This window comes from Cnephaeus nilssonii, assembly GCF_951640355.1.
Source record: "Cnephaeus nilssonii genome assembly, chromosome: 5".
Lineage (NCBI taxonomy): Eukaryota > Metazoa > Chordata > Mammalia > Chiroptera > Vespertilionidae > Cnephaeus > Cnephaeus nilssonii.
In genome coordinates, this window is record NC_137076.1 from 62,588,818 (window position 1) to 62,660,906 (window position 72,089).

At 39.0% G+C, this 72,089-nt stretch overlaps 1 pseudogene across 1 annotated transcript; it reads left to right on the forward strand.

The window, feature by feature from the left end:
* The first annotated feature begins 24,888 nt into the window (after positions 1 to 24,888).
* Positions 24,889 to 52,370, forward strand: LOC307099057 (disintegrin and metalloproteinase domain-containing protein 20-like; annotated as a pseudogene). Its single transcript has 4 exons — positions 24,889 to 24,954; positions 26,651 to 26,732; positions 51,100 to 51,491; positions 52,270 to 52,370. The product of its transcript is annotated as a disintegrin and metalloproteinase domain-containing protein 20-like (transcript).
* Positions 52,371 to 72,089: the final 19,719 nt, after the last annotated feature.

The following is a 72,089-nucleotide window of genomic DNA, read 5'->3' on the forward strand; positions in this document are numbered from 1 at the left end:
GCAGCAACAAGCAATAAAGAATAGAAGAGAAGGAAATAATATTTTCAAAGTGATGAAAAATAGCTAACCTAAAAGTCTATAGCCAATAAGAATAACATTCAAAAATAACAGTAAAATAAAGGCTATAAAAATACTGTTTTTCAACTACATATCAGTACTAAAGGAAATATAAAGTGTTCTATAGGCAGAAGGAAAAATAAGAGGATGGTTATAAACCTAAATAATCTAGTAGAAACATTTATCAAACTGCCACAGATAAAAAAATTGCCTGTCATCACCACTTTTATGGAGATTTTACAGAGACCTAGCCCATTTTTTAGTTGAATGCAAAACAGTAAAATCATATTAACAACAATAACAATATGGAAAGGAGGAAATTAAACTGTAATTTATAGACACATCATGGTACACCTAAAAAACTCCAAAGACTCTACACATAAATTACTAAAATTATTAATAAACAAGTGCCAACAATTTCATAACATACAAGAATACTGTAAATATAAATGTAATTTATATATTTATGTAACATATAATTGTATATATAATTACAAAATTATTAGTTATAAAATTATATATACTACTAGAGGCCCGATGCATGAAATTTCTGCAAGAGTAGGCCTTCCTTCCCCCAGCTGCTGGCACCGGCTTCCCTCTAGCACCCAGGACCCAGGCTGGCTTCCCTCTGGCCCCAGCTTCATCTGGAAGGACGTCTGGAATGATGTCCAGTCTAATTAGCACATTACCCTTTTATTATTATAGATAGTATATAATTTTGCATATATTATCTATATAATAAAGAGGTAATATGCAAATTTACCCTCTCACCCTCGCACAAGATGGCCGCCCTCATGTGGTCAAAGATGGCCACCACAAGATGGCTGGCAGAGGAGGGTAGTTGTGGGTGATCAGGCCAGCAGGGGAGGTCAGTTGGGGGTGACCAGGCCTGCAAAGGAGGGCAGTTGGGGGGGACTGGGCCTGCAAAGGAGGGCAGTTAGGGGTGACTGGACCAGCAGGGGAGGACAGTTGGGGGTGACCAGACTGGCAGGGGAGGGCAGTTGGGGGTTACTGGGCCGGCAGGGGATGGCAGTTGGGGGCAATCGGGCCAGCAGGGTAGCAGTTAGGCATTGATCAGGCTGGCAGGGGAGTGGTTAGGGGGTGATCAGGCTGGCAGGCAGGTGAGCTGTTGGGAGCCAGCAGTCCCAGATCGTGAGAGAGATGTCCAACCCCTGTGGGATCAGGCCTAAATCCATAGTCGGACATCCCCCAAGGGGTCCCAGATTGGAGAGGGTGCAGGCTGGGCTGAGGAACACACCCCCCCCCCCGCCAGTGCATAGATTTCGTGCACCGGGCCTCTAGTATAATTTAGATTTGACATATACTTTACATAGCTTCAGAATATTAATCAGAGCATGTTATCTTGGTACATAATTGAGAAGTTAAATTTTTGTGTTTTTTTTATTATGTCAACACTGAAATCACTCACAGTTTTAGAAACCACTGCCTGTGCTGGCTCTTCCTTGTCACTGACTGCTGTGCTGCATCGATCAGGGATCATGCAGATGCTTTTTTCAGTAATGCATTTTTCCTTTTCTATGTGTGACATGGGCAGTGCGTGTTATACTGCTGATGAAGAAAATAGATGAGAAAAGCAAAGTCTCCTAGCAGGCACTATATATCAAATAAAGACATGTTGATTTTCCTTTGTTCTTTCTGTTTCAAGAGCAAATTCATTGAACTCTTCAGGTTATTGTTGTTTTTTCTGTCAAGTCCTTTGCTTCTTCTAAACACCCACTTAATCTAGCTTTTTCATGGCATATATATATATATATATATATATATATATATATATATTACATTTGACAAAAAATACACTATTTGGAGAGACTAATCTTTATATTATTATATTTGGGGAGTGGTTAACATACCAATCATAGGCTTCATAAGTGTATTTTTTTGTCCAAATTTGGTTTGGATGGACATTCAATCATGAAGACCCATAGAGTTTGTTATAAATATTGCATTACTTCAATTATTTGAACAGTTATTTTTTGAGTCACTATGCTATCTCAGATAGGTACATCGTGTAACTGAACTACACTAACAGTATATACACACAATAAATATAAAGAAATATGTCTTTTAATCAAGTGCCAAAAATGCTTGGGAAGGTAACATTGTTTTGTCATTTCAAAGAAAGCTGTAAGACTTTATAGGTGTCCTTTTCAGGTAACTACATATCTATTAATAATTAGTATGAAGATCAGATTGTTTTTCATAGTGTTCTTATTTTACATATTTCTTCTTTGGACAGAGTTATGCCAACCTTTACCAACAAAGTATTTTTTCACACTACATAGACACATTAAAACATTTAGGAGCAGATAAAAAGTTCATTTCTTTTTTATCCCATTTCAAATATGACTAGCTGTTTAACAGCCTATTTACATAATCATGCCCATTTTACCGGTAATTGTCATGCAGATAAGTTTAAAAATTGAGGCAACAAAAGGACCTCAAGACATTTTCTATTCATTACACAGTTTCCTGTCAGTACTATATCTAAATTACAGAAGGGAAAATAGGAAGTTCAGTCTTTATTTTCATTTTTCTAAAGGAAAAGAAATGACACAATCTCAAATAGCCACCTATTTTAATATTTATTACCATTACTGCCAAAATGTCTTCATTTTAGTTTTAGTGATTCTAAATTCCTTTTTCTGTAATTTAAATGTATGACTTATTTTGTTTTAAGTTTTGGACAAGGAAAGGTGAGTGGGACATAGTACCATCATGTTACCAGGGAGATGAGACCTCTGTTCTTGTTCTTGTCTTCTTGAGGGAAAATTTCAATCAAGAGAAAAAGTGTAACAGAGTAAGTAAGAATTTATTGGCAGCAACGGAAATATACTTAGGACAGTGAAACAAGGAAGGGCATAAAAGAAGCAACAGGAGAGCCCAGGCTGGGCTGTTTTGGCTCACTGGGAAGACAGAGAAAAGGGGACTTTGGAGACAGGTTCAGGGGATTAGCTAGGGATGAGCTGCCGCTGCCCATTGCTCCTCTGTTTGCAAGTCTCATGGGTCCCTTAGAGGGAAGAAGGGGAAAGGGAATGGTGTGGGCATGCTCCCCTTGGGAGAACAGGTGTGGGTCCTTCTTCCTGAGCCTATTTATCTTTCTCTTGCAGGTGGAAATCTTAGGGCAGGGGTCGGCAAACTCATTAGTCAACAGAGCCAAATATCAACAGTACAACGATTGAAATTTCTTTTGAGAGCCAAATGTTTTAAACTTAAACTTCTTCTAATGCCACTTCTTCAAAATAGACTTGCCCAGGCTGTGGTATTTTTGTGCAAGAGCCACACTCAAGGGGCCAAAGAGCCGCATGTGGCTTGCGAGCCGCAGTTTGCCGACCACGGTCTTAAGGGATGTCTCAGGGGAGGGTCTCAATAGAATAATAATTAGCTTTCCAGGTGTGCTCTTTCAGGGTCTTGGTCTCCACTGATTAATAGGTGCCAAGGCAGGGGGTCCTTAGTCAATGTAGCTGATCCTGAGGTCAGCTGTGGGGTCACTTGTCTGGCTTTGCTGCTTTCTGGGCCTGGAGTTGAAATACAACTGAGATCTAGATGGTATCTTTAGGGAGGAAAAGGTCAGGGGGTCTAAGCTGCATAATTAGTGATATAAGAAGTCAGTGGGTTCAAACCACATGACGAGTGACATGCTAGGGGAGGCTAACTTACCCTGGGGATGAGGTTCTTATTTTCCCAGTTTTGCCCCTTGCCAGGCATCCGGGGTTTTCTGCTCTGGTGAGTTTTTGTGCCTGGCCCCATTGCTCTGGTCATGTCTGTCCAACTGCCTGTAACATTGGCTGAGGAGAAAAGACATGGGGGGAGGCAGGGAAGCTTTTCCTTTCTGTCTGTTATAAGTAATTTTAAAGGCATCACTAATTATATATTCTTTTTGGCTCTTCTTTTTATTTTTAAGTTAGTTAAACATCTCTTCTAACCTTACAAACCTAATTCCAGTACACATCAAGCAAAGATTTTCTTTTACAGTAGAAACAATCTCATTATTACAGAAAATTGGATACAGATTTGGTATTAGGAAATGATAGGTTGCATCTTCATTTTTAAAGTGCATGCATTAAGGTGTTATGCTGTGCTGAGGAGGAAAGCATGCCTTTTTGTCCTCATTTTTCTACAGTTGCCAACATGTAAAAACAGCTTATCTTTATCTCTCTGATGGTAATATTGCCAGTAGATGGGCAATTTTCTATTACCGGATACCACAGCTGACCATGTACTAGATGGATGCTTTTTATTTAACACATAGACAATTTTCAGGGGCCTTTTATGGACTGAAATGTATTAACATGTGTATTGCTGAACTGTTTGGGCCCTGTCACTTTAACTCTCCTTCTGTACGTGAAACAAAATTCTCTGTCCCTTTGATCCTCCATGTGTTGAATTTCGCTTGGAGATTTATAATAAGCTCTATTTTCAACCATCACAGCATAGTTCAGCAGATTGGGGCTCAGTAGGACATTCCTCCAGAACATTTTTTTTTTATTGAATGCAAAGTTATATGCTCAGACTGCTCCAATTTTTAATTGTTATTGGACATATAGACTCTGTCTTAACTATGTGTTCTCATTCTTACTCAGTTTTACAGAAATTATCTCTCCTAAACAAAGACAAAACTGATTTTAATATTTACATTTGCTTGTTTAATAGCTTCAAAAGTGTTAAAAGGGCATCAGTGATAACTATTGAGCTATTTAGCTTAGTGTTATATATATATTTACATTTTAACAGACCTACTGAAGAAAATTTCTTTATAAAAGGAAGCTACAGTCTACTCTAGGATGTAATTACGCATTGTCATGTGGTCTTTTTACTTTATGTTTAGTATTTCTGTCTCCAGAAATATCTCCAAGGTTACGTTGTAAGGACAATGACAATTAATTGTATTAAGTTCTCCTGCAGTTTCCAAAACTGTGCTTGTTCATATTTTTACATTAGGAATTTATAAACACTGACTGATTCACTTATGTGAATTGAATCATGTGGCTTTCCTGTTTTGGAAAATGGTAGAAGAGTTCTTTTGTTTTTCTTGTGTGTTTTTTTGTTTGTTTGTTTGGTTGGTTGGTTGGTTGGTTTTTAAGACAACATTTACTGTTGCCAACAAATCACATAATTAAACCATCATCCATCTCACTTATGCAGAAGCTACCTTTATCTAAGATAGTATTAGCTACACTGTAATCTTAAAACATGTTTGTCAGATAAATTTGATTGGGATGTAAATTAAGTGAATTTGAGATGTATGAATTAACACCTACAAATGCCTATTCATTGCAGAAAATGTCATCTATGATAAGACAAATGGAAGATATTTGAGTGTGACCTTGAATAACTAACAACCTTCACATTCAAAATATCAGAATTTGTAACAGGCATATTTTCATATAGAAAGTTCTGGTAAAAAGAAGGTAACAAATTACTATGTTAAACAATTCTGAATAGATAACTTTAACTTTAAACTCACAAGTATTCATCTAACTAAAATGGTACTTTCTTAAATGCCTCACTATGTCATAAGAGATCAGGTAGTTTTTTATAAAAAGGAATTATGGACAAAAGTGATTGAGTTTCCCCTAAGATTGCCCTGTCTGTCAAGGTACTAAGATATCTCAATCTATGAGACAGATGGCATTTTAGTTTGAATGTAAGCCAACTTTGAATGGTGGATCAAAGGGAAAAGAACAATGACAAAGTTTTTAACTTTCTAAAAAACTGCATCATTTTTAAGGCATATGATGGCTTGCTGAATAGCTACTGAAAGAAAAGAACTTCAATTTATTTTCTACTGACAATGCATTGGACACTAAATGTGTGGGTTTTCTCCTCATATTAAACAATTCTGACACTAACTACTCAGAGTTAGTGCAGGGTAAGAGCTCAGACCCACAAAACAGCCCCCACTTCAGACTCTAGTCACAAAAACAGCCCCCACTTCAGACTCCAGTCACAATTAGTGGGTGCCTGGGTTACCCACACTTTTCTGTGTAACTTGACTACAAATTGAGAGTTCCCAAGTCTCCCTCCTCAAATTAGTAATCCTACATAATAAAGAGGTAATATGCAAATTGACTATCACTTCAACCACAAAATGGCCGCCCCCATGTGTTCAAAGATGGCTGCCCCCATGTGGACACAAGATGGCCAGAAGGGGAGGGTAGTTGTGGGCGATCAGGCCAACTGGGAAGGGTAGTTAGGAAGGACCAGGCCTGCAAGGGAGGGCAGTTCGGGGCGATTAGGCCTGCAGTGGAGGGCAGTTAGGGGTGACTGGGCCGGCAGAGGAGGGCAGTTGGGGGCAACCAGGCCTTCAGGGGAGAGCAGTTGGGAGCGACCAGGCCTGCTGGGGAGGGCAGTTGGGAGGAGCAAGGTGACCAGGCTGGCAAGGGAGAGCAGTTAGGGGCAATCAGGCCAGCAGGGGAGGGTAGTTGGGGCTGACCAGGCCTGCAGGGGAGTACAGTTAGGGGCAACCAGGCTGGCAGGGGAGGGCAGTTGGGGTGACCAGGTGGCAGGGGAGGGCAATTAGGGGCAATCGGGCCGGCAGGGGAGCAGTTAGGTGTCGATCAGGCTGGCAGGGTAGTGGTTAGTGGGTGATCAGGCTGGCAGGCAGAAGAGGTTAGGGTCAATCAGGCAGGCAGGCAGGCCAGTGGTTGGGAGCCAGCCTTCCTAAATTGTGAAAGGGATGTCCGACTGCCCGTTTAGGCCCGATCCTGGTGGGGTTGGGCCTAAACAGGTAGTCGGACATCCCTCAAGGTGTCCCAGATTGGAGAGGGTGCAGGCTGTGTTGAGGGAATTTCATGCAATGGGCCTCTAGTTTGTTATAATGACTCACAACTCAGGGAAACGCTTTACTTATTGTGATTAGTATATTATAAAGGATGTAACTAAGGACTAGCCATGTAGAAGGGATAGAGTTAGGTATAGAGAAGAGATGAAGAGTTTGCATGTCTTCTCTGGGGGCACCTCACCAACTCAGAAGCTTTCCAAACCCCATCATGTAGTCATTTTTTATGGAGGCTTTATTAGGTAGGCATGAGTGATAAAATCATTGGCCATTGGTGATTAAGTCAAACTCCAGCCCCTCCCTTATCAACCCAGAGGTTAAGGATGGTCCTAAAATTTCTAATTCTCTAGCCATATCTACCCCATTCTCCAAGGGTCACCTCATCAGCATAAAAGGGGCTTAGTATAAATAACCAAAGACCTTCCTTTCACTCAGTCTCTGAGGAAATTCCAGAAGAATTAGGAGCTCTGTTTCAGGAACTGGAAAAAAAATGTAATCTAAAAAAATACTTAAGTATATTTCTTATTGTTATGTCACAATATTAGTTATATAGGGTAATTTTTATTCTTGACATATAACTACGTATATGTAATACTTTAATAATAATTACATATACAAAATACACAATAGCTATTATACTTAGATCAATATTCAAATAATTATACAGAAGAAAAAAGTTTTATGTTCAAATATTCCATCTCATATTGGACATTTTCACCCTGAAATATTCATTTCAATGATATCCAGTAGCTGTGGTGATAATAAGCTTTTGAGAAATCTCTGAAGTTAATCAGCAAGTGTTAAAAATTATGCAATGGATATCTTTTTTTCTTTAAAATCACATAATTTGACCTTTGATCAGCCTCAATGTGTCAGCATTTTTTATAGCTTGATAATTGAATGAAATGGATTTTATTTGTATTGCACAAATGATAATACTTAGCTATATTTGACTTCAGATAAGTCTTTTTTTAATTAAATTTCATTGTAACATATTTTGGAATGAAAATTTGGTGATGTAGAAGGTAAATACATTCACATCATTATAGTAATAATATTGTGATAATACATCACTGCCTTATTTCTTTATTAAATCCTAGTGACCCAACATGTGAAATCACATGAGACCCAGGACCCCAGATCCCACCACACCACGCACGCAGCCCCACCCACCTGTGCGCACCTCGCCGCACACGCAGCCTCCTGGTGACTGGTCTTTGGTTGTTCCACATTAGGGCGTGATGTCAATAGGCCTTTTATAATATAGATACTAGGGGCCCAGTGCACGAATTGAAAGGAACTGTGGGCTGGTAGTCACAGGGGTGAGCCTTGGCCCATCCTCTGCACCCCTGCCCGGCCCCTCCCACTACAGCCCTGGTCCCCTGTCTACTGGCAGCCCTGCTCCCACCACCACTGCTCCCATGTGGTGACAACACCGGCCCCGCTTGCACCTGCTGATGGTGCAGAGAGATTGGGGCCAGCGCTAGCAGTGGGTGCAAGCAGCAGCTGTTGCCCCGATCACCCCTCAGGAGCCGGGGAAGGTGGAGAAGCCTTCAGGGGTGATCAGGACTGGCACCAGGCACTGGCAGCGGGTGGAAGTGGCGGCTCTGGTGGCAGCTGCAGGTGCAAGCGGCAGCTCCTACTCCAGCAGCGGATGCGAGCAGGGCCGCCGGCAGCAGGTGCAAGTGCCAGGTGGGACCATGGAGCAAAGAATTTTCAGTAATCACCAGAGGCTTGCACTGATGACAGCGGCCAGCACCCGCCTTGGTCTGGCGCCCCCACTTGCTCACCTACTCCACCATCCCACTGCAGCCAACACCTGCCATGTTTCACATACGCCCCCTGGTGACCAGCGCACTGCAGAGCAACTGGTTGTTCGGTTGTTCCGGTTGTTCCACCATTCAGTCTATTTGTATATTAGCCTTTTATTATATAGGATTTTTTAAATAATGACATAAATTACTACATGTACACCATATATGTGTTTATGTGACTTTAATAATATTGAAACAAAGGTCATACATCATATATCTTAAATGATATATTAAAAATGTTACTGAGAACTTGGCCATTCAGGACACTGATTTAATTAAATAGTCATTGATTATTTTGCTAAAAATACTTGGAGTTTGCTATTGAAATTGTATGCTTTTGAATTGGTGATAGGACATGATTTTCTAATCTGCATAAGTTATGCTCAGTGGATCAAATTTATGAACTAATGTTTTATAAAATTAATATTATGTTACTTATAATCTTAATAGCTTGAGCAATATTTGTATACAAACTAGTTATTTGTTTGATTGCTAAGGTTTGTTATATAAGCCCATTGATCTTCTTATAGAGGCTTTTTTCTGTTAGATTTGATTGGCAGGTCCACCCAGATAGCTCTAGGCAATTCATAGCTTATGATTTTTTATCAAACAACTGTTATAGACAATTGGAGTTGGCTTTTTGTCAAGCTACCCATAAACCTTGTTGTTAGTTGTGCTGCTATGCATGCCAAATCCATCTTTATTATCCTCTTCTTCTAATGTAATGATTAATGGTTTTTCAAGATTATAAATACTGTCACTGCTGTGCTATGTGGGGGTTGCTATTGCCTGGCAGAAAAATGTCTAACATATCTCAGAAGAACAAACTTACTTTCTAGAATTTTATTGGTTAGTCTAGATTTGTTCTTTTAAAAAAATAATTTATTTCAAATATGTTTTTATTGATTTTAGAGAGACGGAGGAAGGGAGAAGGGGAGAGAGAGAAAGAAGCATCAATGTGAGAGAGGAACATCAATTGGTTGCCTCCCACATGCAGCCCCAAACACATCCCGAACAGGGATTGAACCCACAACCTGGGCATGTGTCTTATCTAGGAATTAAATGAGTGACCCTTCAGTGCATGGGATGATGCTCAACTAACTTGAGCCACACCAGCCAGGGCAAGATTTTTTTCTTAATAATTCTCGGTATTAGTTAGGTTAGGCAAAACATCAACTGGGACTTAAGGATTATCTTGGGTTGAGTTGTGTCCTCCAAAATGATATGTTGATGTCCTAACTCCCTGTACCTGTGAATGTGACTATATTTAAAATAAGGTCTTTGCAGATATAATCAAGTTAAAATGAGGTCTTTAGGGTGGTCCCTAATCCAATATGACTGGTTTCCTTGTATGAAGAGAAGACAGACACACCAGGAAAAGAACACAGTGTGATGACAGCAGCGAAGATCGGAGAGAGGCAACTGGAAGCCAAGGAAACCAAGGATTGTTGACCACAACCAGAAGCTAGGAAGAGACAAGCAAGGGTTCTACTGAGAGTCTCAGGATCATGATTCTGCTGATATCTTAATTTTAGACTTTGAGCTTCTAGAACTGTGAGACAATAAGTTTTACTATTTTTAAACCACCTAGTTGTTACCTTGTAATAGCAGAGATAGGGAACTAATACGTAGCGAAATATAGTGATGTCATCAACTTCAAATCAATGACATGATAGCTTAAACCACCTGGAAACAATAATGTTCAAGGCATAAGTTTCTTAAATTATGTACCAAATTAACTTTCAATAATAAACCGAGGTTAACACACACTTACTATATACTTACTATGAGTAAAAGTTTATTGTTATTCCTGGGGGATAGAAGATGAGGCACGGAGGAGAGCAAAGGGAGTATTAAAAAAAAAAGATTTAATTATTCTCTTAATAAGCTATGAACATACAAGGTATGTTAGATATCTAAATTGTTAAATATTGTACAATTCAGAATTATATAATTGTTAAGTAGTATTCAATTGACTTTAATTTCAAGTGTTAGAATATAAGAGATTTCTAAGAGCAAAAAATGGTCATAAAGTTGTGCAAATCAGTGAAAAACAACACAAGGGAAATATTTATATATTTTTTTTAGGAATGGTGAGGATGCTAATCTATATCATACATACAAATATGTGTGTGTATGTGTGTGATTTATTTTCTGTAAAGAATTAGCTCTCTAATAACATGCAGGGGTGGGCAAAAGTAGGTTTATAGTTGTGCATATGTAAAAGACATGCAGGTTATGATTATTACAATAGCCTTATTAACTCCAAAGTATGTCACAATGCAATTGTAAACCTACTTTTGCCCACCCCTATATACATGTCATAAGTGAAACGCATGAATATCAAAGCTGTTAATACAAATGCATAAGAAAAGGAGACAGAGAAATAAATGCCATTGGTATATGTCCATGTATAATTATTCTTAGGGAGGATATCTTAGTCCGTGTAGTCCTATTAGTAGTGCTGCTGAATTTTTGAGACAGATGCAAGAGCATGTGCTCACAAACCTGCCTGTTGTGGATGGAGTCTTTAGGAGAGCTTAATGTGATTCTCTTTAATATTGTATCAATTAACTCTTGCCACAGTCATGTTGCTTTGTGTCATACAACAATAAGAATTTATAGCTCTTGTGTCTGAAGTCAATTAGCTATTGACTAGGCTCTGATGATATTGGTTGGACTTGATCACAGGTCTTGGGATCAGTGATCTATTGGCTGATCTAAGCTGGCCTCAGATTCTGCCCTATGTGTCACTCATCTACTAGCCGGCCAGATCTACCCTGTTATCATGGTGAAGCTGGGGGCACAAGAGCATGAATGGAAACTGCAATGCGTCTGGAAGCCTGGGCTTGGAACTGCCTCAATCGCTTATCTAAGACAAATAGAAAAGGCACTATAAACAAAGGCTTAGGGAAGGGAACCCCACCGTGAGACACGACAAAATAACATGAGGAGGGTCCTGGTTAATGTTGAAGATAAAGAAATGAGATTATCATTACAACCTACCACACATACTTAGTTAACTTCTACCATTGTTCCCTGTAGTCACTATCACAACCTTATTTTGTTTCCATGTAATTGATATATGATTTTAGTAGTCTGAAATCTATGACAGTAAATCCTGGATATAACTAAGTAAATTGTCAGTGAAGTTATATAAATCAATTTTATGAGCTAAATTGATATAAATCTTCTCCTGAGAGACAGATTCTACATGATGTTGAAAAGAATTGGTCATCTATTCCCAAAACACTGAGAGAAGAAACTATTTCATGGTAAACTCAAGGTGATCAGTGTGATCTTTGCAATTGGCTAGCTGGTTGCTCAGGCAAGCTCACCCTACTCTACTCAAGCTTTTGAATGAGTGGGAAATAAATTTACCTGGAAATTTAAATTTCTGTAGCATGTTGAAATTTTAAGATTATTTTGACTACTGACTATTTTCTGGGGAAAATTAGGTACCATTATACATTAATCTTGGTAATAGAATGATAAAGCCAAAAAATAAAATTAGCTATGGCCATCTGCCATTCTACCGATTCTACTTTTACCTTTGATACGCTGTTATTCATCACTTTTACCTGGTGACTTTACCAATGTGCCTTTTCTTTAACTCATGTTGATTTTTCAAATGGCTCTTTAGACAGATGTTTCTAAGTATAAAGTGACATTTTTCTAAATATTATCTGTTTGGTGGAAATCCTATCAATTCAAGTTTTATTACTAGAGGCATTCTTGAGTTTATTTTTTTATAAAAAGAAAAAAAACACTTTATGTAAAATACACTTGATATGCTACTTTTAATCAAATTTGGTCAATTTCAGATTAATATTTCTGATTATAATATATTCTTATTAGTTGTAAAACTAGTAATGGGGAATTGAGAATGGGCATTAAAAAGTAAATAAGCCCTGACCAGTTTGGCTCAGTGGATAGAGCATTGGCCTGCGGACTGAAGGGTCCCAGGTTCAATTCTGGTCAAGGGCATGTACCTTGGTTGCGGGCACATCCCCAGTAGAGGGTGTGCAGGAGGCAGCTGATTGATGTTTCTCTTTCATCAATGTATCTAACTCTCTATCCCTCTCCTTCCTCTGTAAAAAATCAATAAAATATATATTTTTTAAAAAGTAAATAACATGTTTTCCCAAATAAAGAATATGTAAATGAAGATTGAAAATTTTTCCTAATATAAATCCCTTCAATTTTCAGCTCCTTAAAAATAATTTTATAACATCATTAATTTGCTTATTAAAACAATGGTTTTGAAGTCTTACTATTTGTAAAACATTTCACACATGGTTAATAATTAGAGTCACAAGTGGCTATATTTTTAATGTTTTATTTATTTCAGAACAAGAGGGACAGAGAGAAACATGGATCGGTTGCCCCCTGTACAGCCCCTCCTGGGGATCAAGCCCACAACCCAGGCATGTGCCCTGACCAGAAATTGAACAGGTGACCTCAACCACTGAGCCATACCGGCCGGGCACAAGTGAAAATATTCTTTCTGTGCTCTGCACACATATAGTTTTTGACATGACCAACCTACTTTTTTGAAGTTGCTACTTGTGATCTCTGAAATGCCTGTTTTTTTAAGCTTTCTACTCTTTTCGTGTCAAAACATTTAGTTGTTCTTCCTCATTATCTCATCAGTTCATACTATAGTAGCTGGAACATAATGGGTCCCCAAAACACAAAAAATAAATGAGCACTTGAACCATGTTTCTAAATAATTGTTTACATGTCAGTCTTTATTATACTAGAGCTGACATCAGGAGCTTTGTCCTTTTCATTTTTGTACAAAGTTTTCAGTTTTTAGCCCAGTATCGCACACACAGTCATTAAATAAATGATTGTTACATAAATGAATAAAGAAGTATAAGAATTTTACAGGAGCAGAAACAATAAAACACAGTTTAATTAATGAAATTTCTCACCTCCAAGGCTGTACTTTCTCAAAGGAAAAAATAAAAACAGAGAAAATAACTGCACTTTTTAAAAAACCCACAACATATTATGGTTCCATTATAGATTCTGGGATTTAACTGTATACATTTTTAATAGCATTTTCTCACTTTATCCATTCACTTTAAGAAAAATATATGTTTATCCTCCTAGAGATTCTATTAGGATACAAAATAATAATATCTGTCTCATGGAGATTTCTGCTAGCTTTGATTTTAATATATATATAATATTTATTAAATCTTATTATTACATGAAAAGTACATTTAATGGAAATTATTATATTTCCATATTATGTGGAAATTGTATTTTTCTAACATATTGGTAAATTTCACAACACCCTTGAAAAGTAGGTATAATTTTCAAGTTTTATTAAGTAGCCAATAGGTTTAAAGAAATTAATCTTTCATCCAAAGTAACGTGCTATAGGACAGATCTGGAATTCAAAGCCTGAGCTTATCATTCCAAAACGTCCCTTGTGTAACTTTCCTTATTGGTTGCTCCACATTTTCCCTCTCTCTGGGTTCTCTTTCTTTCTCAGATTTCTTATGTACGATTCTGAGAAACTCTGAATGAAAGAAACTGTTTTAATGAACGCAGAGATTAATAAATCTTTTTACCTTGCTTCCACTTCATTGGTATTTTTTGCGCTAAGCAACAGAAGCAGCCTTTAAAAAACAATGTCACCTCAATACATTTAATTAAAAAACAAATTTGTGGCCTTTCTGTAAGTGATTTTGTATTTGTCCAAATAAATAGCTTAAATATATATAAGAAAAGTGAAAACTGAATATCCTATCACCAAAGGAGGAACGTAGAGATGAAATAAAAAAAACTGAATCCATGTTTTAATGTTGACTTTTCCTCACACCTCCCCCCCCCCTTTTTGGTGTGAGGTACCAACTGCAACTGGTTTGTGACAATGAAGTTAAAAGCTATTGCATGTTGAGTAGATGAGTGTAGTAACAGCCCCCTTCTAACAAATGTACACTAAGTGATTCCCTGGACAGATGTGAAATAATACAGGATATTTAGAAAGAAGTTTCAGATATAACTCCCTTTTGACACTCTTTTGTGTTTTGTCTGGCATTCTCTTTCATCTATATAAGCCATTTTCATTTTAAGTCATAAAATCAGGATTAGGAAAATACAAAGTCTTAGATTTTCCCACTTATTCTAAGTGTACATAGCATAAGTTGCCTCCTAATCATAAGTAAAAGAATGGAGATAACTAAACATCTATTTGAAAATATCAAATATTAAACTTTATATTATAGCTTAATAAAATTACTACCTAATGGCAGCAAATAAGATAGTTACACATATGGATTGACATTTCCTATAATCTAATTTTGTATCTGTAAGTCTATTAAGTAACAGAAACCTGTCACATACTGTCCCATTATTAAGATAAATTTGCAAGATAATAGGATGACAGCCATCATCAATCAAGTCATTCTGTACTATGAAAACTGTGGACAGTTAATGTCTCAGCAAGAAGTGTAGACAATGCATATTACCTATGAAAGTTCATTGATTGTGATCGGAAGCAACTCTCATTGAGAGTTGGAGATCCACAAACAGTTGTAGTGTTAGGCAGAAATAAGGACTAGAAGCTATTGTAGAAATTAGCTGAGATTATTGATAGATTAATTAGAATAAATAGATTCGTTGGAATGGAAATTCAATTCTCAACTTTGGTGGTCATCTCAAATGGTCAGTTGGAGTTAAAAATATATTACTTTAAAACCTGATGTCTATTGGATTTTACTGAGTCAAATATACAGAAAGTGGCTCCAATGCATGGCAAGATAGTTTACATGGATATGCCCAGTTTTATACCTAGCCCTATTTATTTTCTGAAAGAATAGTCATTCGGGTTACTCAGTGCCATCTACTTTTATTGTGCATAGCCCGTAATTTGCATCATTTATTTAGGATGTTATAAATATTTGAAGGTTGTTTTTTTTATAGGATCTGTTCTTATGTTTGTTTGGTTTGCAATGAAAGGTCAATAGTGGCTTATATTAATTCATTTTTAAAAATATATTTTATTGATTTTTTACAGAGAAGAAGGGAAAGGGAGAGAAAGTTAGAAACATCGATGAGAGAGAAACATCAATCAGCTGCCTCCTGCACACCCCCTACTGGGGATGTGCCCGCAACCAAAGTATATGCCCTTGACCTGAATCAAACCCAGCACCCTTCAGTCCGCAGGCCGACGCTCTATCCACTGAGCCAAAATGGCCAGGGCTATATTAATTCATTTAACTCAACAAAATACCATTTGAATATACAAATCCTCTTGTTATCATTGTCCTATGTGGAAATGATGAAATCTTATATTTTTACACAATCTAAAATACCATTTATCATGTAATTAATATGATATGGATTAATTATATATCAAAAGCATTATGATACTTCTTTTATATAAAACATGCTTCTCTTGTGATTGAACCTTATGTAAAACTAAATCAAAATATTCACAGTAGGTATCTGGGATGACCAAATTAAAATTAAATATCAGATGGTGATTGTCTCTTAGCTCCTCTGCAAGGAATTATAATAATTAGAAGTATTTCCTTAACTGATTCACATACTAAATAATATAAGAATGGTTAGTACGAGGTAAATTCTGGATCCTTACTGATTTTTTGGGACCAGGGATATGGTTACTTTTTATGACATAGTTAAAGTATCTGAAGACAATAACTTCCTACTCTCAGTTGTTGTTCTTTCGATTCCCCCATGCACTTCTTAAGACCACTTATGAAGAAAATTGACTGTACCTATGGCTTTACATACTATAAAGTTTGTTATGATTTATTCACTTTTACTGTACTGACAGTTTAATAACTAGGTGGCATTTCTTTTGGTTATATAATGTTGCACAATAGTGATCATTTAAATTTGCATTTGAGACATCCTATTAAAGGGAAAGATATGCCTCAGGGCAATTTGTAATAATGTGAGAGTCAAAGGCAGAAATCAAAGAGGAAGAACTGATCTGACACCTTTTCATTTCCGGTGTAAAACTAAATATATTCATGTTACTTCAGTGATAAGCTAGATTCAATTTGGGATCAAACTATATAGCATGTATAATGTGGATTTTTAGTAATTGGAGTGCTTGTGGTGAAAATGTAGAGAAATACTTTGCAAAAAGATAAAAAATGCCTCTAGGGACAGTGTTATTTTTGAAAAAAAAATACACTTCCCTTTGCTGTGGAAACTTATTGTACATGCCGTTTCTGTTAGATTTTATGAAACTAATGAAAGTGTAAGAGTAAACTGACAAGAAATATTTTACCAAAAATTTAGTGTGTTTTTTTTTTTTTTTTGCAGAAAATACTGAAATGCTGTTTGCTTCCCCTTCCTTTCTTCTTTTCATTAATACATTTATTTATTTATAGAAAATATTGGCATAGAGCCCTGGTATTTATAAGTAAAAGTTAAAATAGAACATTCTTCATCATGGAACATCTTGTGCAAAATGCATGAAAATATTTGCAAAATTTTGGTGGGTTTGGCTCCCATATTCCTTCTGTATTACTTTTAGAGCTTTAATGTTTCCAGTCTAGCAGAATCTGCATAATGATTTGTATGAATTCTGTAGCTTAATGCAAGTATTACAGAAACATATTTTTCTCTCCACATATTGAATGGGTGCATTAAATTATTTTTATCCCCTATTAAACATTTGAGATAATTTATATGTAAATGTTAGACAGGAATTTTCAAGTAGCATTTTCTTTGCATGCTGCTTCTGTCTTCTCTGTCCTGAAAAAACTATAACTTTGTGAGTTCCATGGTTAATTTAAGCACATATTTCTCTACCATGCCAACTGATAAGAATAAAAACTTGAGCCATAACAAATACTAACTTTGTCTTTAATGTAAAGTTTTAGAATTTAAAAATCACATGTTACTTTAAAACTGCCAGACTCTGTTGCATTCAACTTTCCTTTTTTTAGGTAATCAGGTTAAAAAAAACATTTTGTATAAAAGAATACCCCTTGGGCGAATAATGTCAACCAACGCCCCCCCCCCCAAAAAAAAAAAATCTAGGCACCTAGTGTAGTGAAACAATCCAGATGGGTGGGATATTAAAAAAATGCATATTTTAGAGTAACTTCTTTCAAACTTCTGGTCCTGGAGATATATCAAAGAAATCCCACAACATTTTACAACCTTTCATATCTTATTCAATAGTCTTATTTTTCCCAGGTTTTCTAAAAAACAAAATCTGGTCAAATCTAGACAAACTTTTCCTGTCTGATGTAAACTAGAACATGTACCTTATTTCTTTCACCTCAAAACCCTACAGTGGGAAAGTAGGGGGATGATAAATATAGTCAAGGTGCAAGGTGTTTTTGTTGGTTGATTGGCTTTGGTGTTTGTTTTACCTTTCTTCCTTGATCCTGCCTTCTCTCCTGCCACCCCCCACCCTTTTTGCTCCTCCAGGGTTTTGAAAATGGGAGGGAGATGGGTGATGTTACAAAGCTGAACAGGTTTTACATACTTGGTTATGGCAAATTACTTCATTTACATTGCTATTTCATTTTTGAGTGGACTCTAAGGACTTTACCCATCTTCCCCTACAGTTTCCAGGACATGCCTCCACTGACTGGCAACCTACATTTTCCCTTTCCAGCCCCTACCTTTCTGTCTACCGCATGCTGGATATCTCTCACTCAAAGGGTAACTTTGACCCTCCAGTCTGGCTTCTTGACCACAGTTCTTTTCAAAAGGACTCAAGTCTTTCTCAGTTGGCATGGCTCAGTGGTTAAGCGTTGATCTATGAACCAGGAGGTCACGGTTCGATTCCAGGTCAGGGCACATGCCTACGTTGCTGGCTTGATCCCCAGTGTGGGGCTTGCAGGAGGCAGCTGACCAATGATTTTCTCTCATCATTGATATTTGTAACTCTCCCTTTCTCTTCCTCTCTGAAATAAATAAAAATATATTTAAAAAATAAAAAGAAAAGAAATGACTGGAGTCCTGGTTTCTGGGTAGTAGGTTCACAAGTAGCCAACAGGACCAAACACCTTTGTTCCTCTGCCTTCCCACTGCCATCTGTAGGAGTTCAGCTGCACATCTGTCTCTTCCTACAGCCATCGGAGGCAGCTCACACCTTTGTGTGCTTTTGGATTTTCACTGGAAAGCCAGGCTTATCCATTAATCTTGAAAGTTTTGAACAGAATGGTGAAATAACCACAGGAGTGCTTTTAAAAACAGCACTAAGTATCTTTACAGTTTCCACTTAAACTTTTCTAAATCAGTAATCTCAACCTGTTTTTGGTGGAAGAGTAGTAGTTTGCTATTTTCAGTTGGTTCTTGGGCTGTGTTGAATAGCAGAAACAGTGCAACATAGGAAAGAATTCTGTGACTGATAATCTTGCTTTCCAAGGAAAACCAAATATTTTATATTTTCTTATATTCTTCACTTTCTGGTTCAATACAACTGCATTTATCTAAGTAATGTTACTTGTTACATATTTTCCTTTTATGGATCCACTGGATTTTGCAAGTGTTAATTTATTATAGGTTAGACTATTAACATTTTAATTATATTTGCTAAAACATTCTAACTCAGAGGAACATTATTGAATTTTTAACCAGACAACCAAGGAGTCCGGCCTGTCTGTCACTATGTGAGCCAATTAAGCAGAGACCGGGTTGATTCATATATGAGTGTTTATTTCAATAATGCCAGCAGTATGAGAGAGCAGCAGGTCATCCACAAAAATCTGTTCTACCTCTCCCCATAAGCCAGCTGCTTATATTGGGTGAAAGGGCAAAGATTACATGGAAAAGTAAAAATTACAGGCATGGGAAAGTAAGTTAGGTATAATGGTTACAGGCAATAGGGTTGGGGGTTGCAAAGGATGGGCACCTCCGGGACTAGATTGTTTTAGACACGAGGTTGTAAATATTTCCATAATGATAGGCAGTTCTCAGAAAGGAGGATGGACTGCATTCCCATGTTAGCTCCCATGTGCCAGGGCATACAACTCTCAGCTCTGATTAGAATATGCTTTCTCTAATCAGAACAGAGCCATCATGGTTAATAGAGCACGATGAATATCCTAATATATAAAAACCCAGGGTCCGAAGGCTCTACTGACCGGAATTCAGTGCTGGGTTGCCATGGCGACCCAGGACTGACTGCCGCCGCTGCTGCCAAGGGGGCTGTGGATCAGGCCTAGAGAGAGGCCCAAGGAGAGAGAGGCAGGTTCTGATCCGTAGCCTCCATGGCAGCTGTTGATCAGCACTTGCCTCTCTCTTTCTCTTGGGCCTCTGCTGGGGCTGCTGATCAGCCCCGCCTCTCTGATCAGGCCCATTGATAGGCCTGGAGACATTGATTGGCATAGAAACTGACCAATCAGAACCAAATCTGGGTGAAGTGCAAGGAGCCAATGGCTGCCTAGGAGGTGGAGCTTTTGACGCTGACTGGCATAGAAGCTGACCAATCAGAACCTAATCTGGGTGAACTGTGAAGGCAGAACCTAAGGTGGGGGCTGAGAAGGGGTTTTAAGTACAACAGCTATTTGGTGTAAGGTGTAAGAAAGCGGTTCAATTTTTTAATGACTGATTTGGCAGTATAGTGCATATGGCTGGCTATTATTCCAGATATAGGGATTATGAATTTTTGTCTGCCAATAGCATCTCCTCCTGATGAAAAAGGCTCTACCCCCCGTTTAAGTAATCCTATCCTATATAATCTATCTATACTACTAAAAGGGAAATATGCTAATTAGACCAGGTCGACCGGCCATCTTCTGGATGTCAAACTTCCTTCTGAACAAAGCCATGGTGGTGCGGGCCGAAGCAGAGGCTGTTAGGGGCAATCAGGCCGGCAGGGAAGGGCAGTTGGGGGCAACCAGGCAGCCAGGGGAGGGGAGTTGGGGGCAAGATCGGGCCTTCAGGGGAGGGCAGTTGGGGGCAAGATCAGGCAGGCAGGCAGAGGCAGTTAGGGACGATCAGGCAGGCAGGCAGGCAGGCAAGTGGTTAGAAGCCAACAGTCCCAGATTGTGAGAGGGATGTCCAACCACCGGTTTAGGCCAGATCCCATAGGGATCGGGCTTAAACCGACGGTCAGACATCCCCCAAGGGGTCCCTAAATGGAGAGGGTGCAGGCTGGGCTGAGGGAACCCCCCCTCCCTGGCATGAATTTCATGCACCGGGCCACTAGTTTCTTATAATTGTAGCTGGTCCCCAATATTCTATTTCTGCCCCTAGCAAATTTACTCATTTTTTGAGATTATAGCTTGTCTGTAATCCTGCATTAAAGACTTTTGATTTTAATCTCTAGAAAGTTTAAAAAATAACAAATAAAAGCAAGAACTAATTTTCTGTTAAGCTTTCAAAAGCAGTGTGCATTATATAATCAGAAAGATAAGATATTAAATAGACCCTTTACTCAACAATTTTATATTTAAAAGCACCACTGATTTAGTCCATATTATAGTGTTGACAAAATAAATTGATAACAATGAAAAATTCTTATTTGAAAGAGTGATTGCTGAGCTTTCATTTAAATTTAGACCAAAATAGCTAACATAGTCTTATTGCTTAAAATTACCTTATTCAAATCTTTCCCATTAGAAAGAATGGTATTTGCAAATCAAACAGATAAGTTTGTAGCTCACATAGCTGAGTAATCTTCCTGGAAAATTTCTCATTATTATAACAAGATGACACTCTCTTTAAACATAACAATGGAATTTCAGTTTTCATTCTGTTCTGTACTTGATGCAGGAGATTTCACTGTTGTATACTTCCCCAGACTTCAAAAATTGGTAGGAAAATTAAATTAGCCTGAGCAAAATCAGATTAAAAGTGGTATTTTTTGGTTCTTGCCATGCCCAACAGCTAACTCTATACTGAGTTGAACTTGAGCTGGACATTGTCATTTCTTCTTAGTTTCCTCTAACTCTCAGTTTCCCAATAAGCCACATAGTTCAAAGACTGAGCCAGGCTATCACACAACATCAGAGGGATTTCTACTTGCAAGATTCAGAAAGGTGCAAAAATGTAAATATTTTCATCCCATTTAAGGAGTTAATATTTGGAGGATCTTATGGATACATACAATAATCACTGGAAAAAATGTCACCATTTTTCATACACATTTAATAAGAAAAAAAAAAACACACCTTGGCAAAATTCCTTCATTCAAGTTAATACAATTTGCTAAGAACCTTGTGTGGACCATACCCCTATATTTATTTTTAAAATCCAAAGGCAATTAAGTGTTATTAAAATGCTCTCTAGTTATCAAAATGGGTTGAAATAGTCAGGTATGTTTATTTCAATAAAATAGAATTGAGCGGGGCATTGAAGAAGAGAGATATGAGATGGAGGAAATGAGTCAGACTGGAGAGTACAGCTTACTCCTTTGTGGCTCACTTTCACTCAGCCATCAGAGGCAGCTAACACCACTAGAGGTCTGTGCAAATGCACTTAGGTGGAAATCGGACGGCATGTTAAGAGAACAATGAAGAAGTTTCCTTTTAGGGAAAAAGTGTATGCATTGGAGAAGTGTGGAGAATGTGGTTAAATAGTGGAGGAAGACTTTAGAAAGCTCCAAAGTCAGGCATAATACAGTAACTAGTACAGTAATAAGAATAGCAGCACCAATATCGAGTACTAAACATATATTTAGTATATATGTTTATGGCTCAAACATTATATATAGGAACTGAATGTGAATTATCTCATTTAAATTTCATACCTACCTAATAGGATAAGAATTGTTATTATCCCAATTTATTAATGAAGGAAAAGAATCTTAATCATGGTTAAAATTTTTCTGAAGATATAATGTTATTAATAAGTGGTCATCTATGAGCTGAAACTCTTGTCTAACTCACCACTTAGGATTTCTTTGGACACTTTTTGGCACATGGTGGACATTCAGTAAATAGTAGTTTTATTGTTATAATTAGTGCTATTATTACTATGACTCCATTGCTAATTAGTGATGCTTAGTAGCTAAACCAGGAATATAATTTTCTATCTGATATCTTCTTCAACAAATGACCTTCCATCCAACAATAAAGATAGCTCTCTATAATAAAGCCTGCTCCCACAATACAAACTGCAACAATTGTGTGTCCTGTTCCCTTATTAGAGTAATATAAATTACTTAGAGGATATTCCATATGTTTTAATTGTGATAGCAATCATGTTAGAGTATTACCTCCATTAAACAAGTAAGCATTACTGAGTACTAAACAAGCACCAGGCACTATGATAAACACTTAATAAACATTGTCTCATCCTCCTAATAACACTATATGCAATTCTTATTATAATATATCTAAAAGATTTGAAATTATGCCTAATGTTATATTGCTATTAAACTGGTAAATCGAGGCTTTAGCAAAATTGCATACATGGTATAAAGTAACATAGATATAAAGTAAATTAAGATACTGAGGTACAGCCCTAGCTGGTTTGACTCAGTAGATAGAGCATTGGCTCATGGACTGAAGGGACCTGAGTTCCATTCCAGTCAAGGGCACGTACCTTGGTTGCAGGCTCAATACCCGTCCCTGGTTGGGGCACCTGTGGGAGGCAACCAATCTATGTGTCTCTCTCACATGGATGTTTCTCTCTCTGTTTGTCTCTCACCCCTCCCTCCCTCCCACTCTCTCTAAAAAAATCAATGGAAAATATCCTTGGGTGAGGATTAACAACAACAACAACAACAACAAAAGATACTGAAGTACAGAGATAGAAGAACTTCCCAAGGTGGAAAGAACAAACAGAAAATAGAACCAGGGTTCAAATAGCCAATTAACTAAGGCTAGAGCTGGGAGATGAAATAGTGAGAATAAGAGTAACATAAATGATCAAATCAATGGCCATGTATTCATATCATTTACAGGTAAGTTGTGGGGACAGCTTTGAATCCAATAATCATACTTATAACAATAAAATTGTATCTCAATAGTAGAAAGAAGAGATCCCTGGTTCTGTGAAATGTTTCAATGGAGTTGCATACCTATCAGGGAAGGAAGACTTCTCTAATGAAGGGGTGATTAGGTTTTGAGCGAAATGATAACATAGGCAAGGGATAAGAGAAGTATTTGATCTTTAACCCTTTGCACTCGCTTGCTTTTTTCTCAATTCCTTTATTCTACTCGGGATTTAATTTTTTTAATACCCCAGATTTTACAAAGCGTGGCAGTAGAATAAAAAACTGGAGTTTCTTTTCATGCAAACTTATTTATTTGGATTTTTTTATATTTCAAATTATTGATACATTCAAAGAGTATAAAAAGAGCTGCTACCGATGCTAACCGCGTCGAGTCACACTCGACATCTGAGTGCAAAAGGTTAAAGTTTGAAATGTCAGGAGAGAATTTGAAGAACTGGGAGAATGAGTAACTGTCTTATCCCCACATACCACTGCTACTACTTGAGTTAAAAAGAGAAAGAACTCACGTTGTTCTAGAAATGGGATAACTGGGTGGAAGCTGAAGCCAGGGGAGCATTCCTCTTTCATTATGATCTAAGCTGTTATTGTCTCCACCTAAGTTCTTGCTCAACAGAACACAAATTTGTCAGATTATGAGTCTGTACAATTTTGCCAAAATATTTATTTATTATCTGGGAAAACTATCAGATTCTATTTATTTATTTTTCACTTTTATTTGATTTTAAAAATATCTTTATTGTTGAAAGTATGTAACATATGTCCCCTTTTTTCTCCCATTGACCCCTTATAGCCTATCCCCACCCCTCACCCCGAGCCTTCACCACCCCTCTTGTCTATGTCCATGGGTTATGCATACAAGTTCTTTTGTTGATCTCTTCCCACCCACCCACCCACCCCTAGTTTCCCTCTGAGGTTCAACAGTCTGTTTCATGCTTCTATGTCTCTGGATCTGTTTTGTTCAACGGTTTATTGTGTTCATTAGATTCTACATATGAGTGAGATCATGTGATACTTTCTCTGAAGAAAACTATGTCCAGTAAGTCTATCCCTGCCATTCAGGGTAGGACAGGAAACTTCTTCAAACTGTATTTTTAGGGGACATTTAACAAAGTATCGGTCAGGAATTGGTCAGGAGAATCTATAAACTCACTCTCGACACTTCATGCACAGAAATTTAATGCAATGAGTTGGGTGACAAAGTTGTCAGAAAAGATTAGAGGGGTTCAAATGAGGTCTGAGGTAGTTTTTCCCAAAGACCAGAACATACAGGAAAGAATGCCTCATCACTATTTCAGGAGGCCATGGCCATCTGTGTCGAAGATGCTCTTGGCTGCTGCAAGAGCATTGTGGATTCTCTTGCTGTCGCTGTAGGAATGAGCCAAGGCCCTCCAGGAGCCCAACGCTGCTCAGGGAAGGATGTAGAAGTAGAACGGGGTTGACCTTGCTCTAGACCTTGGACACTGGCTCCCATTGGCAGGGCCAACAAGGATAGTGCTGCCAAAAGAGTGTGCTCTTCCCCACCACCCTGATACTTAAGGTAGTGACAGTACTGATTCCCCCAAATTTCCAGTAAAAACACCAAGTCCAAAAGCAGAAATGCTCTTTAGGAACAGAACTTACCACTCATAATAAAATTAAAACTTCATGCCATCCAATATTCTTTTTATAGTTAGTGAGCAATAAGGAAGATTTTATGTGCATGATGATATTTAAAATCAGATTTGTAGGCATTCATCTACTCATGGTACTCTAATTTGGACTGGGCTTAGCTTGAAAGCTCTTCTCATCTTCCCTGCAGCTGCATTCAGCTGATGAATTGACCTGCTGCCTGCTCTGAGGTAGCCCATTCACATGTCTGTCAGTTAATTGGGTTGGTTGGCTTGGACACTTAACTTGTTCCTCATGTGGTTGCTACCGCAGGATAGCCCTGGCCCTTCCTACATTGCAGGTGGGAATATAAAATGATGCAGCCACTTTGGAAAAGAGTGTGACAGTTTCTTTAAAAACACACGTTCATTTACCATCCAACCAAGCAATTCCATCTTTAGGACCTATCTAAAATAAATTAAAACATACGTTCACACAATTATTTTATGGAAATATTTCTAGTATATATATAAAAATGAAAAAGTAGAAATAACTAAAAATTCATCTACTGAAGGAATAAACAAACGATGAATACTGCTCAGCTATAGAGAGAAACAAAGCACCTTCTACAACATGGACAAACTATTAAAATGTTGTTTATGGAAGAAGGCTAACACAAACAACACATATTATATGATTTCATTTACCTGAAAAAAGCAAATATCTAGATAGGCAGAATAGGTTAGCAGTTGCCTATAGCCGAGGTGGGAACCAGAAATAACTGCAAACAGTATTTTTCAGTGATGAAGATACTTAAAATTAGATTGTAGTGATGGTTGCAAAACAATGCATTTAAAAATTAGATTGTAAAAATTAGATTGTAGTGATGGTTTCAAAACAATACATTTATTGAAAATCATAGAATTATACGTATACAACAAGCAGATTTTATTGTATGTACATTGCATCTTAATAAAACTCTTTTTGAATAATTAATAGAATGATTTGAAAATATCAAAATCTATGACTATAAGATTTAAATAAATTGATTAAGCATTTCATGGGATTGACAATACATATCCATTTGGAAGGAAATTATTTAAATACTTTTATAAAGCTCTAATTTAAATAAGTCCTAAAGATATTACATACTCATTACCTGTTACAGTTAACCTGGCCCAGGTAAACCGATTGTGGTGTTGACACTATCTGCTGCCTAAAGCAGGAAAGTTGAAGAAAGCAGTACCATTATCCCATTCTGTCCTGTAGTCACATGAGTCAGCAGATGTTCTGTCACACTAATGCGGAGCTGAGTATCCAGAGTTTGCACAATAAGTGGCCATGCTTAAACTTGTGAAAAATGTCAGAAGGATAGAGGTAGTTCACCAATGTGTTTTCTCTTTTGTCACCAAGAAATTTATGGTGAAACATATCTCTTTCTTTTGCAGGCAAACCTCACTTCATTGTTCTTCGCAGATACTGTGTCTTCTACAAATTGAAACTCAACATCTTCCCACCAGCCAAAAGATTATGACTTCTGCTGAAGACTTAGATGATGGTAAGTACTTTTTGTAATAAAGTATTTTTTAATTAAGGCATATGCATTTTTTACATATAATGCTATTACACACTTAATAGAGTACAGTATAGTGGAAATTTAACTTTTATATGTACTGGGAAACCCAAAACTTTGTTTGATTTGGCTTTATTGTGATATTTACCTTATTGCAGTGGTTGGAAATGGACCCACAAATCTCTAAGGTATTTCTGTATTTTTCAACTGAACAAACCAGTTGTGTAGATTAGTTACATTTTTCTCTGTTTTCCAAATGATTTATTTTTAAATAGTGTACTTGGTATTTATTTTTGTAAATTATAGAGATAATTTAAACAGCTTTGAAATTTCTGTATAATTCATTTAACATGGATAACAGTGTGGCGGTGGTGGGGTGGTGGGGTGGAGGAGATGGTTGGAGGTGGAAGTTAGCATAGAGGGGATAAATGGTGATGGGAAAAAATAAAATTAAAAAAAATGTTTTGATTTAAGGTCAATTCTAATAATTTATGCTTTAAGCAAGTAATGTTGTATCAGAGGATGCTGTCCTCAAAAACAAATGCACATTTGAAATAATTATATAATTTGGAATAATTATAATTATTATTTCTGGAATAATTAAATATTTGAGATAAGAGGATGGAAGAAGAAAAATGTTTCACTGCTAAATTCATTTGAGGTTAAAATTTTGGAATTTGAGTTTAGAGAAAATAGAACTGGTAATGATAACATGATGTCAAAAAGGTAAGTAGAGATAAATGGCTATGAAATGTTTATATCAAGACATTGATTTAAAAAATAGTGGAATAAAGGGAAAATGAGAGCTGCTGATTTAGAAGGTGGGAGAAGAAAAAAATTACTTTCACCTTTGGATGATTCTAGCTCTATTCTGTGCAAATGAAAATCCATACTGAAATTTGAGGGATATGTGGTTTAAGTGTGCAACTTATTCTAAAAGACAAAGAATGAGTCTAGACAGAAGAATAGACAGTGATGATGAGGTGCCTCTCATAATTAGGAAATGGGAGGAATAAGAGAAGTCCTTGGATAAGAGAAAGCACAGTCTTAGAGGTAGTGGAAAACTAAGATAATGTATTGCTAGGAAAACCAAGGATGAAAGGGTTTCAGGAATGGCATGGCAGGTAGTTTCAAATGCAATAGTTGTAAAAGATTAAACACTATGAGAAAAATGTCAATTTTTTAGAATATTAGTTTCTATAGTAGCTATCAATTATTTATGTATTACTATCTTTCTCTCTTAGTTTTAAGAAAAAGAAAAATCAATTTTTATAATAAAGTTAACCTGCCTTGTTTGTCTTAATAGTTTATTTTAAATAAATATAAAATTATAGATAGGATAATCCATTAACCATTTAAACATGTCCAATGATAGTCTGTGATTATTCCTTTTAAAACACATTTCTAAGCTTAATTAGCAAAACATTTCCAAGAAAGCAAAAATATCCAGTTAAGGTAAGAAGGGAGAGAACAAGTGCATTTCCATCCTATGTTTTTGTTTCCTGTTTTTAAAACACTGGTAACTATTAACTGTAATTTTGCAAATTAGACATATTATCAAGAGTTGTACAATGTCTACTAATGCATGTAAAGAACCAGTAGTTTTTACATAGAATAGAAAATGATTAAATTTTAATAAATAGCTAAAAAATGGGTCAATATTGTACACAGTTTTTAATCTAATTAAAGACATTGCTTTCAGAATTTGGAAAAAGTCCCTGTGTTTTACAGCTGGGAAAATAGAACTTCAGCAGAGACCTGGACTTTAATCGCCATGAATAAAATGCTTATTTTAATTTTATCTGTTAATTATTATTAATGATACAGAATAATACTAAATGGATTTCTCCCCTCATCCCTTTGGCTTATTTAGAGATACACATGACCTATAAACCAGAAAGAAACCACAGAGAAATTTTCTATTCCAATAGTTAGAGGGTTCTTCCTAAATAATAACCCACACCTGCTATAGATTTACCAGTTAATATGCCAGCTACCCACTTTATAATTATGTTCACAACTTCAATCTAATTTTAGTCATGACAGCCATCACTAGCACAGAATTTCACTAAATGGTTTATTTCCAAAAGAATTCCAGTTGTGGTAATTCACTGTCATTCTGACTCTGACAGTGACAAATGGAAAAGTCAAGGAGTGATTTACTTTTGAAAGTTACTAATATTTTCTTGAAACATAATTTGGAAAAATTATTCATTCAATAAATATTTATTAAGAGTCTGCTATGTTTCATAAACTATTGCAGTTTCTAAAGATAAAGCAGTAAAAAAATAAAAACATTCAGAACCTGTGTCTTTAAGAAGCCTAATGTCTTGTACATCCTCTTTCTGCAGCCTGTCCTCAAAGACAAAAAGAGCCACTTGAGTTTTTAGTGGAGGCAAAATTTTGCTTCACTGTCGTATGGATTTTGTTTTCAACTGGGGCTGAGAATCAAATTGACATTAAGACAGATCAGCAGGCCCGGCCAGCATGGGTCAGTGGTTGAGCGTCCATCTATGAGCCAGGAGGTCATGGTTTGGTTCCCGGTCAGGGAACATGTGTGGGTTGCGGGCTCAATCCCCAGTGTGGGGCACGTAGGAGGCAGTCAATCAATGATTCTCTCTCATTGCTGCTGTTTCTCTCTCTCTCCCTCTTCCTTCCTCTCTGAAATAAATAAAAATATATTTGAAAAAGAGACAGATCAACAGGAGAAAAGCATATCTACTTATAAAATAAAAGTTTTATGTGACATAGATACCATGTGACGTAGATACTTTCTGATAAGGAATGAAGACCTAAAGACATGGTGAACCTGCCTGCTTTTATATTAGGTTGAACAAAGAGCCAAGTATGGAAATGTAAACTATGTGGGGAGACTAAGAGAAGAGCAGACTTATTTTAACAAGGTCTGTTTATATAGGATTCTCTCAGGCCCCGTGTCTGGTCCTTGATAGAAAGTTACTTTTCCTCTGATATCAGGAAGATGTCTTCATTGAGGGATTTGATCTGCACAAATGGAGAATCAGAGTGACCTTCTTGAAACTGCTGATTTTGTTTTCATTTAAGTGTCTTTAGCTCACAGTAATTTTTATGCCAAAGGGGCCTATTTTGGGGTGGCATATTCTCATTTCCTTCAAATTCTAGCCATCATATCTTTGTTCCATCTAGCACAAAGTAGAAAAAAAAATAAAAAATAATTGTGCCCTCTTTTTAAAGGAATTTTTAGAAAGTTACAATGGCATATCTCCTAACAGCCTTTCAGACAAAACTTAGTCACAAGGCTTCAGTCCTCTCTTGGATGTTGGGGAATCTGTCTTTATTTTGGACAACCCAAGCCATTATAAAATCCTGGGTTACTTTCTTGAAGAAGACAGGTATGGTGAGTACGGTGGGTACCTTGTTATTTAATATAAACTGCTTTGGAGCACTTTGTGGCCCAAGATAAAATAGCTGGGCAGAGTCAAATAATGAGGAAGAAAAGAGCCGCTGTTTCATTAGCAAATCTACTGACCTTTTTGATATTTGATTTTATATCCAGGCTGATGTTTAGTGTCCTTAGAAGACATAGACATGAAATTTTATTTCCAGGGAATCTAGTCAAGTAAGTGCCAGGCTGACTGCACCTAGGGGGTTCTTTCTACAAGTCTGTGGATCTCAGGTGGTATATGACTCATCTGAGGTACTTGAGAGAACTCTACATACCTGTGCCCATCTGCAGAGCTACTGAATTGGAATCTTTCTGGGCAGGGCAAGCTCTCAAGGTGACTCTTACATATGTTACATAACGAACAAAAGAACTAAGGGAATCTCTGACAAGCTGGCATAAAAAGCCTGAAGTCCAGAATTTTGCTCATTATATTTTAAATATGAATCACTGAATTTCACCCAGTCTTTTATAATCTGGGTTTACAGATCTGTTACGTCCAGAAAATAAGGATACAAGGACTCATGGTATATGCCTACATCAATCAACTTGTCTTGTTCTAAGGGGAACATATTGAATAATTTCAGTTTCCTGAAATACCAAAAGGCATTTTCTTTTTAAAGATATGTTAAGAATAACTCATTTATGTGAAATAGAAGTGGCGCAGTGCACGACACAGAACTGAAATTTCAGTTTTCCATATTCCTTCACTAAAATCTGAGTAATTCTGAGCCTATCTCTCACCTCTCACCGTGAGCCTATAATAGAAATTGAACAATGTAAAGGTTACACCTAAAGGGTTCCTAGAATACTGGATAATTGGATTGTTAGTATCAAGCCCTTCATTTCCTTGTTTGTTGGGCTTAAAAAGGTGCCATTTCACAGGAACCTAGATGGGACCTTTTGTGTTGAAATGCTGAGCTGCTGGAGGCTGACTGCCTTTTAAAATTAGGCCAAACTGGACACCTTGAAGGTGCTGGTGCTAACAGTGAGAACATTGTAATTGAGGGCCTTTGTTCCTTGTTTCCTTTGAAACAAGTGATATTTTGTTTATTTACACATGAACACAAAACTATTTGGGTTCATTTTGGCAATTCTTTGAGGCAGATATTTGTGAAATACTGCTGATCATATTTAAATGTAATTTATCTCTATCTACAGATGACCCCCATCCTGGTGAAATAAATTCCTTTACTCTTTCCATTATGATTTAGCTTTTTATTCATTTTTGTTCCCCTAGCTTTCTTGACAATCATTTCAAATTCTATTTAGGGAATAGCACCAAGGGGCATGACCAAGATGAATAAGACTTCCCATCTGTATTCTGATGGGCCTTTGAATGAAAGAACACATTTCCAGAAAGTTAATAAGCCATGGGGTTCATTTATAATGAAACTACGCTATACATTTCATGAACAAAGTAAAACAAAATATTTAAAAATTTTAAACAATTTCTATTATAACTGATTTTTTTTTTCCCTTCAAGGGAATATGGTCCCCTTTAGAGAATGAAAACCTCCCTCTTTTTCATAGATCTAGTCCCTGGCCTTATATCTCAAAGATGAGGAGAATAAGTGAGATTTCTACAGAAAATATATTTCTCTAACACTGCCAGCATGCTAGCTAAATCTTACTTTTGTGCTAGGGCAGAATCAGAAATCAATAGTATTATCCAGTGAAACACTGAATAAACAACTTCAGCCTCTCTAGGTGTGTCTCCCTTTGGTATGTTATCCACAAGCTTTTATGTAAAAAAAAAAAAAAAGGGTTTCTCCTTTACCAATCCAGCATGTTCTGAGGGTCCCTAACCTTAATTTCTTTTTAATATACAGATATATCCATAAAAATATGTGAGAATATCAGATGCTCAGAAAAGAAAGACATATGGATTATATTATACAGGAAAAAATTAAGATCTAATAACATTTTTAATGGCAATGTGGTTAATTTGCTTTCCTTTAAACATATTCTGAACTCAACTCTATATATTACATTTAAAATGTTTTTATTTTTATAATTTTATAATTTTTATAATTTATAAACATTAATATATGCCATATCTACATTAAATAAAAACATTTTAAATGTAACATAATGAGTTGAGTTCAGAATAATATATAATGAGTTGAGTTCAAAGTCATTATTAATGTTTAAACAACTGTCATTATTTGCAGATGACATGATATTGTACATAGAAAACCCTAAAGATCCCATCAAAAACTACTAGATTTAATAAATGAATTTGGCAATGTAAGAGGATACAAAATTAACACCCAGAAATATATGGCAAAAACAATATTTGATATATTGCAAGTTTTGATAAATGTCAGAAGAAAAGTTGAGTAAAAAGGTAGTATCCAATAAGACATATGATTTTATATAATTTCTACAATTTTAAATGCATGCAAACAAGATGATATGTTTTGGAAATATTAAAATAATTTAAAATGTTAATGAAATTCAAAATATAATACATTTGATTGGAAGAAAGTGAGGTATATTAGAGGCTTTAAGTATATTGAAAACATTTTATTTTATACTAGAGGCCCAGTGCACAAAATTTGTGCAGGGGAGCAGGGGCGTCCCTCAGCCCAGCCTGCACCCTCTCCAATCTGGGACCCCTTGAGGGCAATCGGACATCCCTCTCACAATTCAGGACTGATGGCTCCCAACTGCTTGCCTGCCTGCCTGCCTGATTGCCCCTAACTGCTTCTGCCTGCCAGCATGACCACCCCCTAACCATTCCCCTGCCAGCCTGATCAACACCTAACTGTTCCCCTGCCGGTCTGATTGCCCCTAACTGCCCTTCCCTGCTGGCCGGGTCACCCCCAACTGCCCTCCCCTGCAGGCCTGGTCACCCCCAACTGCCCTCCCTTGCAGGCCTGATTGCCCACAACTGCCCTCCCCTGCAGGCCTTTTTGTGGAGGCCATCTTGTGTCCACATGGGGGCGGCTACCTTTGACGACATGGGGGCGACCATATTGTGTGTTGGAGTGATGGTCAATTTGCATATTATCTCATTATTATATAGGGTGATGGATTTGGGAAACATAGGTACTGAATAAACAAGTTTTACATGTCTTTATATAACTTAAATATTGCAAAATTAATTTTTAAAACTATTATATTGGGAGAAGATATTCATAAAAATATACCTCACAAAATAATATAAAAATATAAAGATAATTCTTCCTAATCAATACCAGTTACAAACAGCACAGTATAATATTGATAGTTCATATGAACAGGCAATTCACACACAGAGATAATAAATTTAAGAAAATTTGCACAAACTCCATAGTAGATTTGGAAAGCCATTAAAAAAAGGTACATGGTACATTTTATTAATTAGTCTGAGAACTCCAAAATGAAATATAAAGTATTACAAACATGTTATTTAAAAAAAATATCTCCTAAACATTTAAAAAGCAAAATAATAGTTAATTTTGGAAAATGGGCTATTTTTGTTGAGTGTGTGTGTTGGGGGGAGTTCTACTTTTAACATATAAGCCAGTAATTTTAGTTTATTTTATGTTAGAAATCTCTCATGTACAAATACAAAAAGTATCATACACATATTTTATCAAAATATATTGAAACCACTTATACATCTAGTGTCACATTTACATGATGAAATATTATATTTCATTAAAAAAAAAGAATTAGTACTAACTATCAAAGTGGTATATTTGCAGTAACATCATGTTTATTTTTAAATAGAGACAAATGTGTATATATATATATATGTATATATATATATACATATATATAACAATTTATGTAATTTTTAAAATATAGAAAAATTTCATATATTATATAATAGCTATTAAATATGATTAGCTAACATCTGCTGTATGCTGGGTACTATTACAACTATTTTGCATATATTATCAAACTGAGTACTCACAATAGCCCTATATTTAAGATAATTTTATTTTCCCTGTTTTATGTATAAAGATAGTGAAACAGCGAGATTAGCAGAATCAGTATTTCAAGTGAGTAAGCCTAACTCTGGAGCCTGTTTTCTTAGTCACTGTACTCTGCTGCCTGTGTCTGGGTATATGTGTGTGTGTTTGTGGGGTGAGATATCTACATATTTAAAATAATCAGGAGGGCCTGGCTCATGTGGCTCAGGGGTTGAGCATTAACCTATGAACCATGAGATCTCCGTTCAATTCCCTGTCAGGACCCATGCCTGGGTTGTGGGCTCGATCCCCAGGAGGGGGCGTGCAGGAGGCAGCCAACCAATTATTCTCTCTCATCATTGATGTTTCTATCTCTCTCTCCCTTTCCCTTCCTCTCTCTGAAATCAATAAAAACATATAAAAAAGATAAAATAATTATGAGGAAAGCAATGCCTGACATCTATCAGTAACTGCCTTACATAGGAGGGGGAACTAATGGGACTAGAGATGTCAATATAATAGTGCACCAGCTTTATCATCTGACACCAATTCCAATGTGTGGGTTTTTTCCCCACACCACCAAGCAATTTTCAGGCACCAACTGAGTGTCCTATAATTCAATTCCATTCTGACACTGTGTACCTGAGGATGGCATCAGATCCCACAGGTTAAGGACTCAGTCCTATTAGACTGCTCCCCCACCTTCAATCATCACACGTCCAGGTTGTCACCTGTGTTTCCAATCAGGCCACTGGAAAAGGTTCCCAAGACTCCCTCCTCAAGTTTGATTAATTTACTGGAGCAGCTCACAGAGCTCAGAGAAACATTTTATGTACTAGGTTACTAGTTTATTATAGCCAAATGGAAGAGACTTTTTGGGCAAAGTACATCGGAGGGTCTCAGAGTTCCCATGCTTTCTCTGGGCCAACCACTTTCTTCGTATCTCCCGGTGTTCACCAGCTTGGAAGCTCTTTGAACCTCCGCCTTTTGGGTTTTTATGGACACTTCATTACATCGGCATGATTGATTAAATTTTTGATCATTGGGAATCAATTCAACTTCTAGTCCCTCTCCTCTCCCTAGAAGTCAGGGTGTGAAACGGAAGGTTCCAATACTCTAATCATATGCTTGGGTCCCCTGGCAACCATCCGCCATCCTTAGGTTACCTAGGTGCTTTCCAAATCACCCCACTAGCATAACTAAAGACACCTTTATAGCTGTCATGACTTAGGAAATGTCAGTGGTTCTAAGAAGCTCTGTGCCAGGAACAGGGACCAAGACTACATATAAAATAAATCACAGTCTTCATTATGCGTTTCTGACAATCTATTTATTTCCTTGATGTGTGAGAGTTCTGATTATTAGGAATGATGTAAGGCTTAGAGAAGGGGATTTCAACTAGAAAAGAGCTTAGAAACCAATCACATGTAACCCTCAAAGCCCTCAAATATTATCCCCATTCAAGTCTTCACACGTTCCCAGGCAAGCAAACAGAAAGTGTTTTCTTCCAATAGGTAAAACAATATCCCAATGTTTGGGTGTGTTGGAGTGGCTTGCCCACACTTATAAATAATAGTAAGAGTCAAACCCAGGTTCATGACCCACACCCATAAACCACAGTAGATCCAAAGAGATGGAGCAAGGTGGTTTTTTGAGGAGGAATATACGGGCATGGAATTTATTTCTTATATATGCTTCTCATTCTCTCTCTTCTTCACTTTTATGAAGGGAGTTGGTACATGGAATTGCCTATGCAGAATTCTCCTTGACCTTTGCTGTCTCTTTCCTTGGGAATCAACAGATTAGGACTCCTTCCTAGTTACTTATGTAAGAGAGGTGAACTCTCCCATATTGTACCCTTAGAATGGTAACAACAGCAAACTAAAAAACACAGGAGCAGGATTTGTGGAAATTGATTGGTTAGGAGTATATGATGTCCAGTCCCTGTACTCAAATAGCAAGGTGGTTAATAGGTGCAGATGTTTACCCATCCACGGATAAAGTATAAGAAGTATCCTTACCTCAAAAAATGGATGCCTGCACAGGGCATGATAATAGGCAAATAGGAGCTTCAGAGATGAGAGATCCAGTCATATCAGTTGATTATTGTAAATAGCAATAGTATTAAGCTCTCTCGAGAACTAAACAATCAATGTATTGACTGGTGGTCCCTGGAGGAAAAGGAAACCAGCAAAACCTTAAAATGAACATTCTTAAATGGTACCTTGTTTATACAGAATATATAGAAATCTATAACTCATGGATCCTGAACAGAAGTAGGTGTTTCTTCAGAATACCAATATTTGTAACATTTCTTATGATTTTATTGTTGTGTGTCTATTCTTCTAAATGGACTAAATTTTTCTTGAGAATAAAGATAGAATTTGATTAACATTTATAATCCTCAACTGTTAGGATTATATACTGAATGTAGTAAAAGCTTAAACTATTTTTAATTACATTCATTAAGGTATTGTACCATCCTTGCATGCCCAGGATAAATCCTACTTGGCCATGGTATATGATCTTTTCGAATTAATGCTGGATCTGATTTGCTAGAATTTTGTTGGGGATTTTGGCATCTATGTTCATGAGAGATATTGGCCTATAATTCTCTTTTATTGTGTTGTCTTTATCTGGTTTTGGTATTAGGGTAATGCTGGCTTCATAGAATGAGCTTGGAAGTGTTCCTTCCTCTTGAATTTTTTGGAATAGTCTGGGGAGGTTAGATTTTAGTTCTTCTTTGAATGTACATGATACATTACATAAACAAATTGAGAGATAAAATTCACATAGTCTTATCAATTGATTCAGAAAAAGCATTTGACAAAATTCAACACCCTTTCTTGATAAAAACCCTCAGCAAAATGGGAATAAAGGGATCATACCTCAACATAATAAAATCCTTATATGACAACCTACAGCCAACATCATACTCAATGGGCAAAAACTAAAACCATTTTACCTAAGAACAGGAATGAGACAGGGATGCCCATTTTCACCACTCCTGTTCAACACAGTACTGGAAGTGATAACCATAGCAATTAGATAAGAAGAAGAAATAAAAGGTATCCAAATTGAAAAAGAAGATGTAAAACTGTCATTATTTGCAGATGACATGATATTGTACATAGAAAAACCTAAAGACTCCATAAAAAATTATTAGACTTAATAAATGAATTCGGCAATGTAGCAGGATACAAAATTAATGCCAAGAAATCGATGGCATTTTTATACACCAATAGTGAACTTACAGAAAGAGCAATTAAAAAAACAAACCCATTTACCATCAGACCAAAAAAATAAGATACCTAGGAATAAACTTAACTAAGGAGGTAAAAGACCTGTACTCAGAAAACTACAGGAGACTGAAAAAAGAGATAGATGAAGACATAAACAGATGGTAAAACATACTGTCTTCATGGATTGGTGGAATCAACATCATTCAAATGCCCATACTATCCAAAGCAATCTATAGATTCAATGCACTTGCCATTAAAATACCAATGGCATATTTCACAGACCTAGAATGAACTCTCCAAAAATTCATCTGGAATAAAAAAGGAGCCTGAATAGCTGCAGAAATCCTGAGAAAGAAGAACAAAGTAGGAGAGATCTCAATACCAGATATCAAGCTGTATTACAAAGCCACTGTTCTCAAACTGCCTGGTACTGGTATAAGAACAGACATATAGATCAATAGAATAGAATAGAGAACCCAGAAATTAGCCCAAACCACTATGTTCGATTAATATTTGACAAAGGAGGCAAGAACATACAATGGAGTCAAGACAGTCTCTTCAATAAATGGTGTTGGGAAAATTGGACAGATACATGCAAAAAAATGAAACTAGACCACCTTCTTACACCATACACAAAAATAAACTCAAAATGGAAAAAGGACTTAAACATACAATGGGAAACCATAAAAATATTAGAGGAATCCACAGGCAGCAAAATCTCAGACATATGCTGAAGCAGTATCTTCAGTGATACAGCTCCTAGGGGCAATGGAAACTAAAGAGAAAATAAACAAATGGGACTACATCAAAATTAAAAGCTTTTGTACAGCAAAAGAAACCATCAACAAAACAACAAGAAACCCACTGCATGGGAGGACATATTTGCCAATGTTATCATGATAAGAGTTTAATCTCCAACATTTACAGGGAACTCATACAACTTAACAAAAGGAAGATAAACAACCCAATCAAAGAATTGGCAACAGATCTAAATAGATACTTTTTGAAGGAGGATATAAGGAAGGCCAGAAGACATCTGAGGACATGCTCAAAATCCCTAATCATTTGAGAGATGCAAATCAAAACGACAATGCGGTACCATCTCACACCTGCCAGAAAGGCTATCATCATCAAATCAAAATGGCAAGTGCTGGAAAGGATGCAGAGAAAAAGGAACCCGCTTGCACTGCTGGTGTGAATGCAGACTGGGGCAGCAACTGTGGAGAACAGTATGGCTTTTCCTCAAAAAACTAAAATTGGAACTCCCATTTGACCCAGTGATCCCACATCTAGGAATATATCCCAAGAAATCAGAACCACCAATCAGAAAGGATATATGCACCCCTATGTTCATAGCAGCAAATTCACCATACCTAAGATTTGGAAATAGCCTAAGTGCCCATCAGTAGATGAGTAGATTAAAAAACTGTGATACAGCCCTATCTGTTTTGGCTCAGTGGATAAAGCATCAGCCTGCGGATTGAAGGGTCCCAGTTTCGATTCTGGTCAAGGGCATGTACCTTGGCTGTGGGCACATCCTCAGTAGGGGGTATGCAGGAGGCAGCTGATCGATGTTTCTCTCTCATCGATGTTTCTAACTCTCTATCCCTCTCCCTTCTTCTCTGTAAAAAAAATCAATAAAATATATATTTTAAACAAAAACAAAACCGTGGTACATCTACACAATGGAATACTGTGCTGTGGTAAAAAATAAGGAATTCTTACCATTTGCAACAGCATGGATGGAACTGGAGAGCATTATGCTAAGCGAAATAAGCCAGTCAGAGAAAGATAAATATCACATGATCTCACTCATTTGTGGAATATAATGAACAACATAAACTGATGAACAAAAACAGATCCAGAGACAGAGAAGCATTGATCAGACTGTCGAACCTCAGAGGGAAGGTAGGGGAGGGTGGGGATAATGGGGAGAAATCAACCAAAGGACTTGTATGCATGCATATAAGCCTAACCAATGGACACAGACAACAGGAGGGTGAGGGCATGAGTGTGGGGTGGGAGAAATGGGGGGATAAGGACATATATGTAATACCTTAATCAATAAAGAAAAAAATAAGTAAATAAATTCATTAAGGGAATCCAGACCCTGAAGTAATGGGAGTATTTTTCAGAAGCTTAGCTTTTTTCATGTCCCGGTGCATGAAATGTTTGCATTCGTGGGGGTCCCTCAGCTCGGCCTGCTGTCCTGCACCCTCTCACAGACTCAATCCCTCGGGGGGGCAGGGAGTGGGCCTAAGCCGGTAAAAGGACATCCTTAGTGCTGCTGCGGAGGTGGGAGAGGCTCCTGCCACCAACTCTGCGGCTCACCAGCCGGGAGCCTGGCTTCTGGCTGAGCTGTGCTCCCCTTGTGGGAGCACACTGACCATCAGGGGGCAGCTCCTGCATTGAGCGTCTGCCCCCTGGTAGTCAATGCATGTAATAGCAACTGGTCGATCCACCCACCATTCAGTTGATTATCATATTCGCCTTTTATTATCTATCTAATAATAGAGTAATATGCAAATCATCACTCCGCTACACTCACAAGCCACGCCCACCAGCCACGCCCAGTCACGCCCACCATTCAATCTGAGTGAGTATGCAATTAAACTGAAAACATGGCGGCAGCCCCGCCCCCCAGCCTCTCCAGGTCTCTGGGAGTTGGAGAAGTCAGGCGCCAGCGCCTGAGGCTGGCTGCAGCCACAGAGACCAAGAAGCCGCCTGCCCCATGATCCCAGGCTGCAGCCAGCCTCAGAAGCCTCAGGTCCACCTGCCCAACGTCCTGGGGAGACGGAGAAACCGGGCCCCAGCGCCTGAGGCTGGCTGCAGCCACAGAGACCAAGAAGCTGCCTGTCCCATGATCCCAGGCTGCAGCCAGCCTCAGAAGCCTCAGGTCCGCCTGCCTCACATCCACCTGCCCCACGTCCTGGGAAGACGGAGAAACCGGGCCCTGCGCCTGAGGCTGGGTGCGGCCGGGAGATGAAGAAGCTGCCCGTCCCATGATCCCAGGCTGCAGCCAGCCTCAGAAGCCTCAGGTCCGCCCGCCCCATGTCCTGGGGAGACAGAGAAACCGGGCCCCAGCGCCTGAGGCTGGCTGCAGCCACGGAGACCAAGAAGCTGCCTGCCCCGTGATCTCAGGCCTCAGCCAGCTGGAGAAGCAGTTCACTCCACGTCCTGGGGGAGACAAGAAACCAGGTGCCAGTGCCTGAGCCTGGCTGCAGCCCGGGAGATGAAGAAGTCGCCTGCCCTGTGATCCCAGGCTGCAGCCAGCAGCAGAAACCTCAGGTTCGCCTGCCCCACCTCCTGGGGGAGACTGAGAAACCCGGCCTCAGCGCCTGAGGCTGGCTGCGACCTGGGAGATGAAGAAGCCGCCTGCCCCGTGATCCCAAGCCGCAGCCAGCTGGAGAAGCCGCCCTCCCCACGTCCTGGGGGAGACAAGAAACCGGGTGCCAGTACCTGAGGGTGGATGCGATCTGGGAGATGAAGAAGCCACTTGCCCTATGATCCCAGGCTACAGCCAGCTGGAGAAGCTGCCCACCCCATGTCCACCCGCCCCACGTCCTGGGAGAGTTGGAGAAACCGGGCACCAGTACCTGAGGCTGGCTGCAGCCCGGGAGATGGAGAAGCCGCCCACCCTGCGGTCCTGGGCACCAGTACTTGTGGCTGGCTGTGGCCTGGGAGACAGAGAAGCCGCCCACCCTGCGGTCCTGGGCACCAGCACCTGCGGCTGGCTGTGGCCTGGGAGACGGAGAAGCCACCCACCCTGCGGTCCAGGTGCCAGCACCTGCAGCTGGCTACAGCATGGTAGATGGAGAATCCGCCCACCCTGCAGTCCTGGGCACCAGTACCTGTGGCTGGCTGTGGCCTGGGAGACGGAGAAGCCGCCCACCCTGCAGTCCTGGGCGCCAGCACTTGCAGCTGCAGCACAGGCGAAGCCCCCTGTCCACCATCCCCTGAGGCTGCAGCCAGCCTGAGCGCCTATGGCTGACCAGAGGGAGGGAAGCCCGGATCCTGGGTGCCTGTGGTCAGCTGGAGGAGGGAATCCTGGGTACCAGGTGTGGGCCGAGGCAGAGGTAGTTAGGGGCAATCAAGCCAGCAGGGGAGCAGTTAGGGACAATCAGGCTGGTAGGCAGAAGCAGTTAGGGGCAATCAGGCAGACAGGTGAGCGGTTAGGAGCCAGCAGTTCTGAATTGTGAGAGGGATGTCCAACTGCTGGTTATCCCATGAGGGGTCCCAGATTGGAGAAGGTGCAGGCCAGGCTGAGGGACAAACTCCCCACTGCCCCCCACCCCGTGCACGAATTTCGTGCACCGGGCCTCTAGTATAGGATAACTGTCAAACTTCTTGATACACTATCCATTCATAGACTTATTTATGTTTTGAGTAGTTGGGATTAACCTTTTATGACATGTGTGATCAGCTAAAGTAAGTTATAGATTACTATATAATAATTCCATGAAATTTTACAAATTAACATCAAAATAAATCTGTTCTTGGTATACAAATGTGTCCATTTGCATACTTTTAAAATTAAATCTCAGATTTTTAATGGGGTTATAAGTAATGTAAATTTCCTTCTGGGATAATATATTTTGGTTGGAGGTATATCTAAAATAATAATAATTTTACAATTATAGTAAGTCAGTTGCTATGTGTCAAGCACACATCTGAGTTCTTTATAAATATCATGATTAATGTCAGGTCATTGGTACCTCTCCTGCTTACCCTCTTTACCCTATCTTTCAAGTCAGGAAGAAATACATGTGAGTTTACAAATTTTTGAACAGAATTAACTCCTCTGTTACCTGAATACCTAGTCTCTAAATCATATGGATTATTTTGAATAAACAAACAAAAAAAAGTATTTCAGACATGCATCAAAGGACTTAACTATGAATTACTTACAATTAAAACTTTTATAAACCTCACTTAAGACATATAATCTGTAATTATTTAACTGGCTACTTATTCTTGATATTTTCCAATGCACATACATAGAACAAGCTAACAGCCTTTACAGGCTGAGCTCCATCCCAGATCCTGAAACAAATCCCTTCGCTAATCCTGCAAGATTTAATTTGTTCTACCTCACATGACTGACATTTTAGCATTTGGAACTACTGTTCTAATTTCTGTTACTATATTAAGTTTTCTAAGAACAACAAAAATCATTTTAGTTCTCTGTAGGAATACTTGCACTCAGTTAATTAATCTCGCATTTTAAATATCTGTAAGCTTCCATTAAAGAAAATATATGTTTTGTAGAGCATAACGGAAAACTTTGTCTGTCATAACCCCTGTGCCTTTCCATAGGTATGCCCTGTGTGTCTCTTATTTAAGAATCACATAGTAAATTTTGCTGATCTGCAGAACTGAATTATGTGTTTCATGATATTACTAAATAATATGTGCTGCATATAACAAGGTATTCATGTCTCCCCATAACAAAGCATTTATCTTTCTTTGTTTATTCATTGACTCTACAAGTAGTTATTACTGCATAGTAGTTCCTACCATGGGCCAGGAACTGTGCTGGAGGTAAAGCAATCAGAAAAGAACAGATACCAGCCATTCTCTCAAAAATGTGGTATAGTGTAGTAACTAAAAGTAAACTGTAAGTTATGTAAATAAAAATTCATCAAGCTATAAGCTCATAGAGCCTAGGAATTCATTATGGTGTGGCTAGTTAGGGCAGAACTAGTTAGGGACAAGCTCTTGATTAAGTAACATCGAGTAGATATCTATAAAGGAAAAGTTAAGTAAGAAAATAGTTGAGAGGACAAGGAAAACAATAGAAGGGGTTGTTTTCTAAGCAGAAAAAGAACAGTATGTAAAAAAGGGACACATGTTTCTGGAAAAATTCATGAAATATTACTGTGGTATATTTTGAACTGTGGTATATAGGGGTTGCAAGTAGACCAGTTAGAAGCTAAGTCACTAATAAGGAGGGGGCAGGGTAAAATTACAACTTGAACTTGTGTGATGACAGTGGAAAGGGGGAAGAAGGTGATTTTAGTGGAATTTGGTTATTATTGAGTGATAAGTAAGATGTAATATGTGAGGGCAGGTGAGTGTGACTTCTCAGTATTTACATATTCATAGAAGCAAATAGAATCAATCATTGAGATAGCAAATACTGAAGGAGACATATTTGATTTTCTGTTTGAAGGATATGCAGAAGAGATTCTGTATTTATTTGTAATATGCTCAGTTTGAGGTAATTTTAGCCTTTATTTATTTAACATACTAGAGGCCTGGTGCATGGAATTCGTGCATGGTGGGGGAGTGGGGGTGTCCCTCAACCTGGCATGTGCCCTCTCACAATCCGGGACCCTTCAGGTAGGGTCCCTAGGCCTGGCCACCTTTCTGGGCCTATCAGGCTTTCCTTCCCCCAGCTGCTGGTAGCTGGCCCCACCCCCGCTGCTGCCACTGCTTGCCATCTGTGCAGCGGTTGCCTCCCTCTGTGGGGCGATTGCTGGCCAGCCCTGCACACCCACCACAGTGTTGCTGGCCAGTGGCCTAGGCCTCCCTCTGTGGGGCAATTAATCACAGGGCCCTCAGATTGATCGCCCCTCAGAGGGAGGCCCCGCCCACCCACCACAGCATCACCAGCCTGGTAGCCTGAACCTCCCTCTTTGGGGCGATGGATCGCAGGGCTCCACAATCTATCATCCAGCAGAGGGAGGCCCCACCCACCCAGCCAGGGTTCCGCAATTGATTGCCACACTGAGGGTGGCCTGGGCCTCCCTCTTTGGGGTGATTGATCATGGAGCACCCCCATCAATTGCCTCACAGAGGGTGGCCTGGGCCTGCCTCTGTGGGGCAATTGTGGGGTGATGGCCGATCCCCCGACCAATCGCATCGCACTCACCTTGGCTGGCCTGGCACCAGTGCATGTCATAGCATGGTAGTCCAGAAGGTTGTCTGGACAGTTGTTCTGCTGTTTGGTCATTCAGTCAATTTGCATATTATGCTTTTATTATTATAGACTAGTGGCCCGGTGCACAAAATTCATGCACGGGGGAGGGGGGTTTCCCTCAGCCCGGCCTGCACCCTCTCCAGTCTGGGACCCCTCAGGGGATGTCTGACTGCCGGTTTATGCCTGATCCTAAACTGGCAGTCAGACATCCCTCTCACAATCTGGCTCCTAACCGCTCACCTGCCTGTCTGCCTGCCTGCCTGAACGCCCCTAACCACTCTGCCTGCTGGCCTGCTTGCCCCCAACTGCCCCCCTGCTGGCTTTCTCACCCCCAACTGCCGCCCCTTCCAGCCTGATCACCCCAACTACCCCACACTGCCGGCCTGCTTGCCCCCAACTGCCCCCCACTGCTGGCCTGATCGCCCTCAACTGCCCCTCCCCTGCCGGCCCTCTCACCCCCAATTGCCCCCCTTGCCGGCCTGCTCTCCCCAAACTGCCCCCCCTGCCGGCCTGCTTGCCCCCAATTGCCCTCCCCTCCTGGCCTGATCACTCCTAACTGCCTCTGCCTTGGCCCTGCCTCCATGGCTTTGTCTAGAAGGATGTCCGAAAGGTCTCCCGGTCTAATTAGCATATTACCCTTTTATTAGTATAGATATTAATGTTCTACCTAGTGCCAAGAAAAATCTTAGTGCCTTAAAGTATTAAGTGGACCATTAGAGATAGAATATAAAACTCAGTGAAGAAATTTAAATATAAATTTTCAAATCATTGACATATAGATTGCTATGGACCTATAAACATGGATGAGGTAAGGTTGAGAAAAGAAAATATATAGCACTAAATTGAGGAGTTCCAGTGCTGGGAGAGATAACAGGTTATGTATGATCCAGAAAAAGATATCTAGAAGCTGGAGCCAGATATAACAGAATAAGATAAATAGAACCTGGGTGGTGAAATCCAAGGAAAATGTTTTAAGTGGGAAATAATCCATAGGACAGTGAAGAAACCTAAAAATATGCTTTCAAATTAACCTATGGATTCATTTGTGCATATTCACGATTGATTCTCATTACTAGTGGCTGCTCATCACTATATTTTCAAGCATATCAACTCAAAACATTTGGTATTTGCATAGTGTTCATCATGAAAGCATTAACATTGTATTAGAAGGTAAAATATGTACAATGTTCATTGTTTTAGCATTATCATCCATCAATTTATGTTAATTTCAAAAGATATAAAACAGTATCTTATGTATCTGAAAAATCTGTATAAGGTTGTAATTTTAATTTATCAGTGAGTGCTTCTACATTAACTAAATATGCACAGATTTATAAAATAGAGATTAAAATATGAAAGCAATCAAGCTATTTAGAATCTAATTAGCTCAAAAATTAGATGGGTAACATAAATGCATAATTAATCTGGTTTGACTGTGACAAACTTGAAAGGGAGATTATGAAATTAGTAACAGAAAAAAATAATTAAAAAAAGAAACATGCTTTGTAATCAAAGCCAAAGTAAGAGAAGTCATCAGACATCTTTAATTCTTACAGCATTTTATGTGGAACATTTCATATTATATATTAACTAGTGTCCCGGTGCACAGATTTGTGCACATTGAAAGGAAATTAATTAGAAGAAATATTTTAATATTGCTATTTGCCCTTTCTCTATAATAGAAGTGTCCACCAAATTCATGATCGACAATGACAGATCAAAACACATGCATGTGATTCGTGCCAGCGTGAGCTTTATATGTATCATGCATATGCAAGTCAACTTAGCCTTTTATATACACACGCACGCACGCACGCACGCACACACACACACACTAGAGGCCCAGTTCATGAAATTCGTGCACAGGTAAGGTCCCTAGCCCTGGCTGGCAATCAGGGCCGATTGGGGCCTTCCAGCTGCCGGCTGGGGCCTTCCTTCTGGCTGCCGGCTGGCGCCTCCCATCCCCCGCTGTCGTTTGCTGGCCAGGGTCTTCCTGAGTTCTGCACCACTCTCTGGTGGTCAGCACATGTCATAGCAAGTGATAGAACTCCTGGTCTTCTGGTCGAATTCCCATGGGGACACTTTGCATATTAGCCTTTTATATATATAGATAATAAACTTGCTTAATTAGACCTGCTTTCTGATTTAGCTAAACTTTTTCCAGCCCAGTGAAGCACCCCAACTTCTCTTTCAGGTAATTGTCAGCAACACAGCAGTAAATATCAACATGAAACAGATTATTATTGTAGATCATGCAGGGAGAACAAAGGGTAAAATATTTAACTGTAGCAGTGTTTGACAATATTCTGTGCAGTGAGAAAACTTGAAGTCATTTTTCAAGGTCCACCATTTCTTACTTCTTTTCAGTCAGGTCAAGTTTCTAAGCTTTTTAAATCTCCATTTTACGGCTAATGAAAAGAAAATAGGATTCTACCAAGTCTCCTATCTACCTACTCCAGGACTTCTATGAGGATCAAATGAGATGAGGCATGGGAAAATGCTCCACAGACATGTGGTTAAAGTGTAAAATGTTTCCACCTGTCTATAAAGCAAGTTGTGTTCCTGAGCTAAAGAAACTGCAAGGAGGCTAGTTGCTAGAGAGAGGAAGCCAGGTGTTGCTACATGATGTCATTACCTGGACACTTAGCATATTAGCCTTTTATATATATAGATAAATAAATATAAGGAAAAATGTTGTATTTCCAACAGGATTCCTTAAAAATTCTTGTAAAATACTTATAAAGTAGATAAATTAAAACACTGTTACTTTTGTATTTTTACTTTTATGTGCAAATAATTTCAAAATAAAAATTATTAAAATATTATAAAGAATACTAAAACAAAAGAAGACTCATTAACCCTTTCCCCATGTTGAAATATTGTTGACATTTTTACCTCATGTGTTGTATCCTTTTCTCTTTTTCATTCTTTCATTATCCTTTTCTTTCTATGAACAATCTAAGAGTAGGTTCTATGTTATCATTGCCAAATATTTAATAGTGACATAATAGTTTTATCCAAATTGCTCTCCATATTCCAGTTGCCAATTGATCTAATATTTTTCTGTGTACCAAAATTTTTCTTCCATAAAGTATCCTGTCTGGGATAAAGTCTTATATTGAGTTGTCATTTCTCTTTAGTCTCCCTAAATGGAAAAAAAATTGTTGGCTTTTCATTGTACTTTGTGAATTGATATTATTGAAAATTACTTCCCAATATTTTTGTTGTTTTGTTGTAACTTTCATTTTAAAACAAAACTCTTTCAAGTTTGTGTGATGCTTCTTCATTTTTAGATTTAGGTTTTATATTCCTAGTCTAAATACTTTCTAAGTGATATTGTGTCCTATTCAGGGTATCATATCAAGAGGCACATCATGTCCATCTTCCCCTCATTAATAATGTTAAGTTTTATCACACTGTTAGGGTGTTATCTGATATGCTTATTATAAACATGATTCTCAAATATGTCCCAATGAACCCTAGAATCACAAAATTAAAACCTGGGGTGCCCTAAGAAACTTTTAATTTTCTAGGGGAACACAATGATGCTCAACATTTACCAAGCACTGTACATATTATTTGCTGGAGGAGACCTCACAGTTACATTGCATCATGCTATGTTCTTTCAAAGATGTTATAGCCTTACAAACCTAGGTGTTTAGTGTTCACTGGGATGAAAACCAGTACACAAAATGCAATGTAGAGGGTCACAGCATTTAATGAGATTCCAAATTTGAGAATTTGCTCAATGCCCAATAGTTCATTGTTTGTTTCAACATATGTATATTTTTTCAAATGGTTATTAAGCCTTTGCATGTAATGATTATTAAGTTGTTTGAATCTAATTATTTACTAAATAGAACCTTTGCTACTCATTTATTTTTGCCCATTGGAACTAATATAGAATTACTCAGATACTGTACTGAGTTTAGAAACTTTCTCACTATAGGGTTACTACTTTTTTCCTTTTGTAATTAATAGGCAATCTATACTGAGACACTTTAATATACTTTAATCTTCAATATTTAATCTACCCTGGGACACTTTAAAATCCTCACCATCCCCCTCCCTAATTAATCATTATTGAAGAGTATTGCCTGGTTCAGTCTTTAATATAATGAATACAAAATTATTATTTCTATTTCTATTATTTCCTCTGAATTCAACAGTTCACACTTGGCATTTTTACTGAAAGCATGAGCTCACTTTCCCCCCCACCCCCTATCAATCTATGTATCTATCCATCCACTTATCCAACCATCTAGCTACCATTTGTTATAGGTATGGCTTTGTGAATTTAAATTTTATTTCAAAGTTTATAACTCATCACTCTTCTTGATTATTCTGTTGATTAAATTGTCCCAGATTTGGCCCCTGGAAGCCTATTCAAGGCAGTACCTGCGTCCTTGTGACATGTATGCATTCTAGTGCTTCTTTTCTTTCTGGCATGGCAAGATGTTACAGTCTCATTTTGGACTTCCCAGAACCAGCCCTTGAGTTAGTTATTTTTCCAAATAATCTAACTAATGTATTTGCATATTGACACACATATGTAAAAATTAAAAATTTTCGGTAAAATATGATTGTGTGTGTTCAGATATTATTTCATTGATGGCTTTGTGAAAAAGATGGTCATTGAGTTGCTCTTCAAAATCAGGTAAGATTTAGACATACAAATCTTTGGAAAAGAATACATCTGCAGATGGCATAATTCAAAGTCATGGAAACAGTAGCTTGAGAGAACGTACAGGAGAAAAATAAAGCAGTTCAGTTTATTGATTTATGACATGCTTAAAAATAGTGTGGGTGGAGCATACATTAGAAAAAGTATGTGAGAATCATATATTGAAGACTCTGAAAAATAAAATTAAGGCCTGCTCCTTCATTCACTCATCTCCTTCCTCCCTTCACTCACTTTTCCTTCCCTCCTTCCTTCTCTAATATTTCCCATATATCTGATTATTTAAAACTACCACAATACGTATTCCATTATAGGTATAATGTTTAGCAGCGTTGTTTTCCTGTCTGAATTGTGTTATAAGCATTTCCTTCTAGTTGCTTATGAATTTATTTACCAGGATAAACAAATAATCTCGTTGGTTTATTTTATTCCTCTAGAGATTGATGAGAGTTTTCACTTAAATTAAGGATGATCTATATTTCCAGGCACCTATGCCCCAAATTGAAATTAATCAGAGGTTCTTTGTATCAGGAGAATCTAAGGCACAAGGGTTATATTTATGCTAATTTTTGTTAATATGACTGGAAGGCATCAGAGCATAATGGAACACAGAACAACCTTGGAGTCTTAAGAATAGAATTTATTCCACAGCTTCACCAAAGGAATAATTTGTAGTATAAGTACTAAAAATTGTATCTTGTCATAATATATTGTGAAAATCTCTGCAGGTTGGGAATTATATTTAACGCAATAATTTCAACTGTTACTTTGGATCTCATTGTGTATTGGCACAAAACATATAAAACATATTATCTGTTGTCTACCTACATATACCTAAATTGATTTTAGTATTTTATACTATTAAAATCATCATGTGATAAGCTTCTGTTAATGTGTTTCTTTAAGCATGTGTCTGAATATATATGTATGTACATTCACATTTATTATTGACTAATTATCTTCAAATAAGTTGTATTAAGTTATTATCTTAACAGTTTAAGTCAAATACTTGGAAATCTGTACAATGTTAGTTTTACTTATATTTCTATTGCATTTCCATGGTCCCTGTCAAATTTCTACTTTAGATCATTTGGTAAAGAGAGGTGGCTGGAGCAAGACCGCCTGTAATGTGATTAACATACATACTAATATCTATAAAAATTGTATACCTTTTTAATGTGGTGCATATATTTTTTAATTCTGGCAACAAGTGCTTATGTATAGCATTATATAGATACTAGAAGCCCGGTGCACGAAATTCGTGCACTGCAGGGGGTTGTCCCTCAGCCCAGCCTGTACCCTCTCCAATCTGGGACTCCTGGAGGGATGTCCGACTGCCCATTTAGGCCCGATCCCACCAGGGATCGGGCCTAAATGGGCAGTCGGACATCCCTCTCACAATCCAGGACTGCTGGCTCCCAACTGCTTGCCTGCCTGCCAGCCTGATCACCCCCTAACCACTCCGCTGCCAGCCTGGTTGATGCTTAACTGCTCCCCTGCCAGCCTGTTTGCCCCCAACTTCCCTCCTCTGCCAGCCTGGTCACCCTAACTGCCCTCTCCTACAGGGTTGATCACCTCCAACTGCCCTCCCTTGCAAACCTGGTCCCTCTCAACTGCCCTCCCTTGCAGGCCTGGTCCCTCACAACTGCCCTCCCTTGCAGGCCAGGTGCCTCCCAACTGCCTTCTCCTGCTGGCCATCTTGTGGTGGCCATCTTGTGTCCACATGGGGGCAGGATCTTGAACCACATGGGGGCAGCTATATTGTGTGTTGCAGTGATGATCAATCTGCATATTACTCTTTTATTAGATAGGATAGAGGCCTGGTGCACGGGTGGGGGCCAGCTGGTTTGCCCTGATGGGTGTCCCAGATCAGGGTGGGGTTCCCTTGGGGTGTGGGGCGGCCTGAGCGAGGGGCCTGTGGTGGTTTGCAGGCCGGCCACGCCCCCTGGCAACCCAAGGGGAGGCCCTGGTATCTGGAATTTATTTTCCTTCTACAATTGAAACTTCGTAGCCTGGGGCGGAACCAAGCCTGCTGTTCTGGCTGGAGGGGAGGGGTGTCTGTTCCATTTGGGATTGTCCCAAGGTGGGCACTCCCAATGCCATGGTCCCCAGAGTGGTGATTCCCATGAGGGTAATGAGCACTGGCATCAGTTTGAAGCGCTGAGGCTGACTTTCTTTCAGCATGCATTTTTGGGGGCCAGAGACACATTCATACGAAGGTCAACAAGATTTTCCTGTCTAGACACCTCCCAGCATTCACCTACACAGACCAGGGTGCTCTCCTCAGAGATCAATCTTTTTTCCAGAATGATAGCTACCGTCAGGGTTATGTGGAAGGGCGCCCAGATACCACAATTACCCTCAGTACCTGTTTTGGGGGCTTTCAAGGAACATTACATATAAATGATATTATTTATGAAATAGACCCCAAGAGGCTTTCTACCACATTTGAACATCTTATATAAAGTTAATATGCAGGATACATAATTTCCACCCACGAGATGTGCATTATCAGAAGAAGAAATAGCTACAATTGAAGTTTCAAGAGAAAGATAATTCCACTTTGCTGCAAAGTGGGTGTGACGGCAGCTGGGGAGCCTACAATGGGACACTTCAACTAGCATTGGTAATAGACAATGAGCGATATGTTATTTGGAAAGTAATGTCACTACTGTGCAGTCCAAAATGAGCTCAACTGTCAATACAGTAGAGCATATGTGTAAGAAAATGACCATTAATGTGATTTAAGTTGGAATTGAGACCTGGGCTGAATGAAATCTCCTTGAGTTAACAAGCCTGAATTCTTTAAGGTCATCGTTTGCATCTGTAAAAGAGAGGGCTTTAATGCCCTGTGCCCCATGATACTGCACAACTTATTGTAAAACAAATTATGTGGGGATTATGGCACGGGTTTTCCTCTGGAAGCAGGCAGCAATAAATTGAATTGTGGGATTAGTAGTTTCATGGACCCCGGCTCACAGCATTTGTCAAGGAATTTGGCACATACTATTGTCATTATTTTGGCATTCCACATGATGGTTCAGGATGTTTATGGGGAATATTATGTACATAATGAATCCATACCAAAAGAATGGAACTAAATTCAGCAACTGCAGTTTTTCTCACATGTGGAGCATAAGTTGAAGGCTAGGATGTTCATTCTCTTTAGTAAGTAAAAAGGTAATCATCACTCCAACAGGCTGTGGGAACCATGTTGTAGAACAAGAGGAAGGGTGTGACTGTGGTGATTTGTGGAGGAAAGATCTGTTTTGTCAGTCAAACTGCACTCTGAAACCTGAGGCTGTTTGTGCTTTGGGGCTTTGTTGCAAACACTGGCCGTTGTACCAACAGGCAGCATTTGTAGAAAAGAGGAAAATGCATGTGATCTCCCAGAGTGGTGCGATGGGACATCCTATGATTGTCCAGAAGATGTGTATGTGCACACTGAGTAGCCATGAAAGGCCAGTGTTGGAGGCTTCTGCTATGAAAAGAAATGTATTGTCCATGATGAACAATGTTAGAACGTTTTTGGCAAGGAGGCCAGGAGCGCAAATCGGAGTTGCTACAGAAAAATGAACACCCTAGGGAAAAACACTTAAAAAAGATTTTAATAATGTACTAAGGTCTTTAACCTGAAGTCAAAACTTCTGGGTAATGGTCCTAGGGGATCTTTTTGGGAACTGTGGTTCCATTTTATGTACATATGCAGCACCTCTGATATTTTGTGTGGGAGGATTCAGTGTGAGAGTGTGACAGGAATTTCCCATCTGTGAGAGCATTCTACTGTGCATTGGACCCAGTTCAATGGTGTCACCTGCTGGGGTACAGTCCACCATTTGGGAATGAATATACCTGACATTGGTGATGTGAAAGTTGGTACAGAGTGTGGTGTGGGACACATCTGCATTGAAAGGAAGTGTGTCTCTGTGTCACTTCTAAATAATTGTTCATCTGACACCTGCAATATAAACAGGGTCTATGACAACAGAAATAACTGTCATTGCAACTACGAGTAGGAACCTCCCTACTGTCTGAAAAAAGGAAGTGGAGTCACTATTGATAGTGGCTTGTCTCTTAGGATAAGAGAGCCAGAAAAGCACAAAAGAAGAATTACCTGCTACTATTTTGGTTGATTCCTCTTTTGATATTATTATTACGTTTATTAATTTTCCTTTGTGTGAGACAAAAACAAAACAAAACACAAAACACAGAAAAGAAAGAAGAGCAAAAGGTTCCACCTTTACCTGTCCAAGTAGAGCAGAGTGTCCTACCTGTACCTGCAGAAGAAAAGGAAAATGTTACATCATCTTAGAAGACAAATGTACTAAAAGTTTAGAGTCTGAAACCCTAATGCTCTTCCAGTTTTAGTCTACTGACAATAGAAATTGTTATAGCATGTGTCATAAACCATGTACAGAAAATCCCTGAAATGTTTCATTATTTGAGATCATAAACATTAGCCAATAAACATTTATTTAGCAAATTATGCTAATTCCTAGCATATTTCTAATTTTCATTACTTCAAGCAATTTCAGTGTTTATTTTTCATGAAATTAGTCTCTTTGGGTTTCCTGAGTAAAGCCACAGTTCATGAATGGTGTGTGTGTGTGTGTGTGTGTGTGTAATTTGTTGTCTCTCAGTTAAAATATCCTTCCACTTTGTACTTTGCTTTGTCACACAAAGAATGAAAACTTACAAATCATATTTCTTCTTTACCAGTCCTAGTCTATTCTTGCAATAGTACGGGAGGGAGATTAGAAATCTGGAGATTTTTTAAATTAAACTTTATTGGGGTGACATTAGTCAACATGAACATATAAGTTTCATGTGTGGATTACTAAATTACAAAATCTGTATATAGGACCATGTGTCCACCACCCAAAGTCAATTTTTTAAAAATTGGTTGACAGTGTCACCTCATTAATAGCTCTCACCTCAGCATTAAGAGTAACTTTCTGTGCATATATTATACCTATTTGCTAATTCCCAGACCCAACAGCACCCAGAGATAAAAGATAAGGGCACAGCTACCAAGTATGTTAATCTCAGGGCCAGATCTTTAAGTTCTCCACCAAATCCCCCAGGTGCCAGTACCAAAGTGGCTAACCTCCTCAAAGGTTGGAGTCCTAGATCCAGGGGACTAATTCCAAAGGCATGGGTCCCCATAACGACCTCACTTTTATTCAAGTATATGGTTCATGCCAAAATATATATTTAGTTGGACTAGATGGATATTTTATCTGTTTTACCACTGGATATATTTTTAAACATATTAAATGAGAGGTTTAAAAATCACTAGGACCTGGGCTAATGTCAGGGAGAAGAAAGTAAATAAGATATTTATGGACCTGGTACTCATGCAGTTTAAAGGATCAAGTACAACTCAAATAATTTGTTTAGTACTTTGTGTTGATCAGTTAGAACAATCACGTGAATATTTATACTGAGATCTAAGGCAAGTTTTTTTTTTAAATTGTTGCTATCAAACACTTGAAAATAAAAATGAAAGCTTTTTTTCTGAAAACATCAGAAGTTAAAGTACTCACTTCTATCATATTTTTTTCTGTTATCTTAATTTTATTTTTGTCTCATGAATGCTAATGATTTGGGGGTAGCTTCTGTGAACTCTCATTTTTATTAATATTCAATGCCATATTATTACAAAGATAAAATTTGAAAACTGTATTACTTAAAGTATTTGAAGAGAACTATCTGTTGGTGATCTTACCAGGGACAGCATTTCCTGTGCACCTTGTTATTTGAAATGTACCCTCAATTCAGGAGAATAACCTTAAAGAGATAATTTGTTCTCCAGAGTAATAAAACTATAATTTGAAAATAAGGCAGTAATTGTGAACTGAATGAATGCAGAAAGACAGAGTTTATTTTAAAAATAACTACAGTAAATCCAGAACCCAAATAAATCTATACTAATAAAAGAGTAATATGCAAATTGGTCAGGACGCCCTCACAGTAACGACTGAACAGCAGGCTGAGTGGGTGACAAGGCTGGCAGGGGGGTTAGTGAGGAATGACCAAATGACCTAACAGCAGACTGTATGGGGTGACCAGGCCGGCAGAGGGGGGCAGTGAGGGGCAACCAGGCTGGTGGGGGGGGGCAATTGGCGTTAACCAGGCCAGCAAGGGGGCAGTTACGGGCAATCAGGCTGGCAGGCAGAGGTGGTTAGGGGTGATCAGGATGGCCGGGGGGGGGGGGGGACAGTTAGAGGCAATCAGGCAGGCAGGCAGGTGAACGGTTAGGAGCCAGCGGTCCCAGATTGTGAGAGGGATGTCCAACTGCTGAAGGGTCCCGGATTGGAGAGGGTGCAGGCTGGGCTGAGGGGACCCCCCTGTGCATGAATTTCGTGCATCAGGCCTCTGGTAGATAATAAAAGAGACAGAAGTTATATCTTAACAATGTATAATATTGATAAGGGTGTTGTCAGTACACTGCAAAATCCATAAACTTGGGTTCATTAAAAAATAGTGATAAGCATTTCATAAGAAGTTTCAAATAATTTTTGAAAGTTGGTAATTCACATGATAAATATTTTTTAGTAAACTAGAATGTCAGTTCTATAAGCTATATCATGGATTTTAAGTTTACAGTAACAACACAAATATTTACCCAAATATGTCCAAGACCACTGAGTGACAGGTTTTCTTGTTTTTGTTGTTTTGTTTTGGTTTTGTGGTTTTTTTTCTATTAGGCCTTTAAAAAAATTATAGTGAACACAGTCACTTATAAATAGAAGAGGGGCATTATTTGCATAAACACTGTGCCCCCTCAGGACATTAGGCAAATATTTCATAACAGCATCATAGGAAACTAGGAAGCAGCACATGATTTGGCCTTCCCCCTCTGAATTTTGCTCAGTAGAAATAGCATCTGCTCAGTGGTTTCTAGATTGCTGAGCAGTAACCTTGCACCAAGTCTGGAGATGAGAACAGCCTCTTCTGTACTTTCTCATTTGGGGATGAGCTAGCAGCCCTCCATGCTTTGATGCCTGAAGAGGCAATAGCCATGCTTATTGAAATGGGGGCAGGAGAACCATTCCATTCCCAGGGAAGGACATACCATGGAAAATAAATGTGTAGTGTTGTTAAAAATTCATAGTGCCTGGGAGATGAGCAAGCTTGTTTTTAGGGCCTGAGCTATCTCAAAAAATTGTGTGAAGTCATTCATAGATTAGGTCTTACCTAAATTACTAAAACATTCAAAAAATGAGATGTGATCAAGAGATAAGGAATGATCACTAAGATGCAAATGACTCTTTAAATACTAACAGGGATTCCATGAAGCCTTGTCCTTTATACAAGGATGGCTTAGAAAATCCACCCTCATCTTCCACTATATATATATATATATATATACTAGAGACCCGGTGCACGAAATTCGTGCACGGAGGGGGGTGTTTCCCTCAGCCCAGCCTGCACCCTCTCCAATCTGGGACCCCTCGAGGGATGTCTGACTGCCCGCTTAGGCCTGATCCGGGATCGGGCCTAAACGGGCAGTTGGACATCCCTCTCACATTCCAGTACTGCTGGCTCCCAACTGATCACCTGCCTGCCTTCCTGATTGTCCCTAACCACTTTTGCCTGCCAGCCTGATCACCCCCTAACCACTCCGCTGCCAGCCTGATTGATGCCTAACTGCTTCCCAGCCAGCCTGTTTGCCCCCAACATCCCTCCTCGGCCTGCCTGGTCACCCCTAACTGCCTTCCCCTACAGGGTTGATCGCCTCCAACTGCCCTCCCTTGCAGGCCTGGTGCCTCCCAACTGCCCTCCCCTGCTGGCCATCTTGTGGTGGCCATCTTGTGTCCACATGGGGGCAGGATCTTTGACCACATGGGGGCAGCCATATTGTGTGTTGCAGCGATTGTCAATCTGCATATTACTCTTTTATTAGATAGGATAGAGGCCTGGTGCATGGGTGGGGGCTGACTGGTTTGCCCTGAAGGGTGGGGATTCCCTTGGGGCATGGGGCGGCCTGAGCGAGGGGCCTGTGGTGGTTTGCAGGCCGGCCACGCCCCCTGGCGACCCAAGAGGAGGCCCTGGTATCTGGAATTTATTTACCTTCTACAATTGAAACTTTGTAGCCTGGAGAAAAGCCAAGCCTGCTGCTCGCTCCTCGGCCAGCAGCGATTTCTTTTGGAATTAATTCACCTTCTATAATTGAAACTTTGCAGCCTTGAGTGGAGGCTTAGGCTGGCAACAGGATGGCTTCTTTAGTTACCGCAGAAACCCAAGCCTCCCTTCTGCTCTTGGTGGCTGTAGCCATCTTGGTTGGGTGTATTTGCATACTTGCTTCTGATAGGCTGGTGGGTGTGGCTTGGCTGGTGGGCGTGGCTTAGGTGTAGCGAAGGTGCGGTCAATTTGCATATTACTCTATTATTAGGTAGGTATACCCATTAATTTGTCTTAAATACTTATACACATTGTCTAATGCCTTTCTCTGTTTTAACCCTTTGCACTCGCTTGCTTTTTTCTCAATTCCTTTATTCTAATGCTAACCGTGACGAGTCACACTCGACATCCGAGTGCAAAAGGTTAAAAATTCTCCCTTGTCTTTTACCTGCCACTAATATTTTCCAGACATTATAATGCCCTAAGACATATCCATTTAGTCAGAACATTGCAGATGCCAACCGTAATTCAGTTCCAGTATTTCATAGATTATAATCATTTTCTTTTGTCACTGTAAGGATTGTTTAAAGTACAAGATTACTTAGCTCCCAATTGCTTGCTTATCTTTTAGGCCTAAGTAAATGGTTGTCCACTAAGTTTTCTCTCTTAGTGACAAAGTTTTTTAAGACAGACGGTCTCATTAGACTGAGATACTTGAATACATCTATCGTTTTTCTTAACTAATTAGCAGTTCATCATTTTTTTATGCAATATCATAACAGATACAGCCAGAGATTTGACATGGGAAATTCCTGCCTGAGTTAATACTAATTAGTTTTCATATTTAAATACTAAAGAATGGGGTTCTTGGGGATTATATTTGACCAAACATAGGTAAACAAACAATTGCTATGAACATTGCTTCATTTTAATATTTTCACTCATCATATCTTGTTTTTAATTTAAACAGAGTGTGGTGAACAGATCCCAAAGTTTCAGAGACTCAACAGAAGAGTAGACAAAATATTGTACAAAGATATCTAGAGCAGTGACAATGTTTGTGACCTCAGAAGACGCTCTTCAGGGAACTGAGACCACTGCTTCCTTGGTCCAGGTCTCCATGGAAAGGCAGGCTGACAGGCTCCCTAAGGAGCTCCTCCACTACTGTGCTCTCTTTCCGTCACTGCCTCTCCCATGTAGCATTCATGCTCCCTCCTCCTGACTGTTAGTGTTATATGTTAGGTTTGAGCACTATAGGGTCTCACCTGTGGAATCAGTATATCCTGATAGAATTTCTCTAATAGGTCCCCTATTGGGAAAGGAGATAAGAAAAAGAAAAGGAGCCCTGACCAGTTTGGCTCAGTGGATAGAGTGTTGGCCTGTGGACTGAAGGGTCCCAGGTTCGATTCCGGTCAAGGACATGTACCTTGGTTGTGGGCACATCCCCAGTAGGGAGTGTGCAGGAGGCAGCTGACCGATGTTTCTCTCTCATTGATGTTTCTCTCTATCCCTCTCCCTTCCTCTTTGTAAAAAGTCAATAAAATATATTTTTTTAAAAAAGAAAAAGAACAGGAGCTAGGACATAAAAAAATAAAAAATGGCCCCCTATGCCAGAGATTATGTTCACATTTAATCTGGAACATGAAGATTTCAGTTTATTTAGACTGACAGAAACTTCCACTGTCAAATTTTTAGAATGTTAAAAACAAAGGAGCATTTTTACTTAGATAAGTCAATTTTGTTGTGTTTGTAGAATTTCCAGATAGTTAATCATGCCTTTATTTAGCTATGGTCTTTTAAATATTGTTTTCACAATAGCATGATATTAACAGGAAGTGGCTAAGTCAGCCAGCCAATTAACTCTACTGAGATGCTGCACTTTTACATCATTGGAAATCATTTTGAAGAAAACTAGGAGAGAAATAATTAAGCCAGGAATTAATATTTTATGCAAGATTATATATAGAATAATCTATACTAATAATAGAGGAATATGCAAATTAGCTGGGACGCCATCACGTGATGACTGAACAGCAGGGACCTGAGGCTGCATGGTGCCAGCCCGGGGCGGGGGACCTCAGGCCATGCCCACTGCCCCGGCGCCGGGCTGGGGGACCGGGGGCTATGCCCCCCACCTGGAGGGGCTTGACGGGGGTAGGGCAGGCAGGGTCTGGGTCTCTCCCAATTGGGGTTGGGCCAGCAGGGTCTGGGTCTCCTGTGTTTTCGAAGTGTGTGTGGGTGGTGGACCGGAACTTGACTCTGGGTCCTGTGGCGTGCCCCAGACTCTGACAGGAGGAAGATTTTCATATATATTTTACTAATGTTCTTTCATCTCTGACACTTCTATTATAGAGAAAGGGCAAATAGCAATATTAAAATATTTCCTTTAATTAATTCCCTTTTAATGTGCACAAATTTTGTGCACCGGGACACTAGTCTATATATAATAAGCACAATATTCAATCAGACAAAAGATTGTTTTGTCTAAACTATCTGCTGTTTACACTGAAGTGTGGCCATATATAAATCATTATTTGAGCTTTCAAAACATTATTTCTCTTTGTAATATCAAATTACAAATGCATCCTATAATCTCTGCACATGCTTGAATCTTTCTATGGTCTAATATGATCAGTATCATCCTAGCAGACTTAACTATGCCTTACATCTTATTTGAAGTACATTTGGTAAAATATACTTTTATAATTCAACTAGAGGCCCAATGCACAAAATTCATGAAAGAGTAGACCTTCCTTCCCCCGGCTGCTGGCACTGGCTTCCTTCCAGCACCTGGGACCTGGGCTGGCTTCCCTCCAGCCCCAGATTTATCCAAAAGGACATCCAGAATGATGTCTGGAAGGACGTCCAGTCTAATTAGCATATTACCCTTTTATTATTATAGATCTGAATATTATTTCATATTAATAAACACATAGGAAAAAGAAATGATCTTTTTAAATAACTTAATCATAAATATTTCTTATTTAACTATGATTTAAAATGTAATTATTAATAAATATATGTGACAGGTATAATATTTATTTATTTATTATTTTCTCTTTTTTTTCTATTTTTCATTCAAAAACTATTTATTGAATATTCATCATTTAATTGCTAGACATATAGTGGAGATTTGATATAGTCCTTGCTTTCAAGGAACTTATAATTTATTGGATATTTATGTATGTGTAATTTTTTTAATTATATTTTCTAAATACATTTTTATTGATTTCAGAGAGGAAGGGATAGGGAGAGATATAAACATCAATGATGAGAGAGAACCATTGATCAGCTGCCTCCTGTATACCCCCTACTAGGGATCAAGCCTGAAACCTGGGTATGTGCCCTTGAACAGAATCAAACCCATGACCCTTCAGCCAGCAGGCCAAAGCTCTATCCATTGAGCCAAACTGGCTAGGGTGTATTTTTTTTTTTTAATGAACAGTTTTAGGCTATTATAAATTACATGGTAAATTCCTGAAATTCTTAATATTTTCTTAGGACAAACTCCAAAACATAGAACTCTTAAGTCAAGATTTATGAAGGTTCTTACCTTTCAATATTGCCAAACTTATATGCACACATCAACTTGCATCCACATCATGTAAAAGTTCACTCCACCCTGGACAGCCCTTTCACTGCCCTTCAGAAGAATCTAGTGGTACTGATAGATTATGTGCTCACCATGTACCTGGTACATTATGGAAAATAACCACAACCTCAAATGGCATGTGTTCTTTTCTGCATGCTCATAAACCAGCTCTCTGAAAAAGGGTGTGGGGAACCCTACTTGTATCATTCTCCAAATTTCAGGATGTATAAACCTCCAACATGGTCGATTTCAACCCACCAGGGGCTTAACCACTGTCTCCAAATCCCTGACTATTTAACATTTGAGTCTACAAAAATGGCACCAGCACAATGTTCATTTTGATACGTGTTTTACAGATAAAGAGATTGATTTTTTTTTTGGGGGGGGGGGGTAAGTAACTTGCCACTTGATCACATGGCTAGGAGAAAGCAAGCCAGACTGAAACTAAATTTTTTCTTCAGATGGAGCTCGTGTTCTCAGCCATTTCTCCTGCCTGCCTTTCAGAGCTGTGACCAGTAAGGTTCTTTCTACATCACTAACTTAAATGGGGCTTCCTCATATTTTATTGCCTGTTTTAAAAAGTAACAATTCTTACATCATAAGGAATCTATATATATAAAAGGCTAAGTGATCATCCGACCGGTAGCTATATCGTGCAATGATCACCAGGGGGCAGACGCTCCGACCAGTAGCTATGATGTGCACTGACCACCAGGGGGAAGATGCTCAACACAGGAGCTGCCAAGCTGTGATGACTTGACAGCGGCCTTATTGCAATCCGGGGACCCCTCGGGGGATGTTGGAGAGCCAGTTTCAGCCCAATCTCCGCAGGCCAGGCTGAGGGACCCCACCTGCCAGAGGATCCCCGCTCACTCCACAGACGCCCTTCAAGCCACAGGGCCACCCCAGGTGTGGCTGGCTGGGGAGGGACTGTGGGAGGTTGGCTCCAGAGCATGTCCGGCCCGCCCGTCTCGCCCGGTCCCATCCTGCCGGCCACCTTCTAGTTAATTTCTGCTCAATGTGCATGAATCCATGCACCAGGCCTCTAGTATAGTCAATAATGTTGTGATAATTATCTCTGACATTTCTTTCAACAGTATTTTATATATATACTAGAGACCCCGTGCACGAATTTCGTGCACGGGGGCAGGTGGGTGTCCCTCAGGCCAGCCTGCACCCTCTCCAATCTGTATGAAATATTTAAATGTTGCATTATAAAGTATCAAGGAGCTAGAACATAGTTTAAGAACTGAATTGAACATTTCTTTCCTACATCTGTAGTACATTATATATATATATATATATATATATATATATATATATATATATACACACACACACACACACACACACACATACATATATATGTATATGTATGTATATGTGTGTGTATGTGTGTATATATATATATGTGTGTACACACACACACACACACACACACACACACACACACTAGAGGCCCGGTGCATGAAATTCATGCATGGGGGCTTGTCCCTCAGCCCAGCCTGCACCCTCTCCAATCTGGGACCCCTCCAGGGATGTCCGACTGCCTGTTTAGGCCTGGGATCGGGCCTAAATGGGCAGTCGGACATCCCTCTCACAATCCAGGACTGCTGGCTCCCAACTGCTCGCCTGCCTGCCTTCCTGATTGCCCCTAACTGCTTCTGCCTGCCAGCCTAATCACCCCCTAACCACTCCCATGCCAGCCTGATTGATGTCTAACTGCTCCCCAGCCAGCCTGTTTGCCCCCAACTTCCCTTCTCTACCAGCCTGGTCACCCCTAACTGCCCTCCCCTGCAGGGTTGATCACCTCCAACTGCCCTCCCTTGCAGGCCTGGTACCTCTCAACTGCCCTCCCCTGCAGGGTTGATCACCTCCAACTGCCCTCCCTTGCAGGCCTGGTACCTCTCAACTGCCCTCCCTTGCAGGCCTGGTGCCTCCCAACTGCCCTCCCTTGCAGGCCAGGTCCCTCCCAACTGCCCTCCCCTGCTGGCCATCTTGTGGTGGCCATCTTGTGTCCACATAGGGGCAGGATCTTTGACCACATGGGGGCAGCCATATTGTGTGTTGGAGTGATGGTCAATCTGCACATTACTCTTTTATTAGATAGGATAGAGGCCTGGTGCACAGGTGGGGGCCAGCTGGTTTGCCTTGAAGGGTGTCCCAGATCAGGGTGGGAGTTCCCTTGGGATGTGGGGCGGCCTGGGTGAGGGGCCTGTGGTGATTTGCAGGCCAGCCATGCCCCCTGGCGACCCAAGCAGAGGCCCTGGTATCTGGAATTTATTTACCTTCTACAATTGAAACTTTGTATCCTGGAGAGGAGCCAAGCCTTCTGCTCACTCTGTGGCCGGCAGCCATTTCTGTTGGAATTTATTTACCTTCTGTAATTGAAACTTTGTAGCCTGGAGTGGAGACCTGGGCTGGCCAGGGTGTGCGGAAAGCTTTGCTTCCTCCATTGCTGGGGCAACCCTAGCCTCCCACTCTTTCCAGCTCTGTGGCTGCCGCCATTTCTGTTTGGATTTGTTTACCTTCTATAATTGAAAATGTGTAGCCTTGAGTTGAGGCTTAGGCCGGCAAGGGCAGATGGAAAGCTTGGCTTCCTCCATTGCCTGGGAAACCCAAGCTTCCCTCCTGCTCTCTGTGGCCGCAGCCATCTTGGTTGGGTTAATTTGCATACTCACTCTGATTGGCTGGTAGGTGTGGCTGGTAGGCATGGCTTGTAGCAGAGTGATGGTTAATTTGCATATTACTCTTTTATTAGGTAGGATCCTTGGGCAAGGGAAACAAAAGAAAATATAAACAAATAAGTGTATATCAAACTTAAAAGTTTTTGCACAGCAAAGGAAACCATCAACAGCATGAGAAGACAACCCACTGAATGAGAGAATATATTTGCCAATGATACACCTGATAAGAGGTTATTACCCAACATTTATAAAGAATTCAGACAACTCAACATAAAACAAACAAACAAACAAAATCCATTTAGAACATAGGCAAAAAATCTAAATACACACTTCTTCAAAGAGGACATACAAATGGTCAAATAAGCATATGAAAAGATGCTCAACATCACTAATCATCAGAGAAATGCAAATAGAAACCACAATGAGATATCACCTCACACTTATAAGAATGGCTATTATCAATAAATCAATAAACAGCATGTGCTGGCAAGGATGTGTAGAAAAGTGAACCTCATGCATTGCTGGCGGGAACGTAGATTGGTTCAGCCACAGTTGAAAACAGAATGGAGTTTCTTCAAAAAATTAAAAATGTAACTGCCTTATGACCCATCAATTGCAATTTCACTCCTTGGAATATATCCCAAGAAACCTGAAATACTATGTTCATTGCAGCATTATTAACAATAGCCAAGATTTGGAAGCACCCAAGTACCCATCAGTATAGGGGTTGATAAAAAAAAAAAGCTGTGGTATAATTACACAATGGAATACTGCTCGGCCCTGAAAAAAGAATGAAAACTTACCTTTTGCAACAAGCATGGTTGGACCTGGAGAGTATTATGCTAACTGAAATAAGCCAGTCAGAGAAAGACAAATAGCATGTGATTTCACTTACATGTGGAATCTAATGAACAAAATAAACTAACAAACAAAATAGAATCAGACTCATAGGTACTGAGGATACTCAGAACAGACTGAGAACTGTTATAGGGAAGGGAGGTTGCGGGGGCTGGGTGAAAAAAGTTAAAGGATTAAGCAAAACAACAACAACAACAACAACACACACACACAAAAACAGATACAGTGGTGATTGCCAGAGGAAAAGGGGGAAGAGGGAGGTCAAAGAGAACAACAGAGGATAAATAGTGGTGGAAAGAAACTTGACTTTGGGTGGTGAGCATATGATGCAGTATGTAGATGGTGTGTTATAGAGTTGTACACTTGAAACCTGTGTAGTTATATTAACTACTAGAGGCCCAGTGCACGAAATTCATGCACGGGTAGGGTCCCTAGGCCTGGCCAGTGATCAGGGCTGATCAGATTCCCCACCTCCCTCAGCTTATCGCTGCCACTGGTCACCCGCTCTGTTCCGCACCACCCCCTGGTGGTCAGCACACATCATAGCGAGCGATTCAATTCCTCATCTCCCAGGTCTCCCAGTTGAACTCTCGAGGGGACATTTTGCATATTAGCCTTTTGTATATATAGATTGCCACCCAAATAAATTCAATAAAAATAAATAAAAGCATCACTTCTACATGGAAAAAACTATCTCTTTATACACTTGTACAGTGATCTTTGTCTGTATGTCAGCATAAATGATAAAGTCAAATGAATAATATAAGAAAAAGACTATTGATTGGTATCCAGGACAGTGAGACTATTATTAGAATCCATATAAATCATTTCCTCCTAAACTAATGTATGTCTTGGAGCTATAGTCAACTTGATAAAAGCTAATTTGGAGAAAAGGCATTTTCTGTGTGTCCTTGATGGTATAACTATTAGTCTATTCATCACGAAATAATAATGACAATGTTTGAATATGTAAAAATCCATGAGTAATGAGTTTTCGGTCTTAGCTTTTTATAGTATCTTAAAAATAGGAACATGTAATTCATTTTTCCTGATCTTATTTGGGAATTCTTCTTTATGGAATGCGTGGTCTGTCTAATTCATATGTCACTATATTTCAAAACATTATAAGTTATACTTTTTAAATAACTTGATGAGCATTAATCATTCATGAAAAATACTTTCTGTATGTTTTTATTCTTTAATATTCACTATAAAATTAACCACCATAATCTTTAGCTCACTCTCAATGAAAAGTTGTGTGTGTTTTTTTAAGTTTAAAGATCAGACTTATTTGGAACAAACAAACAAACAAACACCTCACAATCCAAAGGATGTTATTCACATCTCAAGACATCTCCCAGATAGTAAATCTATAGATTAAAATCATTTTTATAAAATATATTTTTGTACAAATTTTCTATGTATTGATGAGTGGGCCATAAATTCATTTTTCTGTTTTAATTGGGGAGAGGGTAGGAGAGTGGGAAAAAACCTGCTATTTTGGATACAAATCTTTAGGAGTAGACTTGAAGCCTGCAACCCTAGCATGTACCCTGACAGGGAATCGAACTATGACCTTCTGGTTCATAGGTCAACACTAAACCACTGAGCCACATGGGCTGGGCATCAAGCCAATTATTATAGTTATATCACGTAGTATGTCTTTTATGTCCACTGGGTAAATGATTGATCAATTAAAAGTTTAAAGTATCACCAATCATAAAGACCATATAATTATACAACATGTGTATGTACTAAATACCAATGAATTGTACACTTTAAAATGACTGATTTTATGTTATATAAATTGTACTACAATAATAAAAAAAGTTTCTTTAGTGTGCCCCCTTTTATGAAAAAAGGGGAGATAACAACATAAAACAAAAGTTTAAAATATCTATTCATTGTTTGATAAGGTCGTCAGTCATACAGCATAGTTTATTGTCAATGAGTCCCAAGAAGTCTCATGAGTCAAAAAGTGGTTTCTGGTGTATTTTCAGTTTCCATGTAATAGAGGCAGATGCATAAAAATATTCCAGATTCCAAGTCTCTTCACCTATTTCCCTGGCTTGTTTTCTGAAGATATTTTGCTTATTCCTGAGATAGGCAATTCAGATGTTAAAAGAACAGCCACATATACAGCAGAGTGAAATAATGAAGAAAACTAGGTTCTTTTTAAAATTTTAATTTTTTATTCATTTTAGAGAGGAAGGGAAAAAGGAGAGAGATATATAAACATAAGTGATGAGAGAATCATTGACTGGCTGCCTTGTGCACACACCACATTGAGGATCGAGCTGCAACCTGGGCAAGTACCCAACTGGGAATCGAACTGTGAACTCCTGGTTCATAGGTCAGTGCTCAACCACTGAGCCTTTTGGCCACGCAAGATAAATAGGTTGTTAAGAATGGTGTTGCATTGTGTTAAATATGACATTGCCTACCTCTGATCTCTAATTATATAAAAACAATTAAGTGCTTTTAATGACTACAGTGGTAAAAGTTTGTTCATTTGTGAACCAAATCATTTCTAGGTGGTATCAATCTCAAAACAATAGGGAAGAATGTTCTTCATAATCCAAACTGACCATTCTCTAGGATAGGTAAGGAAGGATGCATGGTGGATACATAATGCTTGAATAGGAGATCAAATAGTGATTTTTGAGCAACCCGTCAAATTACTGTGAGCTCAAAAAAAAAAAAAAATTACTGTGAGCTCCATACTTTCTCATAAGCAAGGGTGTAGGGATTGCTCCTACTAAGTAGCTGTGTGCTACATGATTAAGAGCTGCCCTACAAGTAACCTCACATCAGGTTCAAGGTGGCCTGAAGCAATGAGGAAAACTCAGGAGATAAAAGATGGAAGGGCAGTACTGCATACCTAAGGAAACTCATTTTGACCAAGCAGGTCAAAAGCATTCACCCATATGAACAGAACAATGAATGAACTCTCCTGTGCTGGAGAGGTAATTTTCATGAATCAATGAAATCAATCCCAACTGCATTCTAATGTCAAGTCAGGTGGACAATAGCAGTCAAATAGGATCTTTTCTTGAATTTTATTTCACTTTCTTGTTCATTTCAACTTTGGATGATTGGAAGTAATCTATTAAATGAGTATATTAACTTTATAATGCTGCTGTAACAAATTACTATAAACTTAAAAGCTTAGAGTGACACAATCTTTGTGCTGTTTACGGATTAGAAGTCTAACGTGTGTCAGTGAGCTAAAGTTAGTGTTGTCAATGCTGTGTTTCTTTCTGGGAGCTATAGGAGAGAGTCCGTTTCTTTGCATTTTCCAGCCTCTAGAGTCCTCCAGCATCCCTTGGCTCACGGCCCTCTTCTTCCATATTCAGAGTCAGCCACAGAGAGTCTGTCTCTTTGTCTCTTCCTCCATTTCTCTCTTTCTCCCTGCTCCCACCCCCACTCCTGTCAGGAAAGCTTCTCCACTTTAAAGATTATTATAGTGCAATCACAATTGAACTTCATAAAATATATACTAAGACAGCAACTTAAAACTTGAAAAACAATGTTAAGGCAAGAATACCTCCCAAACATATAATTGCCTAAATGATTTAAATAATTTTGGATACATGTATTTAATTCTATCATTATTAAATGTGCATTAAATTTATCATTAATCACTAGGGGGGGGTGTCCCTCAGAACAGCCTGCCCCCTCTCACAGATTGGGAGCCCTCAGGGATGTCCTACTGACAGCTTAGGCCCGCTGTAGCGGGCCTAAGTCCCAGTCTGGCCTCCCTCAGCAGGAGACGACCAGGCTGATAAGGGGAAGGCGCCAGCCCCATCACCCCGCTGCTGCAGCCACTGCCAGCCACCGCAGGCACCAAGGTGTTCTCATCAACACAGACTCCAGACCCTTCACCATGAAAAATGACAACTTTCTTTAGGCATTTTCAAGATGTGTCTTTCATAGGATATGACATTTTTTTTCTTTCTTTTTTTTTTTTTTTTTTTTATCCTCACCTGAGGATATGTTTCAATTGATTTTTAGAGAGTGTGGGAGAGGAAAAGACAGAGAGAAACATCAATGTGAGAGGGACACTTTGATTGGTTGCCTCCTGCATGAGCCCTGACCTGGGCCCCATCCAGGGAGGAACCTGCAATCTAGGTACATGCCCTTGATCAGAATCGAACCTGGACCCTGCGGTTGGCAGGCCAAGGCTCTATCCATTGAGCCAAACCTACTAGGGCAGGATATGACATTTCTTAATCCTGCAGCAGCAGACCTTTGTTTTTTTTCCTCTAGGATTGTAGTGGAAAAAACCTAGATCACCTTTTTGGTTTCTTATTACCCAAGTTACCAAGAACATTACCAGTGGCATACAGGGAGCTTAGCCAATGAGTGGTCAGAAAAGGTGTTTCTTCTGCAGTTCACACGCAGAGGCAGGAATGCTGGCAAGCCAAGGCTGGCACCCCTACCCCCCTCAAGCCTCTGCTGTGGCTTGGGAAGGGCTCCCTAGCTCCACTCAGGGCCCCCTGGCTTCGATCAAGCCTCTGCCATGGATTGGGCAGGGGCCCCTGGCTCCACTCAGGCCCTGCTCAAGCCTCTGCCATGGCTTGTGCAGGGCCCCCCGGCTCTGATCAAGCCTGTGCCACAGCTTGGGCAGGGACGCCCCTGGCTTCGCTCAGGCCCTGCTCGAGCCTCTGCTGCCCTGCCCCCTGCCGATCTGTGCCAAGGCTGGTAGGCTAGGAGTGGCCGGGGGCTTCTGGGACCCCTGCAGCTCAGGGCCTACGTGCAGGCCTACAGGCTTGGAGCAGCCTGGATTCCGAGGATGTTCCCAGGAACCTGGCCGCTGGATGCCTGCATATGCAAATTAACCCACCATCTTTGTCAGGTTAATTTGCATACTCACTCCTGATTGGCTGGTGGACCTAGCGGAGGTATGGTCAATTTGTATCTTTCTCTTTTATTAGTGTAGATTTTTCACAGTCTCAATTTTGTATATGATAGTGCAAGTATATCTATATATATAAAAGCCTAATATGCAAAGTGTCCCCTCAGGAATTTGAATGACCAGGAGTTTGATCACTTGCTATTATGTGCATTGACCACCAGGGGGCAGCGTGGAATGAAGGGAGGCCCTGGCCAGCATCTGGCAAACACTAGGGCACCCTACCCTTGTACGAATTTTGTGCACTGGGCCTCTCGTATTCATATAAAGACAAACTCATAGCTTAAAAACCCCCACCACTTTCACAGAAACTTATATTAGAATCTAGTTTGTGGTATAATATGTAGATGCCATTTTAAAACATTCTATATTATGTAAGATGGTAAAATAAGGCAAACTGGGTTTGGGCTATATGGGGGCTCTTGCACATTTTCAAAACTTTTCTAGCGTTTAAAACTACTAAAATAAAATCTTATTAAAAATAGGAAGAATAAGCAAATTCAATTAATGATGTAAATTTACAAATATCTATATAGAAATTGGTTTAATAAAGTAATAAATAAAACTTAGGAGAAAATAATATCTCATTTGGTATTCAAGTACATATCAAAATGTATCTTAAATATAATATTTATAATCAAGAAATTAGTGACTCTGTTCAATAGAAATTGAGTTTTCTTAGATTATTTTAATGCCTTGTTATAATACTCTATTGGCCTCTACAGCATTTAATATTTTAAAGTTAGTTCTAATGCACAAAGTTCAATGAGCTGAAGGATGGAAATATCTAGAGACAGAGTAGTCATGAGATATTCTTTTCCTATTCCCTAATGATGGTTATATCAATGTCACTTAATTAGTGATTGAAAATAAACATAATGATTCAGAAAATGATATGAGTTTTATAAATACACTATTCCAAATTATACTTTTTTTGCTGAAATGACTTTGATCTTTATAGTGACTGAATTCATTTGTGTACAGGTGCAGATTTTGTTCATTTAACAATAATGAAATATTTATGTAGTTTTGCTATATAATTAACCAGTGACTTATCAGTTAATTATTGACTCATGAATGGGCACTGTACCAGTTATTTTAGAGAATTGTACTGTTTAATGAAAACATATGCATTGCTTGCTCTCTAAGAACCTGCCATTCTGCATGAGAAGACAAGATTAATACCTCAGCAATTGGAGGACAAAATGCCAAATTAGGTCACTCATTAGAAACTAAGAACTACGAACAGTGATGTGTTACTCTGGCTTTGGGAACAGAAAAATTATGGAATGGGATAATCGGGGAAGGATTAATGAAATTGGTAACAGTTTAGATAAGTCCTGACCATGTCCTGATTGTTAAATAGCACATGACTTCATTAACAAATAAAAGTTGTGTTTTTACATTTTGAGGCACCACATGCATAAAAGTATGCCTGATACATTTACAAAATCAATTCTATAGCAAACTGCCACTACATTATATTATATTGCATATCTGTCGTCTTGCCCAGGGTGTGACTCCATAAAACAGATACAACAACTAAGAGATTATTTGGTGCATTACTCACTCCATTCCATGTTTACTTAAATAAGTGTGACATTTAGAAAGGACTTGCTATAGCAACGATATGTCAGTTCCTTGTACTTTCTAAGGTGAGGGTAAACGACATAGAGGCCTTTGGCAAGTGTGATAGGTTATCTGCTCTAATTACAAACAGTAGTTAGTGGTTCTCATTTTATAATAGGTACAATGTCTAATTTATTGGCAAGAGTGTAGGTGCTAATTTTGCTTGTAAATGGAAAGAACAAGTGTTTGCCAATTAAATCAAGCAGCTGCTTCACAGTTAGTAATACTAATAGCTACCAAAAAAAAACACAAACAAACAAAAAAAAAACAACCAACAAAAACAAAAACAAAAACTCCAAGCCATTACTCTAAATTGCTTAATGAACTGCTTTTAATATGTAGTGCACTATAACCCTGAGTCCTTAAACGTGGTGGGCTGGGATTTACTTATTCAAACTTGAATTGACCTCACAGTGACTTCCCTGCAGTTATTGTGATAAGGTGGAGGCAAGCTTTAGAAAATAGATTTACATACCAGTGTATTTAAATAGATGCATACTGGGTATGTCTGTGGTTGAAATTCATATTTTTTAAAATTTTTTATGTGTTCAGGCATTTTCTGCTATTCAGTTTAGGATTTGCTCTAGCTGTATAAAGGACTTTTTAGTCATAAAGAACACTAGCAGCCAACTCAGGTTTTTTTTAATTATATTTTTTTACCTAAACCATATCTTCAATTGATAAAAATCCTAGACAAAGGGAGAAATCTATAAATATAATCTCAATTTACATAGGCAACTTGACATTTTATACTTTGGAAACTGCACTGAACTCTCACCTACAACTATGCTATTGTGTATTTATCCATGTGTTATCTGTCTTTACAGTTTGTTCCTTTTATTTATGAGTAGTATTTTATTGGGCCCATTTTCCTGATGATTGACATCTGTCTTCCCGTTGAAACCATGAATAAAGCTGCTATGGACATTCTTGTACAAATGTTTTTATAGACATACATATTTTCATTTCCCTTCGAAAAATACCTGGAAGTGAAATTTCTGGGTTAAAAGGGAGCTAGTGTTTAATTCTATTAAAACATCATATAAAAAATTATCTATTTTGCAATGCCCAAAATATACACTAGGGAAAGAATGCTATTTTAGCATTAAATGGTAAAATAGTAAACTAATATTTATTTTTTTACTCTTAAGTATTGAAACTTGGGTGCTTGTTATGGAAGAATTTCAGCATTCTAATTTGAAGCAATGAGAGACCTTTATGATTATCAATCTTCTCCAGGTATAATAATTTCAATTTCATAATGACATGCCCTACAACCTGCATCCAAGCAACACACTATATTCACAACATGCCATTTGATGAGGGTTGATTTAAAGACATAATACAGGCATGGAAAACAATT